Raw genomic sequence first — 72,089 nt, forward strand, 5'->3', positions numbered from 1 at the left:
TGTTATGTAATTTTATGAGACAATTTGTAAAACTATTGCCTGCAGTAGTTTCGAAGATAAAAAAATGTAGGCCTTGGCAAAATAATTTTCAGGAAAACTGTTTAAAACAGAATTTTCTTCTTTTATTTGTTTATGATGTTATGGGAAAATAGAGATGAGCTGAACAAAGAACTGATCAGTTTGCAAGAATTTATATAGAATATAGAGGAGCCAGGCTATGCTGGATTAACTGTTTCTCACTTGCAGTCTCTCCTACCAGTAGTAGAGTCTCAAAATAAATTAAAACTTGAGGCTGTTTTTAAAATGCAACTACTTCCAACAAAACATAATAGATTTTGTGTCAAGATCAAATCAAGGGTTTGGCTATACGACCCTTTGTTAGGACTTGGCAAAAAGTTGATGTCTAGTGGGCTCTCTCAGCTAGAGAAAAGGGCTTCAAAGACTCTCAATAGCATTGCCTCAAAGCAACGTAAGGAGCTGCCCAAAGTAGTCTAGAGAATAATTGTGGGTATGACCTTTGGTAAAAGATGGATAGAAAGCAAGCTCACATATTTTTTAAGGGAGCTGTATCAGCAAAAGCGCTGCTAACTGAGTCACCTCAAATGAAAAAGTGGCCTGTGGACTCCCAAATTTCTACTGGAAGCAGACTTACAAAGCTACTTAGTTACCCATTTGGGACATTATTGATTATTATTATTTTTTTAATGGAAAAAGGAGGATGTTTTAGAGGGAGAAGCCGAAAGCCCAGACAGCAGAGCTAAGAATGGAGAAGACAGTGCTTGCAAAATGGCTGTTAAAGTTCCTCTCCCACTATCTGTGCCTCTTGGTAGTGTCTTCCCACACAGCTTGGGGCTTGTCACATGACTGCCTTGAGTCCACAGCACATTAGCAAACTTCACTTGTGCATCGGGACTTGTCTTTCTCCTGCTCTTGGATTGTGATGCCCAACGGCACCCGGGGAGACCAAGGGAGTCCTCAACCTGGTCCAGGTTCTTGTCATGGAACAAGAAAGAATTCAAGAATGGGACAGAAGGATTTAACACAGCATAGTAAATGTATTAAAGCAAGAGGACAGCCTCGAGAAGTGAGAGCAGGTGACCTCAGAGAAGGAGACTCCCGATGGGGTCTGGGTGGGAGGTTATTAAATGTGGGCAGGATGATGCGGGGGGTGGGGGGGGCAGGTAGGGGAAAGGGTAAGGTGAGCTTGACTTTTGATGCTGGTGTGGTGAGTGCACACATGGCCAGTCCTTGTCTCTCCTGTCCAGGTAATGATTTCTGTTTGGTCTTCTTAATTACAGGAAATTCGGGAGGTGGAAGCAGGGCAACAAGGTAGTCAGTAAAGTTCACGTCTGCAATGTTCCAGCCGAGACCAAAAAGGGGAGGGATAGAGCTTGAGGCTCTTGTTCCCTATCCTAAGTTTCTGGCCTCAGTTGTGGCCAGCCTGTTGGAAGAGTGAAGCCTGGCCCCGTCTCCCCTGTCACTGTCAATCCCCAGCCAATCAGCAGATACCTGTGTGGAGCTCTACTGGAACACTGAGTAGCAAAGTCAGCCACTCCCCTGACTAAATGCAGAAGATGAGACACTTCTGAAGAGGTTAGCCAGAGCCAACCAGGCAACCAACAGCATTGTGAGCTAATAAATCGTCATTTTTTGGGGTGGCTTGTTATACAAAATAAGCTAAGTGATACACACCTCGTCGAAAGCATTTATTTTATTATACATCAATCATCTGCTTAGAGGTCTAGATTACTATACTGTTGTCACCCTGATATAATAAATCATTTCATAGTCACCTCTTTATCCCTGGTACCTGGTATAGTGTCTCAAAGATGATTAGGAAGGGAAATGCAATTGCCCATGAAAAATATAAAACTGATTATGTCACTTCCCTAATGAACATTCTAAGCTCTTTGAGCATATATAGGAGGTATTCAATAAATAATTTTGAAGTGTAGCAGAAGAGATTCAGAGTGACAGGAAACTGCAAGGCACGTGGGGTAGAAGGTATTTTGTATGGTTGGACTATAGGGGGTCAGGGGGTCAAGTACAACACTTGTCTAGAGAGATGAGAGAAGGCCAGGTTATGACCAACTCTGTTGTTGACACCGAGGGGCTTGGGAACGCTCCAACCAGGGCTTACTCAGACAGTAATGATGAGCCATATCAGAGATGAGCCATATCAGTTCAAAGCAGTAAAATGTGGCTGTGGTCATATTGTTTTCCATCCATCCAGATGTAAATTCTGGAATATATAGTAAGAGTGTTATGTATTTTGTTTTCTTGTTTGAATAAGAAACAAAGACTAAAGCTTTTTATTCATGCACTTCCATCCATCATTGTTCTCTTGGAATCTAAGTTCCTTGGGAGAAGGGAAGATAGTTTTGTTGATGAATTACCCTTGTCAATTGCTTAATACCATGATAAGCACCCAGCGACTTCTCAATTTAAATTAGTTGATGCTCATGAAATAATGCTCATTTAAATGTATATTTTAAAGGCAACATGTTTTTCTGCTTACTCTCCAGGCATGGAGGGTGTTTCAACTGCACAGACATTTAAAAGTTCAACTTGGGATAGAAAATTCTTTCTCAATTTTAAATTGCATTTAAAGGGAACATAATTCATGACTCTCTGAAAGGTCATTCCAGAACTCACACTGGAGGGAACTTATTATGCCTTGCGTTTGTTTAAACATGGTTGTCACTTCTTCCACTTCGTATTTCTTTTTCTCCTGAAAAAAGCAATCTTGAATGTGCTGAGTTTAATAAATGAATAGTTTAATAAAGCTGAAATGTTGGATGAGATAGCGGAAGGTCTGTATTGCTGCAGCCAGATTAAGAGAGCACTTGCCTTTTCGCATGTGACTAAGGACCACACTCCATACAAAGAGAAAGGACTACAAGCCTCATCTTTATGAATGAACATCCCTAGTCATGAGTCATGTTTTGGAATAGATACCCCTGCTTAAATGTCACTCTTCTTTTGTTGGGAAAGCTTTTTATTTTCCCCTTCAACTTAAAGCCTTGTTCACATGTGCAGAATCATATTGTCTGGTGTGTTATTATATGTGCCAGATAACAGTATAAATATGGCATATTTTGGGTAACATGTCACTATCCTGGGTTCACTCTTAGACTTACCAACTGTCCGTGTATCTACCTTCAATATGTAGGAATCTAAGAGGTGAAAATTTAGAGAAATTTTCAGGTAACCAGGAAGAAAATATTTGTAGGACCAAAGATGGGACCTGTTAGTACAAGGGTGAAGCCCTGGAGATATAAAAACAATAGTGACTAACAGACTATGGATAAAGACTATGGATAAGAAGTCCTGGGACTGACGCTGACATAAATGTACTCTTTTTCTGATTTAGTCAGACATCAAGGCAAAATAAACAGGAAATGTTTTTATATCTTGTGACAGTTGTTAGACTCCTATACTGAGAATGCTGCTAGAATACTTATGTGAAAAAAATACATTTATTAAGTCAGTGCTCTTGTTAGTGTTCAGACCCTCTATATCTTTACTGATTGTTTTTTGCATAGTTCTTCCAATTTTTGAGAAGGTCATTAAAATGTACAATCATTAATATAGATTTGGCATTTTTTCTTAATTTCTGTCAATTTTAGGTAAATAAATTTTGCATTTCTCTTATAGCTATATACCCATTTATAATTATTTCTTATCAGTTAACTCTTCCATTATTATGAATTACTTATTTTTATCTGTTAATCTTTGTCTTGATATTTTTCACTGCAAGTGACTTTAATGTACATACTCAGACCTCTCAAAAGTTACTGTTTGCATGGTCTAACTTTTACCATCCATTTATTCTAATATATCTATGTCTTTGCATAGAGAAATTATGTGCTAGAGACAAAAAAAACAATGTCTTCTTTTATATGAAAATATGCTTTTTCCATTCTTCATTTTTGAAGGTTTTTTTCACAAGAGTATAGAATTCTTGGTTGATTACTTTTCTTCCAGCACTTTAAAGATGGTTATCCACTCTGTTGGTCTCCATTATTTTTCATGAAAATTCTACAATCACTTGGATAATTCATTCTGTATATTTAACATGTGATTCTTCTCTGTTAACCTTCGAGATTTTCTCTTTATCATTGCTTTTCAAAAGTTTACTAGGCATAGAAGGAAAACTCTGACTCCAAAAAACCTCCGCTGCCTTGCGGCATACCTCTTCAGGGGAAAGGCTAAGGGAGTAAACCCCAACAGAAAATCCAGAGCCGGAGTCCCTAAGGCGGTTTGACGTAGTCAACACCGGCAACTCCTGCGGCGCACCTGAAGCCAAGCTGTATTGACTCCGTCTTTCCCTTGGACCCTTCAGCTGCGAAGAGAGGGGGGGTCTGCTGCATGGGCAACAGCAGACCCTCCATATCACCCTGCCCAGGCTCTGTAGCTTCAGCTTCACTGGAGAGGACACTCCAGCGTCATCGCAAGATGTCGATTCAACACGGGAGGAGACAGATACCGTGTCACTCCCGAGTTGGACTGCACAGCCATTCTCGGCAGTGCAGATAGACTCTTAAGAAGCTACACCATCGTCTCTCGAGATGGACGGCTGCCGACTAGGCATAGTATTTTTTGTGTATATTCTGTTTAACATTTACTGAAATCTTCAGATATGTAAATTCATATCATTCATCCTCGCAATCTTCAGGTTGGAGTACAAATTACATAGTTACCCTCTGTATGAAGAGCAATTGGAAGGAATGGAGTTTTTTAAAACTCTGTGGATGAGAATGGGGGAGACTTGGAAGAAAGTGCTGTATTAGGTGGCTGACTTCAAACAATAAAGACTATTACACAGAAGAGGAATTAAACTTCTTTGCAGTGCGAGTGGGTAGAATTAAAATATAAAATGTAGAAGGGGAGGTGTTGTAACTTGAAAAGAGAATTTTTCATATACCAAAACTCTTTGAAGATAGCATAGATGTCCCAAATTGAAGTGAGTTTCTTGTCACTAAAAGGGTAATAAAAAGACATTATGATTTTTAGTGAGGATGTTGTAGGGAGAATTCGAATGTCAGATACATGGTGGAATCAAGTGTGTTTTTTTATCTTTCCTAAACCTTATAGTCTTATGATATTTAGGGTTTGAACCACATGGGGGATCAGAAAGAGGTTTAAGGAATAGAGAGAAAATGATTGTCAGAAATCATACAAAGGCAGTCTTTGGAACACATAGTTGAATAAATGGAAGTGTTTTCATGTTCTCAATTATTATGAACCAAAATGTATTATTTGCATTTCCCGTACTTCTCCCTTTATTGAATAATGTAAACATTTTGCCAAATACATTTTACATAAAATGAATACTCTGAAACACAGAAAGACTCTTTTGATTTATAAAGTCTAGCTGATGTCCTCTAGAAGAAAACAGAGCCAGGCTGTGTTTATAGTCAGGCATTTACTATGTATTTACTCTGCTGCACATCAAGAAGCGCAGAGTAAAGCAGTTAGTTACAGGTGTGGTGTACAGCTTCAGTGGCCAATGCTGTCAGGTATCCAGGTTAAATTCTTTGGGATTCTTTCTGGCTCTCCCTTCATAGCTGCAACCTGGTTGAAGAGCACAGACAACCATGTAAGATGGCCGAAGCAGCTGCACAGATGTTAGATACTGTTCTCACATGATAATATCTAAAGGCAAAAAGGAATGTAAATACCTGCCTTGTGTTCCTTATTAAGACAGAATGAACCTTTCCTAGAAGCCCCATGAGATTTATGCAACAACAGACAACTCATTGGACATTACCCTGGTGCCCTGGTTTGTTTCTTTTCAAGGCAGCGTCATTGCTGTGGGCAGGAAATGGGCTAATGAAGCTGTGCCGTCTCTAAGGAGAACAAGTGTATATGCTTCAGATGTGGCTAAGGAGGATAAAGGACAAAGAACAAAGTCCCAGGGTTTTGAGCATAATGCCACAGAAAAAAATGGATAAAGGCTCCCTCCCAGAGAATGGGATCAGTGTCTGCTCAAGGTACAGCCATTTCTGCCATATCTTAACATGTGCACTCCCCAAATCTACTGCCCTGTGCTTTCACAATAAAACCTCAGGACTTATGGGAAAAATGGGGCTAGGGCGCAGAACTCAAAAATTTTGCCAGTGACATGTGAAAAATAAAAAGGTATTTTAAACCTTATTATCTCGTTTATTTCTCACAAATATTTTATTCCAATTTTCCAAAGCTTATTGTCTCTGTTTTATGGAAACATAGATTCTCCCAGCTGGTGATTGACATATATCTTTCAACAGTGATATTTGGAATAGCATAGGGTATACTTAAAATTATATGTATGTATTGGGTTGGCCAGAAAGTCTGTTTAGTTTTTTTCATCTTATGAAAAAAACAAATGAACTTTTTGTCCATGTATAAATCGTCGTCGTCGTCGGCAGCCGTCCGTCTCGAGAGACGATGGTGTAGCTTCTTAAGAGTCTATCTGCACCGCCAAGAATGGCTGTGCAGTCCAACTCGGGAGTGACACGGTATCTGTCTCCTCCCGTGTTGAATCGACATCTTGCGATGACGCTGGAGTGTCCTCTCCAGTGAAGCTGAAGCTACAGAGCCTGGGCAGGGTGATATGGAGGGTCTGCTGTTGCCCATGCAGCAGACCCCCCCTCTCTTCGCAGCTGAAGGGTCCAAGGGAAAGACGGAGTCAATACAGCTTGGCTTCAGGTGCGCCGCAGGAGTTGCCGGTGTTGACTACAACGTCAAACCGCCTTAGGGACTCCGGCTCCAGATTTTCTGTCGGGGTTTACTCCCTTAGCCTTTCCCCTGAAGAGGTATGCCGCAAGGCAGCGGAGGTTTTTTGGAGTCAGAGTTTTCCTTCTCTGATGTGCCCTGACTGGAAGATCGAACCAGCGACACTTAGCTCGCAGGCCGACGCTCAATCCACTGAGCCAAACCAGCCAGGGGACCATGTATAAATATATAGATAATATATGTACAAATATATATTTATATAAATTACTATTTTTGAATCTGTTTTAAGTCTTCAGATTAAGATATATTTCATTAAGTACACAGTCTAAGGAAAATACTTTTATTATGTAGTGCATAAAGGAAGACTTTGGAGAAAATAAATTTTGAAACTTGAAATTATGCATTACCCATTCTATGAAAGGTAGTTCTCCTCTGTCCCTCAAATCTCTGAGACATGGGCATAATAAAATAGGATTTTGAGAACAAGAGCAAGAAGTCCAGAAAAGTTGGTTTGAGGAAGGACAATTTGGAAAGTTCAAGAGAAATAAGGCTATGAATGCTAAACTTTCTGATATTCAGGTATTGCTGTGATTTAACTAATTTCTTTTGATAACATGAAAATCATTCCACAATACTAAATTTAACCATGACTGGTTTTTATTCATTATGATTATTTTATTACAAGGAGGTCAAATTCCACAGACTAAAACTGAGTTATTCTGAAACTATTCCCTAAAAGATAAAAAATATTTACATCTCTAAAAATGAATTTGGTTCTTAATCTTATACATAAAAGGGAAGAGATATCTCATTATCTCAATTTTCCACAGTTATTTTGTATAGAGTCCTATTCAAAATATGACTAAAATGTGCAGCAATAATTTTAGGGTATCATTAAGGCAAATTTGGTTAACCAAGTACCATTTGCAGATAAAATGTGGTGTTCACATTATAATCCCACAGAGAATGAAGAAAGAAAAAGTGATGTCAAATTCTGTAAAATCTGCTGAAGTATTTGTTAATACAGAGGGGAAATGCAATCAGTGAAAAGTGTATTATTTTAAAAGTTTTTAAACTGAAGAGAAAATAAGATTGACCTAGGTGAACACCAATTATACCCCAATCAAGAAAATAGTTCTATCTGCATTAAAAACAACTTCAACTCTGCTGTCTGATCATGGCTTTTAATATCTAAATCTGCAACCCTGTTTTCAGTCTGTTTTTCTCAGTATTGCTGAGAAAGTGGAGGGGTAATTTTTCTTTATATGTAATTAGTAGCTTTTAATACTGTAAAGACGGTTACAGTTGACCCTGAGCAACCAGGGGTTTGAACAATGTGGGTAACACTTACACAGAGACTTGTTTTCAATAAATACTGTGTGCATTAATCACCACTTTATATCAGCTACTTGAGCACTCTTGCATTTTTGTATCCACCGGGTCCTGGAACCAACCCCCTGCAGATACTGAGGGACAATTTAAGTTTGGGGGGAGTCAAAAGTTACACATGGTTTTTGACTGCGTGGGGGTCAGCTCCCCTAACCACACTGTGTTTTCAAGGGTCAACTGTAATTGCAGTATCTAGATCAGTGGTTCTCAACCTTCCTAATGCCGCGACCCTTTAATACAGTTCCTCATGTTGTGGTGACCCCCAGCCATAAAATTATTTTCGTTGCTACTTCATAACTGTAATTTTGCTACTGTTATGAATCCTAATGTAAGTATCTGATATGCAGGATGTATTTTCATTGTTACAAAGGGAACATAATTAAAACATAGTGATTAATCACAAAAACAATATGTAATTATATATGTGTTTTCTGATGGTCTTAGGCGACCCCTGTGAAAAGGTCATTCGACCCCCAAAGGGGTCGCGAACCACAGGTTGAGAACTGCTGATCTAGACGATAATGACTTGTCAGGTTTTGTGAGTAATTTTTGTTAAAAGGTTGATCCAAAGTGTAGTTGCTAACCAAAATAACAAGATAGTAAGCTACTAGTTACTCTTGGGTTACATGTCCAAGAAAATGGTGTGCATTAGTTTTCTAGGTGTTGCAAGTGACATAAATTGAACTCACGCCAGTTTTAAAGTTATTGAGACTTTTTTTATGGACCAGCATATGGGATATTTTGATGTATGTTTTATGATACTTTACACAAATACATATTTGAACTTTTAGGGTAAATTGTTCTGTAAATGTCAATAAAGAAAAGTTTGTTCATATTGTTTTTTAAATCTTCTGGAAATTACTGGTTTTCTGTCTACTTGTTTTTATAATTACTCTGAAGAAGGTTGAAATAGGCAACTATAATTGTGCTTTTTTAAATTTCAGTCCTTTCAGTTTCTGCTTCATATCTTATGAAGTCTTTTTGGTACATATGCATTTAGGATTATCATGACTTCTCGATAAATAGAACTCTTTATTTTATATCTCCCTCTTTGCTTCTGTTAATATTCTTTGTTCTGAAGTCTGCTTTGTCTGATACTGGTTTTCCTTAAATTTTGAAACTTTTAGACATTATTTCTTCAAATATTTTTGCTGTCTCTCCTCCTTCTCCTTCTGGGACTCCAGTTGCACAAATGTTAGAAAACTCAATATTGTGCCACAGGTCACTGGGTCACTGTGCATCTTCAGTCTTTTTTGTTGCTATCATTACTTCTCCTTTTGGCTAGTTTTGGTTGCTTTACTTTCAAATTCACTGTTCTTTTCTTCCCCCACTGCAGGGTCTAATTTGCTGGTTATTTCATCTAGTGAAATTTTTATTTCACCTACTGTATTTTTCTATCTAAAAGTGGTTTTTTTCATATATTCCATTCCTCTCTTAATTATGACAATAAAATGTTTCTGTTTACACTCCTAAAAATATACAGCATACTTAAAACATACTTAACGTCCTTGTCTGCTAATTCTATCATATTTGCCATTTCTGTGTCTGTTTCTATTCGTTGATTTTTCTCCTGGGCCACATCTTCTTTTCTCTGTTTTTGACTAGATGCCAGATACTGTGGTTTTTACATTGTCAAGGGCCTCATTTTGTCGCATGCTTTTGAATAGCATTGGAATTGTGGGTAGCCAAGTAACCCGTGGGACAGTTTGATCCATTTAAGGCTTGTTTTTAAGCTTTTCAAAGCTTTTCTAGCTTGTCTAGAGTATCCTCTATCCTTGGGGTTATTTGGCTCCACTTCTAAGACATGACCATTTGGAATCCCTATTGATTACTCCAGTGAGTCCTCTCATCTCTGGATAGTTGGAACTCAAATGATTCTCAGCCCCTGAAACATGAACTCTGGAGAGTTTTCATCTTACATTTGTCTGGTAATTGTTCTTTCCAAGGAAGTGGTTCATTTTCTATTCTCATGAGGTCTCACTATATGCATGCACAGATTGGTGTTCATTCAAAGATTCAAGAGGTCCCTCTGCAGATTTTGTAACTCTTTCTGTCCCATAAATTCTTGACCTCCCCAAACTTCGATCACCGTTCCTCACCTCATTGAGGTCAATGGGCTATATGTTTAGAATTTCACTTCCTCTGCTGCAGTCTTGAAATTTTCTCTGGGAAGAAAGCGGGTGGAACCCTAGTGCTCACCTCATTTACTGACTTGTCATTGGGGACCACAGTTCTGCACTATTTATTTTCTAATCTGTAAGTATATAGTTGTTTCCTATATTTCATTCAATTTTCTAGTTGTTTACAACAGGAAGGTAATTCCAAACTCTGTTGGTTCTACATGGAAGTGGAAATGTTGCTGTCAGTAATTTTGAAAAGAACATTTTTTTCTGTTTTTTAAAATTCCTTATAAGCCCTACACATGAAATTAGGGATCTTTTCTTCCCTTTAAACACAAAGGGTGCTCATTTCTACTTGTCATAAAAAAATTTGCTTGAATGCAGTTTATTATGCACATGATGATGATTTTCTACATTTTTTCCCACCTTGAAACAATTTAATTGCTCAGTGGAATAAATGAAATTATTTTATTTGGATTTTTTTCATCATTGTACTTTTCATACAGCTGACAAGTTTCATTTTTCACCAATATGTGTGGGATTTTTTTCTGTTATTTTGTAAGAAACAATGAAATCTTTATCTTTTTGATATGCCAAGGTTGTGGGTTTGATCCTCGGTCAGGGCACATACAAAGAAATCAATCAGTGAGTGCATAAGTAAGTGGAACAACATCAATGTTTCTCTCTCTCTCTTTCCCGCTTCCTTTCTCTAATATCAATTTTTTTAATGTTTTTTAAAAAAGAAATATAGAGCATAACAAAAAAAGCAACTGTTTCTAGATGTATCCTTTTATAATGTAAATGAATAAATCTTTTTTTTAATTTTCTGTTGTTTTTTAAATAATCAAGGAAATTAAATAGTCAACTTGGAGAACAGAAAATTATTCCAGATTATAATTTGGGCAGATTTCATAGAAGGTAACACAAGCAAGCAAACAAATAATTTGCTATACCTTGTTAAAGGCAGTCTAAATGTTCTAAACAAAGCTATCCTACTAGGAAAAAAAAAACCATTTCTAGATGCATTAATGTAATTTTGGGAATAAAAAGATTGTAAGATCGTAAACTCCTAAAACAAAACACCTCCTGAATAAACCAATCAACCCGAGTCAATTTTGCCAAGATTTTAACATACTTCATAATTTTTTCATATCTCAGGTAATATAAACCAAAGCAAATAAATTTTACTTTTCTCAAAACTTTTTTGACTTGCTGTTTAAATCAAGTTTTGCCCTTCATTATGTTCTTTTATATTTTGAGTAAATATTACATTTTATTTTAGGACAAAACTTTTCTTCCTTTGAAAACAACATTAAACCTCATATTTCATATAGAACTCTATTTCATACATATATATGTCCCACCATAGGCTCAATTACCCATAAGAACTATAACATTTAACCAAATTATTTAATTAAGAAGTACATAATTGGAATTATTTATCATATACAAGCAATTCAGCAGACAAGCAAAACTCACCCACTAGAGCCACACATATCACTTTTACACCTCTGAAAATTAACAAGAATAACAGTATACATTCATTACCAAGACACAAAAGTATAGCCACTTTATAATATACTAAATGAAGGATCAAAGTGACATATTAAAAACTATGCTATCAGTATTCTTCTTTACTTAAAACATTATTCAGGGATCAAAGATTATTTATTAACCATGTTTAATATTCCAAGGCTGTAAAGTTAATTAAGAATCTTGGGTAACATATTTTAAGCTAACACATTAGAAAACATGATTACTGCTGATATAAAACAATTTGTCAGACTTGTGATTTAATTAAGATTAATATAACTTTATATTATCCACAATCACAAAACATTATGTTAGCTTATTTGATCAGTAAAGTAGTATAAAAAATCAAGGAAGTTCATATGAACTAATATCTATTAGTATCAAAACAAACACAAATCTGATAATCACATTAGGGATAAGCCCTATAACTGTATTTTTAAGTGAAAATTATTTAAGTAATCTGTATCTCAGGATTTACCTTGATTGCATAAACTTGGATTCTTATATAAAAATATTTCTTAGCTACTAGTGAAAAAAAATTTTCCTTGGAAGTCCAGCACATAGAAATATAAAAAATTCATCATCTTTATTTTCTACAAACATGGGGGAATAGGAGATGTACATTAGTCTTATTGTTCTCTATAAATCAATTACAACAGATTTACTTTAATTAGAGGAGCATCAAAATCTAATTAATTAGTACCTAAGGAAAGTAGGAAATATTTTACACTCATACAAAAGATAAAGGCTTTTTCAGTTTAGATGTACATACAGACACACAATTGGCAGCTTCAGTTCTACAGCCTTTGCTACGGGTAAAGCAAACACAGAAGCACAAAAAAATCACTCCACCAGATCTCAAAGAGATGTTCACTTTTCTAGTGGGCACAAAATAATTTCTTAATTGATATGTTGCACAAACAAGTAAATCATCACAAAAGAATAAAAAGGTGACTTTCCTGTCATTTATCACACAACATAACAGATAGACCCTCATCATTTGGTAGGGCCCATCCAATGCTTAGATCATAAAACCAGTTTTCTGGTCTCTGTGGCTGTTATCAAGAGATAACACTTGGTGTTTGCAAACTAGAACCAGAATCGAAAACAGGCAAGAACCAGAATCGAAAATGGCAAGAGCCAGAAACAAGAACAAAGAAAACAGTAGGTATAAAAACCTAAAGAATCAGAGAGTCAGCAAAGGTAAAGTTGGATTGCCACTTAAAAGTTCTTCAGAAGCAGAGACAGAGAGTTGATAGTGAGAAGGAGAGAGAGGCCCATCTTGGTCAACAAAGTGTAATTGGCTCCATTAATTGGGTTTACCTGGAAACCTTGGTGCTAACCCCACAATACTGAAGTACAATTTTCAAAGAGTAAAAGTAAAATAAAAATATGACACAAAAATATAAAAATGTACCGAATTTTTTATTTATATTATTAAATAAGTATAGAAACAATGAGATGGTAAGGTTGGTCCAGAGACAATTTGAGGATCTAGTTATTTATAGTCAATTTGATAAAAGAATATTAACATCAGATTGCTAATTTAGTTACAGAAGTGCTTAGTAGCCTAAAGCAAAATAAGCCTTTCAGTTATCTTTTATACTGGAAAAAAGTTACTTGAAATTCTACTGGACAAAAATATACAGGTTAATGTGTAAGCTCATTAAGTCTGGGAACTTTAATTAGTTGTAAACACTGAGTTGAACAAGAAAAGATTCTCCTAGATAATAAAATAAACCTTTGTGGGCCTGGTAAGCAATGCCTCTGTGTATCATTGTAAAGACATAGCAGCGACTTTTTTTATTTTTGCCATATTTCAAAGTTGTAAATACTTTTTCATAGCATACCCCATAGGCACATCAAGACCAACAAATTAACACTAAATACATTATTGTTCTTTCAAAACAGATTTCTCATTTTGGTTAACAGCATCACATACTCAATGGCTAAGTTGAAAGCTTGATCATCAAGCTCTCCTTTTTCTAACATCCCTCCCCATGCAAATAATTACCGCTTATAGATATTCTTTTCCAACATTTTTGAGATCTCTCCTCTTAAGTTTCATCTTTGTCACTTTTTTGTGTCTGTACCCTATCAGAATCACACAAAGTGTGTCACAGGCTCTAAGATGGTCCCCAACTTTCCATGTGTTCTGGCATTTGAGCTTTTGGGTAACACCCTACTGTTGAGTGTGGGCACCATGTGAATTGCTTTTATCCAGTAGAAGAAAGCAAAGGTGATGAGAGGTCTCTTCCATGATCATGTTACATAATATCATTACTTCTCTTTTGCTTGCAGACTCTCTCCCTTGCTGGCTTTGATGAAGTAAGACTCAAGGTAGAGAGGCCCACGTGACAAGAATCTATGGACTTCTGGTAACACGTATCACACTGAAACCTAATTATTTTTCACACCTCAGCTCTTTAACCAGATTTTAAGCTCTTTAGGGCAAGACAGGTAATTTATTTATCCCTTACTCTAGTGACTAGTAAAATGTGTCCCTGAGTCAGAAAAATATCCACTTTTCTTAGCAATTCAGGACTACCTACTTTCTTTGCAGTTTAGAAATATCCGCTTTTCTTAGCAGTGGAGAAGGGTGACCTGTGCTTAAAGCGGAGGTGAAGGAGGAAGGAAAAGACCTGTTGAGTAGTCTCTCTAAGAGACGTAAGATCTAACTGGGCAACGCAATGATGAATCAGGAAGTAGGAAATTGACAGAAATTAATAAGAAAGGAAAAGAGAGTTTCAAATAGTTTGGGTAACAGTAAGTTAACAAGTTAAAAGACTACCATTTCAACTCCCCACTCCAGTGCATGCAAATGTGCAAGATACATTTATAGCAGTCCCTCACTATATTGTGGTTCACTTATCGTGGGCTCACTGTACTGTGGGATATTTAACAATATTATATTTAATTATTTATCGCAGATTTTTTGCTATATTGTGGGATTTTGTGGTACTGTATACATATGTTGTTAAAGTTACATAGGTTTAAAAGTGTAGAATAAATGTAAGGTTCCTACTTCGTGAGGGGGTCTGGAACGTAATACCCATGATAAGCGAGGGAATACTGTATTTACGTCTGTGTTGAAGGCCCTGTGTTAAATGCTGGTGATACAATAGGATAAAAACAAACCAAGTAGTAAAATAATCACATAAACATGTAAAAGTGAAAGTGCTGCAAGTGTTGAAGAGAGACATCAGGAGCTAAGAGTTTTTCTGATAGGAAAACTTGACCTCAGGGGGAATGTTTGCCTAAGAAAGCGAGTCTCTGACTTCTCACTAGAAAGTGAATTAAGCAAAGAGATGTATCCCCAGGAATTTATAGTATGTAATCTATATCTGCAAATAATTTTCTCTGTGGAAACAAAACATATTATTACATTAAATCTTATGAGCAATGGAAAGGGAAGAATTAATTGCCCAGCAATTACTGAAAAAACATCAAAATTCTGAAAGTTCTGAATAATTCAGGGAAAATTCTTCCTCTCTGTCACTCTCACTTACTTAATTCTTTTCAAAATTGTATTTAATTTTAACTTTTATTGAATTTATTGGGGTAACATTGGTTGATAAAGTTATATAGGGTTCAAGAGTACAGTTCTATAATATATCATCTGTATATTGTATTGTGTGTTCACCACCCAAAGTCAAGTCTCTATCACATTTATCCCCCCACTTACCCTCTTCTATGTGCCTCCTCCCCTTTCCCTCTGATAATCACCATACTGTTTTCTGTGTCTATGAGTTTTTACTTTTGCTTAATCTCTTCACTTTTTTCACCCAGCCCCTCCAGGCCCCTCCCCTCTAACAGCTGTCAGTCTGTTCTATGTTCTGTGTATCTTTGAGTCTGTTTCTGTTTTTTAAATAATGAGCAGGATGCCCCCCCCCCCAGCTTAGTGCTTGTTAAAAGCAAACATATGAAGGGCTGTCCAGAAAGTATTCAGCCATGTACTATGAAAAATAGAAACATTTATTGAAGAAGAAAACAAGATACAAAAAACATTGTACATAAAACAATGATGCCTCAGCCTCCTTTGAAGTAGAAACTTGGGACCTCACACAGTTCTCCCAGCATCATTAGCAACTTCAGCACGATGGTGCTTCTGCTCTGGTATCAGAAGCAGCTGAACAAATTTTGCCACAACATGTTTCATGCCAAAATCCTGTGTCATAATCTCGGACACAGTAGTTTTAGGATCCCAGTTTCTAGTTCTCTCACTATCAGTCACCAATCTTTGTTGATTGTAGCTCATACCTGTTCAACATTCTCAGCTGTTCTGCATGTTGCAGGCCTTTCAGAATGTGGATCACTTTCAACAGATTCTTGACCATCTTTGAAGGGTTTGTACCCCACTTTTATTTGCGCTACAGTCATTGCAACATCCCTGAAAGCCTTCAGAATCATCTGAATAGTTTTCACAGAGGAATGTTAAGCTTAATGCAAAATTTGATGCAGATTCTTTGCTCTACTTGCTAAGTAGTTTTGAATGTGACAGCCACAGAGTACACATGTTCACTCAATGGCATCTACTGCTCCCACTGACTAGTACAGTGAAGTTGTCATTGTTCATACATGCATATTCCAGTCCACTCTCCTTGGTTGCTAGGTTACATCGAGTTCATGCAAACCATTCTCATTATATTAACAATGGCTGGACTTTTTCCGGACAGACTTTGTATTACATGGCTGGATACCTTCCAAACAGACCTCATATATTTGACTTATCTGGGTGCTTGATAATTCCAGAATGCATCTCTCACCCCAAAAGATTCTTTGGCTGCAGTGTCTGGAATGGAGTCCTGGAATCTGCATTGTTATGAAGGACTCCAGGTGAGTTTAATGAAGGGATCCCTGGGACCACAGTTTGACAAACATAGTCCTAGTTTATATAATTGTATCCCACATTTATATTTTCTCCAATATGCTTATCTCCATATAATCTTAGTATATACCCATGTCACAATAAATAATCTTTAACGGAAGGTGATATTTATGTATTCTGTATGCATTCCTTATTAAAGATAAGCTTAATTAAATAACTGGCATCTCCAAACAAAGCAATTTCATTATCAGATTTTAATGTGCTAGGAAACAAAGAACAAGACGAATGAATCAGTCAAAAGCCTTAGTGTAGCTATTTTTTATACTGCCACAAAACAGAAGAAATAAAAAAGGTGCCAGAGGACAGAATTGCCAGAAAATTATACAATTTTATAATATTTGCTCTTATTTATTAATCTTAAGGGAATAACTCAGTGATAATAAAGAAAATGTAGAATAAATGCCAGGAAATGAAATTTTTATTCAAGTGTGGTCTAGATGTTAAATGCTTAAATTGAATGTCTTAGCAATTATTTCCAAGAATTCAATAAAGCATATCACTCATGCATGATAATATGATTTTCAGAAGTTTAGGAGGCAAAATCCCCAAATGGAAACAAAAACGAAGTACATCCCTTTTAAATACTGTCTGGTGCATAACATTCCATAGTTAGAGCACCTTTCTCTCAGTGTCTGCTAAAATTTGTCCCAGCGTGGGCTACTGACACAGCAGCGTGAGTTACTTCTTAAGCCTTCCTGAGAGTGGGTTGTGATGAAAGGTAAGAAAGAAAAAACACCAAAGAAAAAATCCACTTCCTTTACCTTTTAAACTTTTAAGGGTCATGAGGAACAGGAAGATGGCGAAGAGATTGGACAAATGCTAATATGATTATCTTGAACAGGAGTGGCATAATCGTGGCTGCAAAGGAAATGGAATTGGGAGAGAGAGTAGAGTTGCAGTAGGCAGTTAGACAGGAAGGATAGGCCAGGTGCAGAGGACCCCCAGGGGGAGAACCCTGCGGGCCCAACAACAGGCCGCACTACAAGCCCTTGCGTGACCACTCCCTTAAGCTTTAATCCCTAGAGAGGACATCTAGGCCTCAGCTGTGTTTCAACTCCAGGCCCGGAGAAGCAGTAAAACCAGACAAAGCAGTTCCAAGGCTGACATCAGGGCCAACTGCATTGACTAATGACCCCCTGTCCTGGTGTTGGCCAATCAATGGAGACCACGGTGGGGGGTGGGGGCGCACCTGCGAAGTGGATGAATGTGCTACGGGATTTTCCCCTAAGGCCTCCAGATAAAACTCCTTGGTACAGGGACCCATGCACAGCTCTCTCTATGGGGTATGCCTGTGCCCCCGCCCCCTTATCCCCAGGAGTGTTTTCCTTGCCTTCTTCTTTCTCCTAAGCTGCAAGGGCCCTTCTTTTGCCTCTGTAATTTGTTTCCTGAGCCCATGTCTTCTGCGGCTCACGTCTTTTACCTCTGTGGCTTTCTAAATAAACTTTCTCTTATAGTTTAAGTCTTGGCTTTGAATTCTCACTAAGCCAGAACTCCAATTCCAAGGTTGTTGAACCCACATCAGGCCTAACTCGTGTGCCGTTTTTCCACTAACATTGAATTCAGGGGAATTTGAAATGGCTGGAGTGACTGAAAATGAATAGAGTTCAGAGAGAAAGGTATCTGTATCCTTTTGTATATTATTTTAATTGTGTCTGGATTTGGGTTTTGAGTAGTAGTTTGAATTAGGGAAGAGACCCAGGTAACACAACAGCAATCCAATGTGCGCAGAGTGCAGGGGGGTAGGTGCTCAAAGAAAGAAGAGAGTCTGAGTTGAGACAGGTGAGGGTGAAGCTCAGGATCATATATGGGCACTTGAGACCCAGCCAGATCTACTGAATCAGAATCTCTCATTTGTATAAAGTGCCACATGTGATTCTAAGGTGGACCCCCAGTTTAGAAGAGGTCCTCTGAGCTGTAGAATTTGAGGAAAGAATTATGTAGATAGGACAGTAAATTTTCTATTCATTTTAAGGAGATGCCATGAATTATCTGGATAATGAACTTAGTTCTATGCTTCACTTTGTCAGAACCATTTCTGTTAAAGAAATTTTATATGACATTTTATTTTCACTACTCAAAACAAGCAGGTTAATTTAAGAAAAGTCAAGAATAAGTTGAAGGGACAAAATCACATATAGTCTGCATGGCATAAATATGGTTCCCTTTTGGGTATATTTTCTTCCAGCCACTTTTCATTGGCATGTTTAAAAATACATGGCTATACTATGTATGCAATTTCATATCTTGCATTTAAAATGAAGATTATTTTGTAGTGAACATTTTCCATGTTATCATAGTTTTTCTAGTAATGATTTTAGTAGTAATAAAAGACCATATTTTTTGCTCCATAAGATGCACTTTCTTTCCCCCCAAAAGTGGGGAGAAAATGTCTGTGCATCCTATGGAGCAAATACTGTGTAGCAGACCATGACCTGTATTACCTGACCAGTCAGCGGTGGCGACAGCTGTTAGAAGAAGACACTGTGGGCCCATGTGAAACCCCTGGGGATGCTTAAATGTCCCACTTTACTACTGACTCTCAGGGCATCTGGTCAGTATGAAGATAGCGAAGAAAGTGATATCAGTTGTGAGCAACTGAGCTTCATAAATTCTGACACTAGTGATGATGAGTTCTTGGGGTTCCCAGAAAACTACAAGAGTACTTGAACTTTAAAGTTTCTCCTTATTTGTTATTGACAGTGATGATGGTTCTTAATACCGCTGTTGACTGCTGTTCACTTTACATGGTTGAAATATTATTCTGTTATATTTTATTAAATTTTTATTACACCATTTGGCCCAGAATATTTTTTTCTTGTTTTCCTCCTCTAAACCTAGGTGCATCTTATGGTAGGTGCACCTTATAGTGTGAAAAATATGGTATTTTTATTATTATTATATTATGTATAGCTATCATATCTCTGGATAAACCAAAGGTCACATATGCAAGTTTAAGTACTAATGATTTACTAATCACACCATAAAGTTTCAATCAAGAAAGATGAACAAGCTATAGATAGCTACTGTACATTGCACCTACAGTCAACAATAATATATTGTACACTTAAAATTTTAAGAGAATAGATCTTGTGTTAAGTGTTCTTGCCCTAGCCAGTGTAGCTCCATGGTTGGAGTGCTATCCAATAACCGAAAGGTTGTGGGTTTGGTTCTTGGTCAGGGCACATACCTAGGTCGCATGTTTACCCCCAGTCTGGGCACAGGCGCATGTGACCCCAGTCAGGATGTGTATGATCCCTGGTCCTGGTGCAGATCCCTGGTCTGGGTGTGTACCAAGGCAACCAGTCAATTCTTCTTTAGCATCAATGTTTCTCTCTCTCTACCTTCCTCTCTCTCTCTCTCTCTCTCTCTCTCTCTCTTAAAAAGAAATTATAATAATAGCAAATGAAAAATGTCCTCAGGTGAGGTTTAAAAAAAGTGTTCTTACCAGAATAAAATAGAATAAATAAATAAATAAATTTATACAATTTATGATTTGTGCTATTAAGTGCACTCTCTCTACTTTCCTTTATATGCCTATATGTCTCTTTCTTCCTTCCTTCTTTCCTTCCTCCCTGACGAGGAGGAGCTCTCTGCTAGAGGGGGATGAAGCAGACCAATTCAAAGACCTCTGTAAAATACAGGCATGTGCATGCCTATCCATACACACACAGTTTTATTAAGTTCTCTCTCGTTAAGTGAACAAGTAGATCTCCAATAGTAACTTTCCCTGAAAAACACCTTTCTGGGGTAGTCAAATAGTAAAGACTAACACATTTAACTAAATTAATTGGTCTCTTTCTACATGAAGAAAGTGTTACACCCATATAGACATGGCCTGAGGGCAGAAATTTCATGGTGCCTTCTAGGTCAAAAGCCACACCTAACAGTGCCATTCAGTAAGTAGTTAGGTCCAAACAACTTTATAAGCATTTATGTCCTAGAAGCTTAATAGTCATTTAAGAGCACAATACAACAAGGATACCAGCCTGTTAAACCAAGCATGCCATTGCCTAAGTATAGCCAACTGACCCGGAGTCTGCCAGATCCTTCTCCATGTGGGAAGGCCACCCCCATGGGTAGGTAGGACGACGACCATGTCCAGCTTGAAGCAGCTAGAGGAGCACGAGACCTTCGCCGATTGTCCTTTATGATTATAAAGGGTTTTAAGTCTGAGAGGGAGGAATTTTTACAGAGCGCCCCCCCCCAATAAAGTAATTATTTAAAAAATAAAATAAAAGCACAATACAAATAAATTTTTCTAAATCCAGCATAATTTCACTCTTAAGTAAACACAGTATTACTAATGGGACATGTGTGCCTCTTGGGCTCTGCAAAACTTCTCACACCTTGAAATCAATTTAGAAACTGCCACTCCCATTCCCTGTTATTCATTGACTTTTCATATGATAATTGCTTTTTATCACAGCAGCCACTACAAACTCACTTCCCAAAGATATGACATCATTGAAAGGCATATAGTGTCATTTAATGCTGAAACTGTCAATTAAACCAAGCTGTACTTTGTACAGTGTCTAACAGGTGTCAAGCGCTGATATCCACAGATGTCAAGTATGGCCGTGCTTTTCTCTCAGATTTACAATATTCCATAAGCATTCATGTGAGTTTGCTGTGGTGACCGTGGGTGCCTTGGTGTACAGTGTAGGAACCATGGGCTTAGAGTCATCTAAAGATCTTCGTTTGTCCTGTATGTGTCATAGCATGTACCTAACAACTTGTTAAAGGATTTGTGAGTAATGAAGTGTTTATATGGATTTTACATAATTCTTTTTCACAACAAACAGTAATGAGTCCTGAATAACTCATTTAATGTTTTGAACTTTCTACATGAATGAGCAATTTCACCAACTCCAAAATGACATGTGAAAATTATATATAAATCTCTGACTTCTCATCTCTCAAGAGATACCAATAGTAATTTAGTATGAGAGAGAGCTTTGGTTTTGCTTGTTCTTTTTGAGAAAAATTAAAAATTAATTTTGTTCTGAGTGCATAGTTCAAAAACCATGTATCAAATTATGTCTCTATATGCTACAAGAATAAACATTTATTAAATAAAATTTAAATTTCCAAAAGGGTGCATGTTTCCTCTCTAGCCATGGACATTTTGTGCACATGTTTCAGATAATCAAATGAAAATTTGCATTGATTAAATTCTGTATTCCACATTAAAATGTTCCTTCCTTTGTCCTACCTTAAAATTTGAACTGTGAATCATTTGCATTTAAATATACTTCTAGATTTGGATCCTTACTGGTCTCAATATCCATTTGTATGATCACTGAGAGATAGAAATCTCAGCAAAATGTTGCATATGTTGCTTACAATCCTGCTTAATTACTTTGAATATGTAATTCAAACTTCAGGACAGAAACAAAATCTTCAAATCCATAGACATGAAAATCATAGCAAATGATATTTATGCCCCATTTTGGATTTAGCATTCATTTCACTTTGAATGACCACTTGCTGTTCTTGAATGAGACACCTGTCTTAATCACACACGGCACACAAGATTTTGAGAAAATCTAGCCTATCAGTTTGTGAAATTCAGTATTTGGTGGTCACTTCTTGCCTGCTCACACATTTGCTCGTCCACTTGTTATGAAAGAACCAAGTTTGTAATGAAGTAGATGTTTTCACCTTTTCATCAGAAAAGAGTAATTAGACTGGCTAGTTTTTTTTAAATTAAGTTTTTTAAAAAGGGAGGCATTTAAAAAGTGTTAACACTTCCAGATTTGTTCATATAAACTGGTCTCTTTTTTTCTATGTCTACTTGATGCAACATCCATCATATCTGTTCAGATATTAACTTATGTCCCATTGTGTCTTCTCCTAGATGAAGAAAAGGGTAGGCACAGATCCAATCAGAAATATCTACAACCAATTGAGAACCAATATTATAGCCAAATGACCATGAGGGTATCTAGGTTCCATAATTTTTACTGTAAGGGAGTGTTATTGAAACTTTAAAAAGAATTTCTGTAACATGGACTTAATAAGCCTAAGGAAAAATAATAATAACTAAATTTATTGAAAATTTGAATGAAGAAGACAGAATCTATTTAAAAAATACTAAACCCTATGACTACCTGTTAAGCTAGTTTGATTTTTAATATTTCCTAACTAAGGACTTGTTAGTAGGCTTTGTTTGTTTAGTCTAAGTTATTTTATTAGCTTCACTGAGCTTTTCTCACATTATGGGGGTTTAGAGAATTCCTCTGCTTGGGCTTGGTCCTATGTGCTTCCTCCTTTCCTTAGATTTCTTCCTCAGGCTGCTATCCAGACTTATGGAGCTCCCTTCTTCCTTCTTCTGGAATCAGTTTCCACTTTCCAGCTGCCCTACACTATTTCCTTCTGTCTGTGATTGGAGTCAGGTTGGTCTGGCTTGAAAGTTATTAAATTTTCTCAGGAAACCTTGACATTAATATGAGTAAAAAACTAGCTTCTGGCAGAAGGAAAACAGGAGGATATTTTCCCAAGAAACAAAACATACTTATGCTTTTCAGTGGGTTATTTAAATAATTAAAATTTAACAGCCATTCCCTCAGTTGTGCCAGCCAATGTCAAGTGCTCAAAGGCCATGCGTGGCTAGGCTACATTATTGGACAGTGCAGTAATAGAAAATTTTCATCACTGCAGGAAGTTCAGCTGGCAGCATTGTTCCAGAGAATGTGTATTTCTTTGCTCTTTTTACCTTTAACTTGTACAATGGTTATAAATATCTTCAATATTCAAAATAACAATGAGATTATTTACACCTTGAGGGAAGCTTCCTTGCTCTCAAAATACATTTAGATGGAAAGAAATCCATATTGTGATTTATTCCATAAAAATATATCATAAATGGTGTTCTGTACTAATGTTATCCAACTTTTTCTTTCTAAACAAAGAGCCGCTCTGAAATTTCTTCATTCTAGCTAAAACACTGAATCATTCAGTTATTCACCACATCCTTTACTTCAGAGTCTCATTGAAAATATCTATTCAACAAGAAATGAAAAAGAACATTACCTATTTGGCCATTAATTTTTTTTAAATTTTTATCCTCACTCAGAGACATTTCCTCATTGCTTTTTAGAGATAGAGGAAGGGAGGGAGAAAGAGAGAAGAGAGAATTGGTTGCCTCCTCGTAGGGCCCTGCATGCTGACAGGGGATGGAACCTGCCACCCGGGTATGTGCCCTGACTGGGAATCAAACCCATGACCTTTACGTCTATGGGATGATGCTCCAACCAACTAAGCCATGTTGGCCAGTGCTGACCATTAATCTTTAGCTGTATCCCTTTTATATTTATGTGCATGGAAGTATGGTATATGGGGTAGGGGAAATGGTAATAGAGACATGTTTGAGGTATTTTAGGAGGTTTATCAAATATCATGCACTAACTTCAGAGGAGATGCACTGGCCAAGTTGCACATATTCATCTATCTATCCATCACCCATCCATCTGCCTCCTTATTTATGTTAATCTACACAGATATGGCCCACCTGGGGGTCTGACTTATTAAAAATTAATTGCCTTCATTTAAAACTTGTTTAAGAACATGGATTTTGCTTCTCTTAAAATATCAGATCTGACAACACTGGATGTAGGGTCGTGCAGGGCAGCATGGTGGAATCTACGAAGCAGCCTCTCCCTTCAGGAAAGTGTGCTTTTGTGCTGCCCAAGAACCTAGCCTGCTGGGGTATTTGTGTCATTGGGCCCGGCCATGTAAGCATCTGAGTGTGAGCTTGTTTCGTATCTGAAGAGCAGCCAGAACACAGACCACAGACTGGTTCAATGTGCAAGTGCTTGAGGAACAAAATGATTTGACAGAGAAATCGGGCAGCAATACTCCTGTCCAATCTCAATTTGGATTAATCAATAATTCTTCACCACTTTCACAAACTTCTATGCATGTCTCAGTAGGCTTTATGGGCATTCACCAAAGTGCTTCATTGCTACTATAGTATACAGTGTATGCACATTAAAATAGTTGCACAATATCATGAGTTTATTGTCAAAACTATGCATGATAATAAGACACACACTAAAGCAACTTCAATTCCAACCAATATAGTTACTCCTCCAATTCTGTTCTTTATTGGAAGGCATGAGTCAAAGAGGCCACTTACAACTATTAGGGCTGCTGACTAGATGTCTGTGGAATTATGTGAATCTTCTGAGATCCACATATGTCGATAAGGGACTGAGGCAAATATTGGTGTATGATTGTTCAGATGCTTTTGAAAGGCAGTTCTAAAGAAGGCAAAATGTTTTGTGCAATCAATGTCAGTGAAATCAGTTGAGTCCTGAAAAGCAATTACTCTGAAGGACAGCACTCTTCTGCTGTGTATTTGCTTTGTTGTTTCAAGCCACGCCTACTTTCTACCATTACAGCTCCTTGGTGCATAGTTCATTCTCCACTGGAGTAAATGTGTTAAGAAGCATGGAGCCTGCTGCATAAAACACATGTGTGAGCAGGGACTATTTCTTCAAGGTAAAAAAAAATCTACAAAAGTATTCTAAGTGGAGCTGTGTAGGGCATCTTGGATATATCCTGTTCTGTTTACTTTTGTCCCTTGGTAATTGAAAAGCCCAAGCTGCTTTGTTTTATAAGTAATTCCTATACTTCTGTGGGCACCGTTCTACATTACCCAAAGGTCATTTTCAGAATGGGCTATGTAAAGATGCCTTACAAATGCAATATTACCGGGGCTGGTAAATGCACCTGGGTTTGAAAACCCAATCCTCTTGAGGACAGGCCTTAACATTTGAAGAGTACTTTTTAATACTTTGTTTCCCCCTTTTTGAATATTTCAGAGAAATTCCAAGCAAACCAGTATGGTCATCCTCATTTCAGAAATGAAGAGTCAGTCTGACAAGTGTGGCTCAGTTGCTTGTGCATCATCCCTTGAAGCATAAGGTCGGTTAGATTCCGGTTAGGGCACGGGCCTGGGTTGAGGGTTCGTCCTGGTCTGGGTGCATGCCAGAGGCAGCCAATTGGTGTTTCTCTTTCACATCAATGTTTCTCTCCCTTTCTTTCTCCCTTCCTCCCTTCCCTCTCTCTAATAAATAAATAAATAAATAAATAAATAAAATCGTTTTTTTTTTTTTTAAGAAAGAAATGAAGTGACCGATAAATGGAAGGAAAGTAGCGTGTGCAAAACCCCAACAGAGGATAGTGAAGAAAGAAATCAATTTCCAGTCTCAGGCTTTTGTTTTCCTAATATGATCGGGTCTGCTGTCCCCTCTAAAAACGAACACGGGAAAGGGAAACTGGCTGTAAACTTCTAGAAGAAATGGCTCTGCGCGAAGAGTTTGGCGGAGGAATACCCAAGACTGAGACCCCATAGCTGTGTGGACTAGCTGCACGATCGTGTCCTTCTCTGAAGCTCTCACTCAGCCCGGCGGGCCGCGGGCTTAGCAGAGAGCTTCTCCAGGAGGAGACAGGCGCTCACCACGGCGCTCATTGATTGCTTAGGAAATGACCAAAGAACGAAGGATTGGGAGGTCCGCTACCCGGAGAAAGCGCCCTTTGGTTTTATTGGTTACCCGCTGTTTTCCTCTTCCTACTCTGGCTTTTGCCTCCAGCCACCACACCGGCTGCTTCAGAATCTGAGGCCACTTCGCTATTCAACTTGAACTGTTAGCAGACACCTGTCAAGGCAATTGGTGATCGTGGGCTACAGGAATCTGAGCTCTTTCCCTTCGTGTGGGAGCGCAGCCACCGCCCAGTTTGAGTCACATCAGCACCCTGTGCTTCAGCCCTAGACCAAGGTGCCCAGGGTTCACACCCGTGGAATTGTGCGGTAGTTTTGCATGCTTTCTGCACAGGTCCAGTGCTCCACCTTTGCTCCTACAAGCGGAAAAGAAAACGGGGGGGAACAACTTCTGCCTCCCAGGTCCGCCTCCCGCCTCCCGCAGCTGGAGATCTGTCTGCCACCGGGGACCAGCCCCTCTCCCGCTGCTGAGTCTCTGCGCCAGCCTTCGCCCTGACCCTCTCCTTTCCCTAGCTGACTGGGTGAATCCAGACCCGCATCCAAGGGTCCATCCTCACCAGGTCGTCACTCGCGGAACTGAGGCGCAGAGAGGAAGGCGAGGCGTTCGTGGAAGCGAAAGGAGGTAGAAATGCTACAAATGTTTCTGAAGAGTATCAAACTTGGGAGTCGCCCAGGGGAGTGACAGTAGTAGCAGTTGGCAGGCGGTGGTGGGGACCCGCGAGGGGGCGCCGCGCTGGATAGGGTCTTGCCGCAAGGGCTCCCAAGCCCAGGAGGCAGCGGAGAGGCGGTGGTCGCCGTCCCTTGCCGAGGGATCGCCACGGAAACTTCCCATCCGCTCTTCTCCCTTGCGGGACCGTCGCCCCCCACCTCCGCACAGGTTTCTTCGTCTTCCAGGAGGCGGTTCAGATCTTCTCCGTCCTTCCCACCACCTCCTCTGCAGCCGCCCAACCACACCCGCTCAGCCTCGCTGCTCAGTGCAGCGCTGTGCGCGGCCAGAGCGCGCTTGGCCACAGACGCCCCGCCAGCCTCTCAGGGACCTCGACCGCGGGGCGACGCTGCGCACCTGGCTTCCCTGCACCATCAGAGCAGACGGAACTGGACTTGCCTTTGGGGACCATCCAGTGCCTTTCCGGGTCTACGGCTAGACAATCATCGTTCTGACAGACTGCACACATCTTGCTTGCGCGTCTAAGCAGAAACGAGAGGGCCAGTTCAGTGAGTATAAGTCCTAACTATGATTCACCTTCTGGGAACTAGAATATACCACCCCACTCCCACCCCAAAAGAAGCACCCAGGTCCTATGAAGAAGGCATAGGGGAGGGGAGGTCCTGATGAATGTAGGAACTTTTCCCCTCATTTAGGTCATAGGTGGTGATTGGGAGTGATACCATCCCCATTTTCTCCTTTCGCTAGAATGTTGCCTTTCTACTGAATATGCTTGCCCATGTCCTTAACTTTTTCTTCCAGAACAGCATCTTGTTACTGTTCTGCCTCGTCTTTTAAAAATCACGCCTCTGTCTAAAGGGGAAGGTCATGCTGGACTCTTCCAAGGTGTTCAAGGATAAACACATTTATTGAATCATCCACTGGTTTTCCACCAGAAGGGTTCACCCACTGGTAGGAGCATGTAGTGGACGAGGAGTCAAAAGTAAGTGCCTTAAGACATTTTTTTTTTTTTTTTTGGCAATAGGGGCACCTTATTTAAACTCAGTAATTTGAAACAGACAGTGCTGTTTGCAAAGAAAACCCACAAACTCCAAAAAACACTGGAGAGAGACATTCAAACCCTTTGGCAAATATTTTCAACTTTCAGCTTATCAGGCAAACAGCCATGTCTTGTAGGTAGCATTCTTGGATGTCCACTCCTCTCTTACCCAGGACTAACAAGTGTAAGGCATGTAGTGTGATTTCTGGGATTTTTCTTTGGGAAAAATTCCTGGAAGATTTTGTGATTGATATGATGTTAAGTTTTTCTAAAGCCAACCTGTGACAATAAAAGCACCACTGTAAAAAATCCCACAAACTTAAATATATAGTTAAAGCATAAACTGGTTTCCCACTGAGATCATTTAAAGTTCTTTGAATTTCTGGAAAAAAAACAAACAAACTTGAAGCCATTTTCCTACCCCACAAAGAAATATTTCTATAACAGAATCTCTAAAGAGTCACTTATTCAAGAAAACCTGACCATTCAGTTTTCCTAAAATGTCTTGAACAGCGTGAATGCCTCATTTTGCCTTATTTCAAGGATTTTCCCCTTGTCTACTCCTCTTTTAAATTTTGTGCTCTCTTGAGTTTTTAATCTGGCAATCCCCCCATGTACTCTCTTTTCCTCTTCCACCTTTCCAGAAGTGTAGTCATAAATAACACATTCTCTGGATAAGCTCTGACCTGGCTGAAGGCCAGTAGAGTGCTTGAGAACAGCTATTAGCACAAATATGCTAATAGCTTGTAGATCAATAACTATTCCTGCAGAGAGGCTTTAAATAAAGGGGCTTTGAAATAAAGAAAATGGGCTAAAAAGAAAAAGAAATTAATGTATAATATATAGTCGTAATATTCTTCTCTCTCAGGCTCACTCTCAATTAGGTTTTCTGCAAACCTCTAACTCAGACCTCTTGGAGTCTTGTTAATTCTGTTAATGAATTGTCAAGGCTGACTAACTGTGCTCTGTAAAGTCTCTCTCCTAGTCTAAGGGAAATGGTACAGACTATCACATATACACTTCAAGAACTGAATAGTTAGTTTCCATTTTCTCTAATTACTAAAGAGAGGAAGCAAATACAAACAAAGACTTGGGCTTTTTGGAACATTCTATCAAATTTATACAGAGAGAACTTTGATATATTAGTAAAGCAAATACATGAGTACATAGAAATCTCTGTCATAAGGCTCCTCATATTAAGGGGGTGTGTGTGTGTGTGTGTGTGTGTGTGTGTTTTAAGCCCTTGAAATAAAGTTTCCTTATGGGTATACTAACTACTTCTAATGTTCTAGTCAGAGATTGATTTAAGAGTGATCTTGGGACAACTTTCTTGTAGAAGTGGTTACCTGACTAAGACCAAGAAAATCATCACAAGGATGGCATAGCAGAGCAAGAAGTTCTACAGAGGCAATTATATTCAGTAAAGGAAAAAAATTACTTGCTATTTTGCTGATCTCAATCAGTAAAATTGTGTTTTCTTTTAGCTTCATATTTGTTTTGTCAAGTTGCCGAATGCCTTTCATTTGTTGATGGTGTACTAAGGATTAATCAATGGGTAGAAAAGATCCATGTTCTGTCCTCAGAGAGCTTGCTGTGTGGGCTGGTGGAAAGAAAACAATTGCAATATGACATGAGGAGCTTCAGCATTAGAAGTGAGCACAGGTTGTTGGGGACACTGAGGGGCTTCCTGCTTCTGGGAAGGGAGGGCAAAAAGGCAGCAGAAAGGCTGATGTACTGCTGCAATTGGCAGTAGTTTAATACAATGGAAGCAGAAGTATATATGGGGATGCCAGGAGAGATGAGGCAGAGGAATAGACAGGGATGAGTCCAAGAAAAGCTTTGAACGTCATACATTGGAGCTGGAATTGTCTTCATAGGTCAGTGTTTTCAAGGTGTGCATGCACAACCTTTAGTGGGAGAGCACATCAATAAAAACAGCAGGTCTTGCAAAAAGAAGCTATTCAAGAATGTAAAAGAGAAGGAATTGCATGCAGAGAATTGGTTATACAAGTGATGAAATCCAAACAGGGGATGTTGAGGTCACCCAGGTGTTAACAGGAGTGAGGAGCCATTACTATCCCCAGCTACAGGGTCACAGGAAGGAGGTAGTGTGGCTGAAACCCAGGGACCAGGACCATCCACTGGAAACAGAACCACTGTGGGTCAGCCCTGTGGGAACCAGAACCATGGAATGGGCTGCTGAGGCTCTGCTCAGAGGAGAGAGGGAGGGAGAAGAATACAGTGGCTACTGCCTTCCTCCTGCCTTCTAATTAATTACCTGCCTGTGCTTCCTGTTGGCCAGACCCAGCCAGCATTCTGATGAATCGGGAGCCTGAAAGAAAAACTTGCAGAAGTCAGCCCTCCAGGCCCAGCAAGGCATGGTCTGCAGGCTGAATAAATATGACTGACCAGTGTACGTAGATGATATTATGATTAATAAAAAAATAATTTAAGGGAGGTTCTCAATTAATGGTGAAAGCCTTTTGTCATTATGATTATAGTCAACGGGTACTATCACTATGATGTTGGGCTCTGGGTGTTTTTATAGACTTGAAAAGGAAACTATATGTTAAAAACCAATATATATGTTATTTTAAGCAATCTGCGGACATTGAGGAAATAATATGATCACATTTGAATTTCAGAAAGACCATTTTAATGTCAGAATAGGCCTCCAGGAAAATGTAAGACCCTTAGAGGAGAGGCCCTGTCTTGTTGTCTTTTACCCCAGCACAGATTCTAGTTCCTGAAATAGGTTTTTAAATGTTGGCTGAATGCAAGGATGGACTGTGCCTGGCATATAGAAGATGCTCAATTATTTTTGTTGAATGAATGAATAAGGAAGGAAGGAAGGAAGGAAGGAAGGAAGGAAGGGAAGAGAAAAGGAAGGGAGAGAAATTAAAAGACTATTAGAATAATATGTTAAGAGATCAAGGGCAAAACTAATGTGGTAGAAAGGATAAGAGGACCACTGGGAGAAATATATTAGAGATCAGTCTAAGGATTTTCCTTGTTCCATAGTTGTTCTTTCTTTCTTTTTTATTAAATTGTAGGTTCTTGTGCTAGTGGCTGAAAATGGGCCCACTGGGTACAGAGGCTAAAGAGAACCAGACAGTAGAAGAAATGAACGTGGAGCAGTATGGTCTGGAGCAGACCACTCCTAGAGGTGAGACGGCCCCTGACTCTGAGCCTGAGCTTGTAGACAGCACCAAGCTGATTGAGGTGCAGATTATCCTCATATTCGCCTATTGTTCCATCATCATGCTTGGGGTGGTTGGCAACTCCTTGGTGATCCATGTGGTGATCAAATTCAAGACCATGCACACAGTAACCAACTTTTTCATTGCCAATCTGGCTGTGGCGGATCTTCTGGTGAACACCCTGTGCTTGCCATTCACTCTTACCTACACCTTAATGGGAGAGTGGAAAATGGGTCCTGTCCTATGCCACCTGGTGCCCTATGCCCAGTGCCTGGCAGTACAAGTGTCCACAATCACCTTGACAGTAATTGCCCTGAACCGGCATCGTTGCATCGTCTACCACCTGGAGAGCAAGATCTCCAAGCGAATCAGTTTCCTTATTATTGGCATGGCCTGGGGCATCAGTGCCCTGCTGGCAAGCCCCCTGGCCATCTTCCGTGAGTATTCACTGATTGAGATTATTCCTGGCTTTGCGATTGTGGCCTGTTCTGAGAAGTGGCCTGGTGAGGAGAAGAGTATGTATGGCACTGTCTACAGTCTCTCCTCCCTAGTAATCCTGTATGTTTTACCTCTGAGCATCATATCTTTTTCCTACACTCGTATCTGGAGTAAACTTAAGAACCACGTCAGCCCTGGAACTGCTAACGACCACTACCATCAGCGAAGGCAAAAGACCACCAAAATGCTGGTGTGCGTGGTGGTGGTGTTTGCAGTCAGCTGGTTGCCTCTCCACGCCTTCCAGCTTGCTGTGGACATTGACAACCAGGTCCTGAACCTGAGGGAGTACAAACTCATCTTCACGGTGTTCCACATCATCGCCATGTGCTCCACCTTCGCCAACCCCCTTCTCTATGGCTGGATGAACAGCAACTACAGGAAGGCTTTCCTCGCCGCCTTCCGCTGTGAGCAGAGGTTGGACACCGTTCACTCTGAGGTGTTCGTGTCGTGCCAGGCCAAAAAGAACCTGGAAGTCAAAAAGCGTCGTGGCCCCAATGGCTCTTTCACAGAGGCTACCAACGTCTGAGGAAGCTCTGGTGTGAAAATATACGGATAAATCAGGCTGAGGAGGGCTCCCAGTTACACCCTGATTTCCCATTTGAAGGAAGAAAATGCGCCTCAGAATGGAAGTATCTGCGGTGTCAGTCACGGAAACCTCGTTGGAAGAGCCGTGGTATAAGCACACGTATCTGAAGACAGGTCAAGAAAACAGTCCGCTCGTGGTTGCTTGGCTGGTAGGTTGAATTATGATTAAAAGCAGAGAGCAACGCTTGTGACTATTGCCCAGAGTAAAGGAAACCCGAACAAGGAATTGGAGTAACAGTATCGCTAAAAGGTGGCAGCCAAACAAGTTGACTTTCAAATCACATTGGGGAGTAGATTGGGGATGATGTATAAAGTCACTGCTCCCCCAACATCTGATGAAAGATGACCAAACACCAATTTTTCAGGGAGCCACAGGTTCTTCTTTATTGTATTTTGATTCTTAATGAATCTTCCTATAGATTCACTGCAGGTAAATGTTACCATCTATTTGCATGACTTCAAGGAAATAAGCTGAAATTTGCCATATAATTAGTATTTTGGCAAATGAAGGGGGGAATCCTTAAAACCAAATGCACGTTTAGTGAAAAGTTACTTCAACTCAGAATTAAAGTTTTAAATTCTCAGAAAATGTAAACCATCATTTAACTTCTCATTTCAAGCTGTTCCTGCTTGTTGTTCTGCTTTCTATAGATACTACTTCAATAACAAATAAGCATACAATGTCATAAATTTTAGTCATGTAATTAATTAATATTAATTATTATAACTTTTGAATATGTATTATTCCTATTTTGGAGCTGAGTTTGTCTTCACTCAAAATTAAACGTAGAAAATAATTTTGTGGCATTTTTAAACATTTTATGGTTATTTGTAAACAATTTTTTCACAGGTACATAGCTCTAATGTGTTTACAGAACACTGTAGTGTTATTTTTTTTGAAATTCATCCTCTGTGGACTCATTCATGATTAATAAAACAGTATAATTTCACCAACATAGAACCCATCTGGTAAAAACAATCTTAAAAACACTGGATTCATTCCACTTTGCAAATGTTCTGTTTGGACCAACTTCAACATAAATTATACTCTTCTCAAAATTACTAGCTAAATTATTTGGACAACATGAGTATATACATAATAAAATTATACTTATAAAGAGTGGAACATAGACACGATAGTATTTTTCATTTAATGATTTCATGAGTATAATTTTTGTTTTAATAGTGCCTAACCAAGGATGCTTAAAATCCTGTTATTTCATGACAAATAATTGAGATGTTAAAATAATTGTACTTCTTTGGATGCTGTTAAAGACGTTTCATTGCAGTCATATTTTTGTAAGTACTGTACTTATGTTTTAAATAAATTCCATTATGAGTATTACATTTAATTACAAATATTAACTTTTTGAATTGGAGAGTTTTATTTTAAGGATATATTTAAAATTCATACTATGACTCTCACTGAGTTACTTCCATGCTAGAAATGAAAGACTGGTCTTGAAGTGGATTGCACTTTTGGAATGCAGAGAAAGAATGAGAGCAATAGAACTTAGGTTAGGTGGAAGACTGATTAATAAGTAAACCAAAAATACTGTGTATCTGTAATATGTCATATAATTAAAGATTTCACTTTTCTGTTGGACTTGACATAAATACCCAAAAAGAAGTTTTTTGTTCTTTAAATGGCAGTTATTTTGCATAAGGTACCGATATAAAATTGTGGTTAAAAGTTTTTTTGAGAACTCTTACACTATAGGATATGTGTATACTACTATATTACCTGTTTTAGTGGTAAATTATTTGAATTTAATTAATGGTACAATTAATATATATGATCAAATTCATTCTATTAATTCAATAAATATCATTTTTACATAGTGACTTCATCTGTTGAAATAAAAAGAATTTGGGAAACTAGAGAAATGGAGTGATATTTTATATCAGTTCCTGTTCAGGACAAGATAGTAACCCTTACACACAATTAAAAACAGGAAAAGAATGGTGAGTCCTCATCCATTAGTTTAGCTCTCTTTCTATTCTGCACACGAACCTGCATCAGTGATTCCACTGACAATGCATGAATCTTTATTTTTAGACCAGACCTTTCATCTGAACTTGTATTTCCATCAGCGGACTTGATGTGACCACACAGGTGTCTCACCAGCAGAGCAAAGCTGGTGTGTCTAAGACATAACCTGTCATTGTGATGCACACACCACCCCACCTCCACTGGGTTTTCCTGTATTTCCTGCCCCAGTCATGACACTGCACTCAGTTTCCCTAAAGCCTTACACTTGGAGTTACCCTTGACTCTTCTGTCCCTTTATCACAAATGCCCAATTAATTCCCACATTTTGTTCTTGATCCCTAGATGTTTCTTGAATTGATTCACTTTGCTCCATACCTATGGTCCCTACAGTAGTTCAGGCTGTGATTACCTCCCCAGCCCTTATTATCTCTCACCTGGTTTAGTGTAGCAATTTCCTGATTGTCTATATCTATCTTGTCATCAAACCATCCAATCCAACTTCTACCCACCAGCCAAGATGATTTCTCAAAAAACTCAAATTTTATGCAAAGGACAAGATGCTGCTTCATTGCCATCAGACAATTCTGATAATCTTGAGAATTACCCAAATAAAAATTCCTGGTTTCAACCTCATCCTTTCCTCTCGATACCTCTTTGGGTTCTTTAAAATGTCAGTGATGCCAGTTGATTCTTTCTTTTTCATTTTCTATTATTAAGGTCATTGAGTTAAAGATATTCTTTAAAACTGTCCCATTAACACAGGTGAACCAAGTAGTCAAAATTAAGTAAACTGCTTTGCCACTATGATAGGTTCATTAGAATGGAGAAAGAAAAATTATATGAAGCCTTCAACAACAATCTAGAAACCACAGAAGTGTAGAAATTCCGAGTTATCTTCTTAAGAATAGCAAAGGAAATGATGCCTCAGGAAGAAAATAGTTTTTAATTTTTTCAAGTTGATGAGAGGTGAAATATCAATATCTACAGCAGCAAAAACAGAGTTTACATTTCCTGAAGAAAACAGAGAACATAAAGAAACAACAGACCGAAGCTGAAACTTTTAGCCAAGATGGAGGCCTAGACAGACACGCTGGGTCTCCCTCCACAACTAAGAAGGAACACAACTACCTCAAAACTAGAGACAACCAGAAGGTCCAGAAAATCAAGCTGCATGGAAGTCCAACAAACAAAGATATAAAGAAAAAATACTCACCTGGACAGATAGGAGGGGCGGAGCCGGGGCGAAGAGGACGCGGTGTGATGGCGGCAGCAGCAGGGGCAGCAGCATGCCAATGGAAGTGCAGTCACCTGTTTTAAAAAGTCAGGAAGGACATCTGGGGAGCATTCCCAGCTCTTGACCAGACCCTGAGGCTCACGGTCCCAGCACAAGGGAAAATCAAGCCTCATTGCTTCTGACTGTGCAAACTAGTGGCTGTTGGGGCGGAGGAAGAAATTGCCAGTCTCTCAGCAGAGCCCACTTGTTTAAAGGGCCCTTACAGTCCTAGAACATCTGCAGACCCACCCACACTGGGAACGACAGCCAAGGCAGCAGCTAGAGAGGCGCCAGTCCCATATGAAAGTGGGAGAAGTGCCTGGAAAAGGGACAAGTGCTGAGCAAGAGGCATTGTTCCCTCTCTGACCCCTCCCCCACATACAGCACCACAATGTGGTGAAACGGGTCACCCTGTACTGACTAATAGCTAAGGCTCCACCCCCTATAATGTAAGAAGTGCAACAGCTCTTGCCCAAATCACAGAGGCAAACACAGAAAGATGAGGAGACAGAGAAGTACGACCCAGAAGTGGAGGCAGATCAAGGTCCCAGTGGCACAACTAAGTAATGAGCAGAGAGCACGCCTAACGGATGAGGAGATAGACAACTTAACAGATGCACAGTTTAAGGCATTGATGATTAGGATGCTCACAATTCTGACAACAAAGATTAAACAGGACGGGGAAAGAATGAAGGCTATCCTGGCTGAAATGAAGGAAAATCCATATGAAACAAGTGGTGAAGGAAACAAAACCAGGGTTCAGATCAACAAATTGGAACATAATGAAGAAACAGTCAACCAGTACAGAAGGAAGAAATGAGAATTTTAAAAAATGAGGAGAGGCTTAGAAACTTCTGGGACAGCTATAAACATGCCAACATCTGAATCATAGGGTTTCCAGAAGGTGAAGAGGTAGAGCAAGAAATTGAAAAATTATGTGAAAAAATAATGAAGGAAAACTTCCATAATTTGGGAAGGAAATGGACATATGGGTCCAGGAAGCACAGAGAGTCCCAAACAAACTAGCCCAGGGAGGACCACACCAAGACACATCATAATCAAAATGCCAAAGGTTAAGGATAAAGAGAGAATCTTAAAAGCAGCAAGAGAGAAGAGGAGAATTACTTACAAATGAGTTACTATAAGACTGTCAGCTGATTTCTCAAAAGAAACCTTGCAGGCAAGAAGGGACTGGCAGGAAATATTCAAAGTGATGAAAAGCAAGGCCCTACAACCAAGAATACTCCATCCAGCAAAGGTATCATTCAGAATGGAAGGGCAGATAAAGTGTTTCCCAGACAAAGTAAAGCTGAAGGAGTTCATCATCACCAAGCCACTCTAGTTGTCTGCTAAGTTTACCTTTGTTCCATTCCCTAGCTTCTGTTGTTGGTTGTTGTGATACTGTTTTCATTTTAATGTTCAGTTTTGATATCCTTTTTCTTAAATAAGTCCCTTTAACATAATCATAGGTATGGGGACCATGTTGGGGGAGGGCAGCTGGGAGGGGGAAGGGGAGAGGGAGGGAAATGGTGCAGGAATTAAGAAACATAGTAGGAGGGTGGGGAATAGACAGAGAGAGGTTGAGAAGAGCTTTATGCACAACCCATGGACATGGACTAAGGGTGGGGGACTGTTGGAGGGAGGGGGGTTGCTGGGTGGAGGGGAGCAAAGGGAAAAGAAATTGGGACAACTGTAACAGCATAATCAATAAAACATACCCCCAAAAATTCAATGAAGCTGAATACAGCCTCTCATAACAACAACAACAACAAAATAAACAACAAAAAGATAGTGAAGAATGTAAATATCTTCATGCTTATGTCTCACGACATTAAAGGTAGAAATTTTATTAAGGAGTTACTAAGGATTGATTTATGAGGGTTTGTAAATGACACCTGTCTGTTAGACCATTGACCTTTTTCTGCCTCAGTACTCTGGTCAGATGTCCACAAACTTCACAAGTTCTCCTGGGTGTGAAAGAAATGACAGGAAAGACAACCTGTCGGTTATGACCATTCACATACAATCTGTAACTCCAATGATTTCTTGTGAGTTCGTGAATCTGTAACTTAATGGAAGTAAATGAAAATGACTAATTCTGAATCTATTCTCTTTCATAAACAGCTCAATGCCAACTTTCAACACTTTAACAAATTCCTTGCAAAACACAACATAGTTGATCACAACACAGGCATGTGTTGTCACATTAAAACGTGCTGCATTACCTTCATGAGATACAAAGAGAAAAAAATTACAAGTGAATATTTTTAATTTAATTTTTTGCCCTTGTCATAGAAAGTAACATGCATTGTAGGAAAGGCTAAGAGAGTACATGTATGTATACACACACATATTTAATTACAAACAAAATACTCTGTGATGTAGCCTATTATCCAATATTGCCTGATTCATGAATTGCTGAATAAAGTAAATAAGATCTTTAAATTTACTCAGTTGAATTTTCTTCTTTAACAATAGCTTCTAAAATTTGATTTTGGTTACACCATCTACTGTACTGTGGACAAAGTGTCTTTGTTGCCATTGTTGTTTGAAGCTTGCTTGCTTGTTGAGGGTAGGTGTTCTCTGTTTGGATTAAGCCTCAGCCTTCGGCAGGAACCACGCCCTTTCCAGTCCTTAAGTCCTCCTGGTCTTCCCCTGGGTGTGTAGGCTCAGCATCTATCCCTGCCCCTTCTTAGCAGTTTATTTGTCCAGTTCCCTTTCCTCACCAGTGCTCTAAACCAAGCAAGTGTTTCCCTTCCTCCCCTGGCAAAGGAGTTTCTTAGCCTTCTAGCAAAGCTCCCCTACTCCAACCCCGCAACAAATCCAACAATTTATTTAGGCTCTGTGAATACATAGTGGGATTCATGGGAAAAAGTCTTGTAGGGAGGTGAGGACTTCTTCAGTTTCTCTAGTTCCCAAGAGTTCTCATTGTCCTTCCAGTATGCCCAAGGGCTTCAACCATTTTTCAACCATTCTAGGTGAATTCTTCCTACTAGTGTCCGGTGGATCTGATAAATAAATGCTCATGTCTCCCTGAAAGTGCCTGTCTCTTCTTAGTGTTTGGACATTTAGCAATCTCAGTCCTCTAACGGATATAAAAGAGTCATGAACTTGAAATTATTCCAGCTATTTTTTTTAAATAAAGTCAAGAGTGATGTTTTTCCCTGCTCTCTCCATTCTGGGGAGGATTCTAGAAGTCCTTAACAAGCTATTTTACATTCTTTTTAAAAAACCAAGTCTTCAAAATGTGATGTGAACTTTTCACTTAGAGCCCATTTTAATTTGGCTTAGCCGTAGTTCAAGTGCACAACAGCTACATGTGGTTAGTGGCTTCGATATTGGACAATGCAGCTCTAAACTTAGTCATTGAATGTCTTGTACATAATAGTCATGATATGTATATTTGAAATTAGTGTTACTGGGCTTTATCCTCTGAGCAGTGAAAAAATGAGACTTTCAGGTTTTCCATGATCATCAGTATTATTAGTATTTTCTAAGTACCCATTTTATCTAAGCTTAGAATAAAACCAAATGCCATATTATCCTAAATGTATAGTTTACCTTCATTTCTTTTTTAACTTGAAGCTGTTGGGAGTACTAATGATGCCTAGCTGAGATGAAAATTTGTTAAGTTTGATCAATAGAACATTTCTACTATATATTTTTAGTACCTATCTTTAAGTCTCGGTTGCTACATTGAAGTATTTTTTGAATGATATATAAATACCTTTAGCTTCTTCATGCTGAGATCCTCATTTTTATTCTCATCAAAATTACAATATTGTTTTTAATCCACCAGAAGCAAGTTATAAAATATTATGAATCAACTCATTTGTTTGAATAGCAACACCAACCAAAAATTCTTTAACAAACTCATCAGTTTCGATTTAGGCCAGATGTATAATGGAAATTTGAATGCTTAATATAGAATTTAAATGGAAATGCAGAGGGAGTCTATAATGACAGAAATGTAAGCTGCCTTTATAGCTTATTTTATTAAATTCATCATAAAGTACATTCTTTCGGCCCATGTATTTATGTGGTATTATAACTGTGATTTCAAAACCTTACTGGTTATTATAAGCCTTTGTTCATTTAATTTCATGTACTGTGCTCTCTTCTGCCTTCATCTGTTCCGGTCTGATGTACATTCTGATTGAGATAAATAGTTTCAGGAAATCAGTAGTTCTAACATTCAGTCCCTCTCTCCCTACATCACCAGCCCCGTACTCTCCTTCTCTCCTCGAATGTGTTCTAAATTCTGCTGCTCCGGTGTTCAGTAATGACACTTTTACTTTTCATATGTGCAATGATCTTATAAAGACAAGATACAAACATCTGTTACAGTTCTTTCACAGATGCCTTCCTAGGGTGCCCACCCTGCACTCCTGCTCCACCCTCACTCCCAGTGGTTCTAGAGCTATGGCTTTTTCAGCTTCCTAGTGAGCAGTGGGTCCCCTAACTACTGCCTGCAAAATTCTTCTCTCTTTACTTATTTTAATCCTGCTTTTCCATCCTGGTTTAGTTGAATCATCACTTTCTCAAGGACATCATTTTGTTCTTTAACTAATGTACCTTCCCTGTCACATGCTTTTACAGTGTCATGTACTTTTTGTAACTTTAAACTTATGTGTGAGATTGTTTGACTATGTCCCCCAGTAAACTGGGATCTCCAAGAGGGTTAGCAGTCTACTTCCTTTAAAAAAAAAATACAGCCTATGTTTGCTTTTCTGCTTACCAGTTGTTGTTTGTTTTTTTGTTTTTTTCTAAATACTAACTAAGCACATAGTGTCTGGGACACAATAGACCTCTAAATATTTGTTAAATTAATTTTGACTGGGTAAATCTAATAGGTACCAGTAAAAATATACCACATGTAAAATTCTGAGCTACATTCTTTACAACATTCACTTGATCTTTATAGAAAAGTATAAAGTAAGGTTATTAGCTAATTTTAAAGATGAAGACATTGAGATTTGGATATGTTAGTAAATCCACCAAGCTGATATGAGACCCAGGCAGATCTGACTCCAAAGCACATGCTATTGACCAGTCTGAAGTGTGATTTTACTAAGTTTCTATTCACTGCCTGGTTTTGTTTCCCCCTTTTAGTCTAGAGTTATTTATCTTTTTATTTTTAAAAGACTTCAATTTGTGAAATATACTTGATTAACTCTAAACAATTTGCTTTATAGGTACATGTTTCAGAAGCATGTTATTTTCAAAAGACATGTACATCCTTGGCAAAAATAAATGGTATTTTGGGTTCTATATGTGTTAGAATGTATATTTATCTCTGCATATCTGTTTCTGTGATGAATGTCACAAAGTCATGTTAATAGATTTTATTCATTATCTCAATATAAAGTAAAAAAAAGTAGAGAATAATTTATTTATGGTTTAGCTTTTATATTATAGACAAATCAATAGCAATGCTAAAATTTTAGAGTTATATAACCCTATAGAAAATCTGTGTTCCATCTCTAATTTAATTTTACAGTACTGGTTCATTACCAATACATAGATTTTTAGCCCTTAAACTGCCTGTCAACTATTTATAGCAAGAAACATTAAAATTTAGGCTTACTCATTTATACTCTTAATTTTAAATTAACCAAAGCAATACAATTTTCCCAGGCCACTTTACTCGGGAAATACCAATCTTAATGCATTTTTAAAGACTAAGAAGTTACCTCTAAGTCATTAGGAGAACAGTGTGATACCCACAGGATGCTATTGTGAGCCGAGCCTTCTTTTCTTGTCCTTGGGAACATAACAGCCACTTGTTGCAAAGAACTGGAACCACCACTAATTACCTCAATCAGCAGCAGTCAGAATATTTGTGTCTGAGGCTGGTTGCACCTCCAGGCTTTATCGTAGCACATGTTCAGTAAGGTGAGTAATAATTAAGCTGCGTGAAGTCTCACTTCTCAGAACTGCAAGGTACAGGGGCTGCAAGTCATTTTAAATTCATTAGTGGGGGAAGCAGCAGTAAGTAAACACCTGACTGCATTGGGCTGTATTTGATGGATTTTGGGGTGAATGAAGCCACAGGGGTATCGCATTAGCTGTAATGATAGATCTTGGCTAAGTAACCTCAGTCTGCATTTTTCAAATGGTCAACTGTTCTTATAGTCATTTCATAAATGCTCACTGACTTCTTTCCTGCTGACAAAGGGCACACCGAGTCCTCTCCTTTTTGCTCTCCATGCACACTCATAAATTTATGAGACTTTGTGGACAAGCCATTGCTTCAGACTTGAAAAAAAGGCATTATGATTTGACTTGAAGCAAAATATTATAAAAACCTTATGAATTTTTTCAAAATTCAACGGGAAATATATTAGTCTTTGTTCCCTAAATTCCTGAGATCAGGGAATATAGTTTGAAGTGGGACTCCAAAAACCTATCTTGTCCACTTTCCTATCTTAAAAAAACTTTTATTTTTATCATTATTTGTCGATCAGAATTTGTATAATTCATACCTGAAGATGTCAGACATCCATTACATATTTGTTAATTGGTGCATTGCTATGGAAATTTAACACCTACAAGTCCATTAATTTTCCAGGTATCTGATGTAGACTATGCCATACTCTTAGTACTTTAATTATGGAATTATATTTGAGATAAAAAAAATAAAACTAGGCCAGCTGTTGAAAACAGCTTCAAAATTATGATCTATAAAAAGAGCTATATTCACCTCTGTTTTCCAAGAAATACACTAGGCAATTTTGTAATTTATACTAAGCTTTCTTCTACAAAGAATTTAAAATGTCTCATAGAAATGTGTGAATTTTACAAGGAAAGGGTTACAAGTGAAAGGAACTTCTAGCAAAAGAAATGAGTGAGAGATAGTTTCCACTCAAGTGTTTATGACGTAAAATCCTATGGAATTGCTAGAAGTGGGGCTAGAAAACCTTTCTTAACTCAAGTTAGAGGGGTTAAATAGTATGTATTATAAAACCAAAATCAATTCTCAATATTCTTTTCCAACAAAATATTAGGAAGATGGAACTATACATAAAATTTTAAACAATCACCAATAGTCCAACAAAGAGCATCAATTTCTATAAAAATAATGAAGAGACTCACACTATTTGCTAATCCACTTATAAAAGTTGGTATGGAAATGGCATCATGAAAAACTAGAGAGAGAAAATATTCTACTAAGTTGTTTCTAGCTTTGTAGCTTTAGTGCCTAACACTGTTTATCATCCTTCGGTAACTCAAATATTCATTGAATGAAAAAATGAGTAAAGTAATAAATTAATTAAGAGGAATAAAAAAATAAGTATATGGTATTGGGGATCCTGATGATTTAATTTGGGGGTGACTGTGAAGAAAATTTTGTAGAGATATTTTACAAAGTGTTTGTTTCATTTTTCTTTTTAATCCAGAAAACTTAAAACCAGAGGGTAAACTTTTATGATTAGTGGCTATGGCTTACTCATCATATATTTTTCTTCCTACCCTTGCCCATAGAAAAATAGCAGCTGTCATTATTTAAGAAAAAAAACTCCTACTCTTTGTCAGGTGTTTTTATTTGTCTTAGTGTTTCAGTCTGCTCAGGTTGCCATAACAAAGTCCCATCGACTGGGTGGCTTGAACAACTGAAGTTTATTTTCTCATGTTCTGGAAGCTGGAAATCAAAAGGTCAGTATGCCAGCAGGGTCGGGTTTGGGAGAGAGAGAACTCTCTGATGTTTTTGGAGGGTCACTTGCTGCTGTGAAGTAGTATTATATTTTAAATTTTATATTATAATTGATTATTTATGGTACAAAAAATACTAATAGTTTTCATCCATAAATATAATAGTATAGTACCTTTATCACTTCGTATTATTTGCATTTTTTAAATGTAAATATATTATTACATGAAATTAATATTTTATCTCTTTACCTCTAATCCTTCTAAGTCATTCATTACCTGATCAGTTCTGTTGAATAATAGTGATAATAAGCATCATTATCTTATTTCTGACCTTAAAGCAAATTTATTTAAATCTATCAGTTTGTTAAACTGTATGCATCAATTTTTTAAAAGATATTTTACAAACAGGTGAACATTCTTATCTATCCCTAGTTTTCTAAGTTTTAGACCATTTTTATCAGTCTTGGTTTGGTCAGTAAAATAAAATTATTCTTAATATTATTATAATAAAGTATTTTTAAGGGAAATAGGACAAATATGAACGTAAGAAGATCTGGGTGAGTGAAGGTCAGGAAGAGCTGCCATGGAAGGTCAAGGAATCACTGATGACTTCAACTTGAAGCATCAAAACAAATGAGTTTCCCAGTTTCCCAAGTTTAGCAGCTGTCAGGTCTCAGGGAAAGGCCACAATCTTGGTCTTGGTCTTGGTCTTGGTCTGCCACAGCCGAGTAGGAGCCTATGGCAGGCAGTCTGTGAAGCCGTGGTACCTACTGGCTGCCACAGCTTTACTGGAAATGAAAGTCCCTCCTCGAGTTCCCTTTCCGAATATCGTGCAAGCTTTTCTCATTGGCAAATTCTAGCCTGAAACTATGCACCGGAGGAGATTCTGGAAAATGAGATTCCTGGTAACTGCAATGCAAATTGACCTTAGAAAAGGGTATATTAAGGCAAAGCTAAAGATGAAATCTAACAAAATTGTAAACATATATAGATATACATAGATGATAGTAAGTACATATTGAAATGATTATGTAGATTTTTCCCCTTTTACTTAATATGGTGAATCACACTGATCTTTCTGAGATACAACTTCTCTGGTATAAACCCTGTTTTGTCATAATGTATATTATTTTTAAATAGACTTTGGGATCCAATTAGCTGAAAACTCTAATCAAACTTTCAAATGTGTATTACATACCTAAATGCTTTTTGTAAAATATCAAAGAGTAAATAGATTCAAGAGAAAGTAAGTTATGTGATATGGAAATGAGGACAAATAAAGGACTTAATAAAGTCCTATCACTCAAAATTAGCAGTGACTGAAAGTTATCAGCAAAGACACTGAAGTGTTTAGCCATAGCAATTTTTATTTAAAACTTAATATAATTTTTACTTAGTAATAAATATTAATATTGATTGATTGATTGATTTAATAAAATACTACATGCATAGTATTATTACTTACTAGATTTTAGCCGAGATACATAAATCAATTTATTTAATTCTTAGGAAAGGTAGTAGGTAATAATATTACCCCCACTTTACAGATGAGAAAAGTGAGACAATTAATTGATATGCCTCTGTCACAAATCTATCAACTGGTAGAGCTGGCAGTTAGTTTAATGTCATGTTATTATTATTTACTAGGTTATGCTACTTCATTGCCTAAATTCGGTGGGGAGAGAATGGAAAGAGTAGAGGAAGGTACAGACATGCCAAAGTTCTTGCCTTATTCAAGGGGAAAACAAGGCAGGGGGCATTGTCCTTCTGCTCTTTAGATCAGATGCTTACGCTCATGACATGATTTAATTTGACCACCCCAAGCTGCTGAATTTTCAGAATGTACTTCTGACTGCCCACACTCACTAATTTGCAACCATTGTGATTTCAAATTGAGTGTTTATACAAATTAAAGGGCCCATGATCTATGATTACTCCTGGTTTAGCAAACTGTGGTGGGAGAGGGTCATGAATATAAACATGTCTCAATCAGCCCTTATTTCACTGGAGAGAAGTTCTCAAAGAAAAGGGAATTGTGATTTTGGAACACATTTCAAAAGGTTTACAACAATGGTTGAAGTTTACTTATCTGTGTGGCTCGCCAATCTCCACCTTGATTCTAAAATCTTTAAGACCAGAGCTGTATCTTGTTCATCTTCCCGCCTCCCTCTAGTTCTCAGTGTGGTACCAAGCAAGGGGAAAACAAGCAAGAACTTGTTTTCTAAAGTTAAAAGAATCTTTAAAACAAGGATGATAATAAGAACTTTTCTATTTCTAATTAAGATATAAGCAAAAAAGAGAAAAAAATGATCGTTTATAGTAAAAGGTGTTACATTTAAGCAGACGATAAATTTACTGGCCACTAGAAATATTAATCTTTGATAGAAGGCAGCTCTTTTGTTGTCACATTCTATTTTACACCGTCACTTGTAGTAGATGAAGTAGACGTTGACCCATTTGGATGCATGGAGCTATGACAAGTATTTTTTTTTAACTTAAGTGTAGTCATTACCACTACTCAAATTATATCATTTATAAAAGGGAATAACCCATTCTAGAAAGAGAGGTACCCACCCTCTATTCAGTAACAGTTTATATTAAATACTAATGTGCAGCAGAATTACCTGGTGCATGAAAAGCCAGTTTCCAGGGACTCAGCCCTGTAAATTTTGATTCGGTCTGTGTGGATGGGACTGCATTTTAAGGGATTCTGATATAGGTCTTTCATAAACTTCACTTAAGAAATGCTGTCATCTAAGAAATCATGTTACTTTCATTAAAATAAAATAAAATATTGAAAATGTTTTTTTAAAAGAAGAAATCATATTACTTTCAATTATTACTTGGTGGGAGCCCAGAAAGGTCTGCAAAATATCTCTGTCTGCCCCGGAAAGACTCGGTTACTTTGCTAGAAGTCCTCCTGTAGAATACCTAGTCATGTATTGAAAGTTATTTAAATTTACCCACATATTCACTATTTTTGTTGCTCTTATTTTTTCTTGCAATTTTCCCCTCTATGTTTATAATATCTTCTTTTTCTCATGGTTATTTTCCAGTTTTTGCCTCTTTGCATGCCTCCTTATTTTGTTTGAATGCTGGACAGTGTGTTTTAAAAACTATAGAGTTAATTTGAGACTATGGATATTATTGTCTTCTAGATAAGATTTGTTTTTCTTTTGGCAGGAACAGAAGAGTTTAATATAATATGGAGTTGATCTGTTTTGAATCTGAGCTTCAGTTTTTTTAAGTGTTTGTCTAATTTCATTTCACTCTGACTCTTACAAATTAACCTTTTGTTGTCTCTACTGGAAAGTCTGGAGTGATGACCAGAGCTCTTTCCTTGGCCTGATTGTAGGAGCAAGTCAAGAGGTTTACTCAGCTTATAGTATTTTCTGCCTTCAGGGCGAAGACAGCACCATATGTTGAGACCACCGCCGTGAGCTACACTTCTCCCTGGAATCTTGGCCACTCAGGTCTTCACTGCCTTTTCTTGCTTCCTTGGCAACTGGTTTTGAGAAGTTGGTGGTCCTTGGAATTCTCTCTGTGCATTTGTTTGAGGTCTAACATGAAAGTACCTTCCTACAAGACATGGAAAATCTATGTATATTCTTCAGTTGCATGGGAGTGCTACTGTCCTAAAATCATTTAATTACAATTATTTGATTGAGATTTTTTTCTGCCACAAATAAGGCCTGTAATCAGTCTGTAAACCTCCATGACAGCTGTATAATGGTTGGAGTTGAGTAGTATTTTTCCCCCATTGCCTAGTATGATGATTGTTACTAGCTAGTTTCTTACTATCTCTTTCTGCAGAGTGGGCTTATTTCTCATTAGCTTTTAAATATTGAGGTTCCATCATTAAGGATGGGTACCCTTTACTCTTCCTTCCTTATGCAGAACCTAGTCCTTATCTCCTGTTGCTGCCATGATGAAAGTTGGTCATCCTGAGCTTCAGAAACTACCCCCAGGACAGTAGCAGGCTCAGGAACTCTCCCTCACAGAAGTCAGCATCTCCTACCTGGTTTTCCTTGGTTTTGGTGTCAGGGTTGTGTGCTTGTTGGTTTACCTCTGTCTTTCTTGATAGATAGCAATACTTTTTAAAAACCCTACTCTGAAAATATTTGTTTCTAGTATTTCAAGTGGATTTCCAGTGGAAGAGAAGGAAATAAAAGCACATTATTGTTGTTTAAGTGAAAGTTTGTCTTTCATGTAAAAGAAATTTTAAGAAAATTCTTTTTGGACATGTTCCAGACGTGCTATAATTGTAGAGCATCTTTTGTGAAAGGATATATGCCATACATCTTATGAGGGCTCTTTCTTTCTTTTCCTTTTCTCTTCTTTCCTTTTGCTAACTCCACCCCGTGCCCCATCTGGCTCCGTTATTGGCACTGAGGTTAAAAGAGCTACTTCCTCTGAGCTACAAAACCAAATAGCACAATTTAAGGTGGTTCTACCCTCCTCTCCTTGGTACATCTTAAAGCAGTGAGCCTCGACCAGCCAAGTGTTCTGTACAGCCATCTCAAAATAAAATTTTTTTTCAGTTTTCTTTCCAATTTTTGGATGATTAAAGATGAATTAAAAGAGAATTCTATACTGCAGAGTTATTACTTGATTAAACCTGATGATTGTTCAGCAAGTAAATGATGGTTTTTAACTTAATTTTTTATAATACCAGCCAAGAATGCAAAGGATAAAGCAAAGAAGATGCCAGATCACAAGATGTAAGTCCTGGGATGTAATTGAAAAGGCATAAAGAACGTACTCCTTGAAGCTTCACGCATTCTACTTAGGGTAGGCTTAACTGGCTATGTATTGCTATGTTTACATGTCATGATTATGGTATGTTTTTAATGTAGAGACAAGTAAGAGCTTCCATTGTTGAGAAAGTTTTCATGATGATTACATCCTATAGAGATGATAATAATCATCTAAATGTGTCTTGCTTTAGCAGCAAGATACTGAGTAGTAATTAGGTCACAATGACCAAATTTGTAACCAGTATCTTAAGTGCACATTGATAGTAGAGGATGAGAAAGATTGTTAGAACTTAAAACTCATTTCTGAAACTTTAATTATGTTAACTGAAGGAGTATCATGGAATGAAGACTAGGAGTTAAGGATCTTATTTCTACCACTCTCTAAAGGTTCATGAGACATTTTAATGAAACAGTGTTCTCTGTCCTATGCACTTCTCTATTGATATTCAAGGAGGTACATTCATTTACTGAAAATAAAATAATACCTCTAAAATCCAAGTTAGTTACCCATAGCAAAAATATATACATAACTATATTAGAAATAGTCAGAAATTGCAGCATTTTTAGTAGGCACTAATCATTTTTGTTTGTTTACTGTTTTTTCCAGATGCTTCCTCCCATATCCCATGATGTTTTTCTGCAGCGGTCGATTTCTGTGCTGAAGGGACGATTCATCTTGAATTATGTACTGCTGAATTTGACTCCCTAATATTTTAAAGTACTGTTTTAATTTACTTACATAAGCCATATTGGTCTGTAATATTCTTCTGTTTTTTTAATAATTTCTATCAAATTTAGTAGTAGTTTGTATTGATCTCATTCAATGAGGTGGGCATTTATTCCACTCCCTCCAAATAAGTTATGCAAGATTAGTGCAACCTTTTGATATAACTCATCAGTGGAACTATCTAGGCCTGGAGTTTTCAGAGGCTTTTTGGAAAAAATGAAGAAATGTTATAATAAATATGTATCTATATCTTCCTGTGATAATTTGGTAACTTTGTGTATTTCAAAAATTCATTCATTTTTCTAAGTTGTCAAATTTGTTTGTATAAAATTGTTCATGGTATTATTTTATTATCCTTTCAATGTTTTTGTTGATAAGCACACTATCATAAGACTTTGTTTAAAGACTCATTACTTTTAAATTTTTTAACATTTTTAATATTAAGATCCAGCATGCTATGAATTTTATCCCCCTTCTCATTGTATGAACTGTCTGAAAGAGGTCTTATCTACTTCCATAATTTCAATAACCCTTTATATTAATTATATCTAAGCCTGACTGCACACAAAAAATATTGGGCTGCTTTAAAAAAACAATTGTTACATTCTATACTTCTCTCCAAACCAATTAAATTTCAAGTGTAAGGCCCAGACCTCAATGCACCTGGACATCTTTCTCAATGGCTCTAACATGCAACTATGGTTGAGAATCATTGCTTTAAATGCTCAAGCTCCTAAACTCAAATCTCTGCTAAATATGCTTTGAAGAACCTGAAGAAATTTTTTTCCCAACTACCTATTGAGAAACCTGCATTTATTACCTTCATTTCTGAAGCTTGGTCTTCCTTTTGTATTTTTTTCTGTATAAACCAACTCAACTGAGTCAAATTTTTATTAAAAACTTGTAGTGACTAAAGCATTTTGGAAAATACATTCACCCATCTAACTACTACCTAATCAAGATTGCATTGATATTATCCCAAAGGAATCCCTGCTGCTCCTTTGCATTTATTTGCTCCATCCCCAGCTGTAGTGACCACCATCTGGCGTCTGCCAACTATAGGTTAGCTTTGCTGATTCTAGAATTCCACAAAGATGAAGTCATATTGTGTGTTTAATTTTGCTTCTAGATATTTTCCTCTCAGTATATCATTGAGAGACATCCATGTTATTGTATGTATCAGCTTCTTTTTTCTTTCAGTTGATGGACAGAATTTCATTGTATGACTATTCACTAGTCAAAAAACATTTGAGTTGTTTAGAGTTGTAGGCTATTATATCTCAAAATGCTTATCTTACACCGATAATGAAGCTCTTGTTAACTGTACATAGTATATATCCAATAAATGTTTGGTAAATTTATATTTGAGAAATTTAAAAATATTTATTAAAAACATCTTTTCATTGTCTAAGAAAAAACAACACAGTTGACTAAATAAATAAATATACATGTATTAATTTAATTATAAACATGAGTAGTGGTTCAAAAAGCCAACTAACTTGAGATATGTCCAAAACAAAATATTATTTTAGTAAGTAATTAGAGAGTTTTATACCATGGACAGAATTTAGAATAAAAGAAAGATGAGGTAAAGTCTCTGACTTTGAACAGTTCACAGTCCAGTGAGGGAACTGACAAATAATTACACTATAGTTCCATCATGTAAAGTGAAATAAGAATAAAGCCACGTTGTAATTCCTGGAGAGGGTGGGGAAGGCACCTCCTGTCAACAAGGCAGTAAGCATTTCAGTCTGCCCATGACAGACGCACAGGAGTTCAACATCAAGAGAATGAGAAGAGAACTGGATTCCTGAACAACTTGTACAAAGACCTTTTTATATAAAGGGAAAGGAGAGTGTAAAGACGTGGTGTATTTAGAGATGAGTGAGTGTAAATCTGTGTGATTAGGCAGAAAGCAACAAAGGCTAACACTGAAGAAGCAGGCTGAGGCCAGGTAAAGGAAGAGTCTGTGTGCCATGCTCAGCATGAAGGGGAGGAACGCAGAACTGAAACTCTGGAGTGCAGATACTGGGTGTGAACTTTCATTCTAGACACATGCTGCACCATGGAGTCGTCCTCTGTGAACTCTAGAGAGCTGGGTAGCATAGGGGTGAACGGGGTATGTATGTCTTGAAATTTCAGTGGAACACAGGCTTCCATTGGGATTTAGAGATAACGTACATGCTGTAGTGACCAATGGCTGTACCCATGGAATTCCAGGGAGCATGAACACTTGGAAATAATAAGCAAGTTTGTTTTTTTAAGAAAAGAAAACAGGCCTAAGCTGTCAAAACAGAAATTTTCTGCCATGATGACTTCCTTTTTGCCAAATATTAAAGTCACTTCTTAAGGTCAAAGATTAGTTCTGGATAATTTTTAAAAATGAGTTATACAAAAAGTTGAGAGGGATAAAAATTTTAATAGAAACATAGACAATATTCCGTGTCAGGATAACAGTTAGCAAGTAATGCATAAACACATGTTCTAGGATTGTTGATTTGCCTATTTAAAGTGTAGAAGTTGACTGCCAATAGGCTGTTCCTCCCATCTGTGGACACTGTTTTCCAAATGTCAGGGAGAATTTTCTCTCTGCTTTATAGCATTTTTGTACTAGACAAAAATTGATGTATTTGCCTATACCTTTGCAAATACAGAGACCATCTGTATTTGTCAAACTTTCTGAACATTGCAGGATTCTGGGCTGTGTACCTCTCTTAAATTTCTCCTGGTGACTTACTATCAATGGCTGCATGTGGAAGACAAAGCTTCCTCAGCTCTGCAAGGTTGAGAGTGGTATGAAGTGAGGTCACGTGACACAGCTAATGGGTGAAATTCTCGGGTTGTCAAAGACAGATGACCCAGTTTGTGGACCACCCAAGTCCCTTTCCTTTGTCCTGCTACCTTATTAGTGGTTTTTTTTTAATTCTACCAGACAGTGAGAGGAGGAATTTTAAAAAGAAAAGAAAAGAAACACTTAAAATTTTCAGCTATGGAATATCTAAGAAAATTTGATTTTAACTTCTGTATATAAAATGGAAAGATATAATAGTTCAACATATATACCAATTATTATAGCAAAATAATATTTTTCTTAAACTTGCAATAAATTGGCTTTAACTCAGTCATGGCTTTGTGATGATCATAAAATGGAAACAGAAGGGATGGCAGGGCAGAGGAAAATATGGAGCGAAGATCCATTTCATATTTTGAGCTAAGTTCCTCACTGGGTACCAATAAAATGTTCCACTAAGCACCAAGTAGGCACTCTGCACTATTCATAGTGCCCCCTTGGCCGAGGATGGACTTTTGACCATTCTTCTTACCAGCTTTACATGAATGATACAAATGTCTGTTCAGAGGTGACGACCCAGATTCCAAAGAAATGCATGCACTCATAGAACAGGCCCAATGTTCTTGGCTGCTGTGAGTGACAGAATTTTAGGAATGGAGGAGATTTCTTCTTCAGATGAGTAAACAAGAATCCAGAGAAGGTAGAACTGAGAAATGCCACTTCACCTTTGGTCTTCCTCCCCAAAACCCATAACTCTAGTCTAATTTTTTAAAAAACAAAAAGACAAATGTCAATTAAGGGGCCTTCTACAAACGAAGTGGTCAAAACAAAGTCATCAAAACCAAGCACAAACTGAAAAACGATAACAGCTAAGAGGAGCCTAAGGAGACATGACAAGTAGACACAATGTGGTCTCTGTATGGGCTGCTGGGACAGAAAAGGGGTGCTGGGTAAAAATTAAGGAAATATGAATACAGTATAGACTCTAGTTAATAATTTCCAAAAAACAGGGGAGTACTTCAGCAGCTCCGAAGTAATTCCCCACTCGGGAAATCAAGGAGCTTTTCTGCAGCCATCTTACTAGCTAAGTCAGGAGAAGCAACTCGCTAAAAAAGCACATTTAATTTCCAGCGAGGCACCTGTACACCATTATTCTATTCTTATTATTTTTATGTTCTCACAAAAATGTTACAAAGCCTCTATGTGTTACAGATAAGAAGATAGAGGCTTTCAGATTTTTATTCAAGCCACATAACTTCAGCAAACAGCTGAGATGTAAACTTAGGTCATTCGAATCCCAAAGCATGTGCTCTTTTTAGTTCCACTGTTACAGGCTACTACTAACTCAGTTTTCTTCTTTGGGGATAGAGGAGGAAAACCTACCTCCTATGGCTTTTTTTTTAATGGAAAATATAGGCAACTACAATGATATCAGAATGAAACCTATAAAAATATTATTCTGATCTGTTGTGGAGTTTCTCATGAGGTTCAATAAGTATTACAGGATTTTCTATTCAAATATTCATTTCAGTAACAGATCATTGTGGAAAAGGCTAAGTGATATCAATTATTCTTTTTTTAAAGAATATTTATTTATTTATGTTTAAAGAGAGGAGAAGGTAGAAAGAGAAAAAGAGGGAGAGAAACATCAATTGGCTGCCTCTCGCATGCTCCCAACCAGACACCTGGCCCATAACCCAGGCCTGTGCCCTGAATAGGAATCGAACTGGTGACCTTTTGGTTCACAGGCCAGCACTCAACCCACTGAGCTACACCAGCCAGGACTCAATTATTCATTTTTATTGCAACTCTTTGTGTGTGTGTGTGTGTATGTATGTGTAATAGCCATTTATTTGACAGAGTTGACCATTAGAATTGAGCTAAGCTCTACATGAAAACATGAAGTAGCTATAATAGACACATATATTCCAAATGTCACATGCTATTATTATTATTTTGATAAAAACAATACTGGAGATCACTTTCAACACTTGAATCACTTTGAGGTTGCAATGCTGTGATGTAAGGTCTGTGCACTGACTGTCCCAGGGTTTCTGATTATTTTTCTTAGCATGATATTCTCAAGATCCAGCCATATTGTTACAAAGGGCAGTATTTCATCTTTTGTTATTACTGAAGAGTATTCCATTGTATGTATGTATATAAATATCACATCTTTATCCAGTTATCTGGCAAAGGACACTGGCCGTTTCCATGTCTTGGCCACTGTGAATAATGCTGAGTTCCAATGCAGCTCAGAATCCTTGTCAATACATCATTCCCACTCTGGGATGACAGCCAGGGCAGCAGCCAGAGGGGCGCCAGTGGGAGAGGTGCCCAGAAAAGGACCGAGCACTGGGCAGGTGGCATTGTTCTCCCTCCTATTGCAACTCTTTTACTAGCTTATTATTTCCCTTTGTGGCTTTGTAAGCTCAACCAGCTTTGTTCTCTTTGGACATAAAAATACTTCAGAAAATGAACAGCAAGTACCACAGATCAAATTCCAATTACTTTATAAACTAGGAACTATTTTAATTAGTTTTGGTTGTTTGCTTAAGACATTCTTTCTGATTAAAGAATTACAATTTAATACGGAAGAGCAAATTTTCCTTTTACTTTATTTCACAATTCATCTCTCTTCTCTTTCATGTACTTGTATACACCATGAGGCTGATTCTCATTCTTATCTTGGGGAATAATAGTTGGTGCACCCCTTTGAAAAACTAAGCCATGCTTCATTGCACTTCTGTCCTCCACTTTCTCAACCTCGAACTTACTCTGAATATTTCAGCAAAATCCGACTACATCCTCTGTAGAAGAATAGGGTTGGAAGGATGAAAAGCCGAGTACCTGTACAGACATAGGCACGTCCAAGGTCCATTTGTGGAGATGGGGCGGCAGCTGCCGTGTTTCTGGTGATGCTCTGTCCTGTGGCTGCCATGAACCTACTGAGACCATGAGCCCTCCTCTTTGCCACTGGCATGTTCCTGCTCAGATGGAGGAGGGAGCCGTGAGAGCGTTGTGGCACTGTTACTCGAGTGCTGACACACTGTCATGGCACCAGTTAGAGGGGATGTGTGAATCCCCCTATCGCAAGGGACATTTAAAAATAAGTATTAGATCATATGGTAGCTGTCTTTCTCTGACTGCCTTAATTCACTTACCATAACAATCTCCAGGTCCATCCGTGCTGCTGCCAAAAGTAAGAGTTCCTTTGTTTGTACAGCCGCACAGTATTCCACTGTGTAAATGTATCACTGCTCTTTTATCCACTCATCTACAGGTGGGCACGTGGGCTGCTTCCAAATCTTGGCTCTTGTAAACAGGGCTGCTATGAACATAGGGGTGCATATATTCTTTTGGATTAATGTTTTGGGTTTCCTCATATATATTTCCAGGAGTGGGACTCCCGAGTCAAAAGGCAATTCCACTTTTAATTATTTTTCATTAGCATTTAATTTTTTAAGTATGTTTTATTGATTATGTTGTTACAGTAGTTCCAGTTTTTACCCCTTTGCTCCGCTCTGCCCAGTACCCCTTCCCCCAGCAATCCCACACCCCTTAGTTCATGTCCATGGGTCATGCATATAAGCTCTTTGGCTTCACCCTTTCCTATATTATTCTTAACTTCCCCCTGTCTATTTTGTACCAACCAATTATGCTTCTTAGTCCCTGCACCATTTCCCCATTTCTCCCCCCCCCCCAGCTGATAACCCTCCAAATGATCCCCATACCTATGATTCTGTTCCTGTTCTGGTTTGCTTAGTTGGATTTTGTTTTTATTCTTTAGATTCAGTTGTTGATAGTTGTGAGTTTGTTGTCATTTTAGTGTTCATAGTTTTGATCTTCTTTTTCTTAAGTAAGTCCCTTTGACATTTCATATAATAATGGCTTGGTGATGATGAACTCCTTTAGCTTGACCTTGTCTGGGAAGCACTTCATCTGCCCTTCCATTCTAAGTTATAGCTTTGGTGGATAGAGCAATCCTTGTTGCAGGTTGCCTTTCATCACATTGAATACTGCTTGTCAGTCCCTTCCTGCCTGCAAAGTGTCTCTGAGAAATCAGCTGATAGTCTTATAGGCAACCCCCTTTAGGCAACTCTCCACCTCTCTCTTGCTGCCCCCCAGGACTCTGTCTTTATCTTTCACCTTTGGCATCTCAGTCATGATGCGTCCTGGTGTGGTCCCCTCTGGGTCCCGCTTGCCCAGGGCCCTCCATGTTTCCTAGACCTCTATGTCCATCTCCTTCGCAAAATTTGGCAAGTTTTCCTCATTTTTTTCAATTCTTGCTTCCTCATTCTGCACTGGTTGACTGTTTTTTTCTTTCTTATGTTCCAAATCATTGATTTGAACCCCAATTTTCTTCCCTTCACCATTGGTTTTGTGTGGATTTTCCTTCGTTTCACTTAGCATAGCCTTCACTTCTTCTCTTATGTGTTTGCCATACTCAAGCATATCTGTCAATCCTGTGAGCATCTTTATCAGCAGTGTTTTAAATTCTGCATCTGTTAGGTTGTCTATCTCCTCAACTGTTAGGTTGGCTATCTCCTTGTCGCTTAGTTCTCCCACTGGAACCTTGATCTGCTCCCCCTTTTGGGCCATACTTCTCTGTCTCCTCATCTTGACAGGCTCCTGTGTTTGTTTGCCTCCATGTCCCAGGTAGAGCTGTCGCTCCTGTTCCATTGTAAGGGGTGCAGCCTTAGGGATTTGTCAATACAGGGCGAACTGTTTCACCACGTTATGGCACTGTATGTGGGGGAGGGGTCCTAGAGGGAACAATGCTGCCTGCCCAACACTCGCCCCTTTTCCAGGCACTTCTCCCACTTTCACACTGGACTGGCACCCCTATAGCTGCTGCCCTGGTCATTGTTCCCAGAGTAGATGGGTCTGCAGATGTTCTAGGACTGTGGAGGCCCTTTAAACAAGCAGACTCTGCTGAGACCGGCAGTTTCTGCCTTCACCCCAACCCCCACTGGTCTGCACAGTCAGAAGCAATGAGGCTTGATTTTCCCCGGTGCTGGGACCGTGGGCTTCGAGGTCTGGTGAGGAGCTGGGAATACTTCCCAGGTGTCCCTCCTGACTTAAAAATGTGTGACTGCGCTTTCTGTCAGCCAGCTACTGCTGCCACTGCCACCACTGCTGCTGCCACCACACCTCTCCACCCTGGCTCCTCCCCTCCTACCTGTCTGGATGGGTATTTCTTCTTTATATCTTTGTTTGCTGGACTTCCATGCAGTTTGATTTTCTGGAACTTCTGGTTGTCTCTAGTTTTGAGGTAGTTGTATTCCTTCTTAGTTGTGGAGGGAGATGCAGCATGTCTGTCGACGCCTCCGTCTTGGCTGGAAGTACCCGTTTTTAACTTTTTGAGGAACCTCCATACTGCTCTCCATAGTAGCTGCACCAGTCTGCATTCTCACCAACAGTGCAGTAGGGTTCCCCTCTCTCCATATCCTCGCCAGCACTTGTTTGTTGATTTATTGACCATGGCCACTCTGACAGCTGTGAGATGATATCTCATGATTTCAATTTTCATTTCTGTGCTAATCATTGTGTTGAGCATCTTTTCACATGTCTATTGACCATCTATATGTCTTCTTTGGAGAAGTGTCTACTCAGATCCTTTGCCCACTTTTAAATTAGATTGTTTGTTTTTTAGTGTTGAGTTTCATAAGTTCTTTATAATTTTGGATATTAATCCCTCATCAAATGTATCAGTCAATATGCTCTCCCATTCAGTGGGTTGCTTTTTCATTTTGTTGATGGTTTCCTTTGTTGTGTAAAATCTTTTTAGTTTGACGTCATCCCATTTGTCTATTCCACACACTTTAGGCTGTGAAATATAACAATGCAACAAGTTTGATGGTCAAAGTTTGCTGTCTTCAAATTTTACTTAGAATTGAAAATGTAACAAGCAGCTGATTCAAATTTACAACTCAGCTGTTTTACGATTGGAGTAAAAATAAAACATTTTTTTAATATTAAAATGTTTCCCTTTTATACTTTACAATTTCTGTTTAGATTTTTTGAAATTTTAAATATAAAAGGAGAGGAATAATTTTTATTATGCTAACTATTATACAAAAAGTTAAGAAGAAAATTATTTATATGAAAGTATTACTTACTAAGTCGAATTCATGTTGCTTCAGTTGCTACTGAAAGTAACTGTACCATATTTACAGCAGAATTCCAAATCTAGAGGTGTTCTGAGCCACTGTGCATTATACTTGATATGCAGAAAGTTTAGTCCTTCTGAAATCATCCATTGCTCGGTGCTCGTTCCATCTGTAGTTCCTGGGAAAGGGGCTAGCTCACACATAATGTACAAATGTGAGGGTCTCTCTGAAGCTCCTGACTTCCTCTTCTGGGGAATCCACAGCTTTGCCATCCTTCCAGGGCTGACCCCCACCTCCCACTGGCTGCTGGCCCTCCAGGCATTTTTCTCTCCATCTTGCAGAATAGTTCATGCTTTTCTTCCACCAACTCTTAGGTACATTTCCCACAGCAGAGCTGTTGGACACTGTTCTTATTTTATAATGCAGACGGAAGTGGGGGCGATGAGGGGAGACAGAGGCCCTGAGGTATCATGGCGGATAGCGTGTCGGCCAGGCTGGGCGGGTGTAGTCTATTAAATAAGTCCCCTTATCTCCCTACCTGCTCACAATGTCCATGCCCTGCGTCTCAGACCGTCCACTTCATACTGTAATTTCCCTTTCTTCCTTCCTTTCTTCCCTCCTCCTCTCCCTTCCTTTCTTGTAATACATTCTAAACTTCTATGTGCCAGGCATTATGTGAAACTTTTGCAGACCCTGTTTCTCCTGAGCGATCCCCAATCTAAACTTATCTGCAACCAGTTATAACAGTGTTCGTGTTCTTTTCCGTAAGAGTTGTGTGTCATCCAGGGCTCTAAACTCACTCCAAATTTTAGAAAGAAGAAGCCTCTCGTTCTCTCTACAAAAAATCAGGAATTCCCATGCTTTGTCCTTTTGCAATCCCAACAGGATGTGAAATTAAGAAAAAAGTCTTCGAGATCAAGAGACAACAAGTGTTTCCATGTGTGGGAAATGCCCACAACCTTTTCTTTCAGGGACCCAGCGAGTATGTGCATTGCCACAAAAGATCTCTAGGGGGCAGTATGGCCCATGCTGCAGCTCTCAAGCATGTTAAATATTCAAAATCTCAGGATGATTTTTGTGCATTGGTTTATCTTTATCTGGTTAATGAACCGTTTCTAGGACAAAGGTCACTAAATGAGAAAGCAAGGTGTGTCATTTTATCACTCCTTTTTTGTCCTCTTTTTCTGGCATGTGATAAATGGAAAGACGACCCTCAGGACACACAGCCCTACTTAGTTTGAGGAGTACCATTTAGAACAGATGGCTAGTGGTGACAGATACAGAGAAAGTGCTGTAACTGGGAGATTCGTTTCCTGGTTTTAAGTCTCACTGGGGAAGCAAAAGGGGAAAATATGGGGATCCTCGATACTGACTGAGAAGCTGGTTGGCATCCTCCTGGATTTTAGAGTGTGTTTAGAGCATTGTGTGACTCAGGAAGACTCTTAAGTGTGTATTTGCTATGAGGCATCAGTGAGCAGACCCTGAGAAAAAGGGACCAGCTAGAGGGGATGAGGATCCTGAGCAGAACCAGACTGGATTCACTGCCCAGACCCAGCATACATAGATCTAGACCCTTGTGATTCTGTCTGTGGAAATTCAAACACTATGGAGCATTGTCACACTAGTACTATAATAAGGATATTGTAGATTACAAAATTTTGATGTTGTATTTTTTTTAATCTTAAAAGAAGTTTTAGAAATGAATAACTATAAAGTATGGGTAATTTAAGAATAACATGACTCCATATAATACAGGGATTTTCATGCCACCAGTTCATGTAACTAAAGGTTATACTGGCATTTACTGAATAAGATTTTTTTAAAATATGAGAATAGAAAATGTGCAAGGGTTTTGTAGAGAAACCAGAATATTTGGCATATTTATCTATCTATACCTTCCATGATGTGTTCTAGTAAAATTTAAAAACAGGTGAAATTAATTAATTCTCATATATTTGGGAAAAAGTGTTTGAGATTTGACTGTCTTTGGAGTTAAAGATAATGACAGCGCTAAGGGTCCTATAAGTAACAGGAGAATAAACAATATCCTTAAGTAAATCATATTGGGAAGATATATCAACTACTAAAAACTTGAGAAAGTTTTGCAAAATTACTTTATCTAGGAGCTGAAGCTCAAATCAATGAAACAGTTTTCTTCTTTTACCTCAAGAGTTTATTACTAGTTTGTGTGACCACTAAGCATTGCAGCCTCTCGTCCTTGTGGATCTCATTCTGCCTCCCTGTAAGACCTGAGCAGTACTTGTAGTTTCGTATGGTGATATGCTACTTGGTGCAACCAAATACAGATTTACAGGGAAGCTAAGGAAGGTTAAGCCCCAGGGCCTCCCTTGCCAAAGCCCCTGGGAGAGCTGGGAGTTGCTAGGAATTTTAAGGTCTGCTAGGTGAGAAGGGTAATCCAGTCTTCAACTAGGAAGCCTGTGTGTGTGTGTGTGTGTGTGTGTGTGTGTGTGTGTGTGTGTGTGTGTGAAATTCTAATTGCCAAAAGAGATCTCAGAAGAGACCTAAATCTGTAAGTCTATCATTTATTGGAATTTTAAAAGTCATTTTCTTCCCTTCATACAAGGAAAACTATTCTGAGTTTGCTTTCTTGGCTTCACATTAGGCTGTGGGGTGTTGCTAGGTTTTAGCCAATTTTCTTGGTATCATATTGGCTGGTTGCATCTAGTGCATGCCCCATGCCAGTGTCGGATTTTTTCCTGCACTGTGATTTCAGTCCCTTGAGAGCCTTCTTTCTAATCCCTGACCTGAATGTGAAACCAGTGGCTTTCAGATATATGTGCTCCCTCCCTGTCATTGTTCCACTGTTCTGAACAGTCAGTCACAACAGTCAGTAATTCCAAAATCTGTGCTTGGATTCCCTTCTCCTGAATCACAGTCTGGAGTACACTGTGGCTGCTCTTTTTTCTTGGATAGAGTTCACACCTGAAAATATCTTTTGGCCAGAACCTGAAGTAGATTACCTGGCTCAGTGCCACAGGCCTACTGCCGATAGTCTTTGGAGAATGCCTGAGGAAAGTAGCAATGTTTACAGCTGGTTGCAATTTGAACCACGTGGTGCAGAATGAAAAATCAGGAACCAATAGTCTTGTGACAAATGAGTGTAGGCCTGTTTCTGGCATCCTTCTTATGTTAGGTAGTTTTACTGTATCATCGAAACCCAGGTGATGCTGTGCAACCCCATCTGTGGCATTGGTGAGTCTTTTGCAATCAAACCGAAGAGGAAATTTCAGTAAACTCACTTTTTTTTTTTTTTTTGGTGAGGAGTACCTGGAGTTTAACAAGCAAATGCCCAGAGGGCTGCCTATTATAAAAGGGGTCAAGGTGGAGCTATAACTCACCGGGAGGGGGGGGGGGCTCCCACTCCATGCACCCTGGGACAAAATGGCTTTTGGTCAGCCACTCTGCAGAATGGATTTGCTTCACCATTTTGTGTCGCCATTTACTCTTCTAGAATGTCACTCAAAACCAAATGGTCAGAAGGCCTTAGAACCAGAAGAACCCCCACCCTATCTCCAACTTCCCAAAGCAATCTGTTCTTGGGCTGAATCAAGATAAGATGTAGATTAAAGATGGACAAGGAGCAAATAACAGCAATATTCAGCAGTCCCTCTGGAGTGTGCCCGGGGGTGATCCCAGGACACATGCCGCCCTTCGAGGCCAAAGTTCATTTAAGATATACTCAGGAGAGGTGGACTCATTATTCTAAATAAGGCTACAGTTCAGCAGGAAGGGGTATGTGAGCACCAGTGCTTTTTAGCGTTAGAAATACATTGAAAATCTTTAACCGAAAAGCACAATGGCAAGCTTTAACTTTCTTATCTGTCCTTAGTGCATGGGTATGGTTTTAAAGACATTTCCTTATAAGGCACTTTAACTCTTGATATATTTAATTATATTTACATATATATTTTTATAAACAGCCGTATAAATTGCAAGGGGAGGGGGAGTCGATGTTTATAGCCCCACGTTTTATTTGGCAGAAAGCATCACCACTTAGATGGTTTGGGATTTGGCTGAGCACCTTTGTGTTACCAGAGCACCCCCGGCTAAGAACCCACGGGCACCTGCCCTTCTCCCAAGAGGAGCTGTTACCAGTGACAGGCATATCAAAGATGTGTCATTTGTCCCTTATCCACTTACTGAACACCAGCTCTGTGCAAGGCATTGTTAAATGCTGAGAAATATTCCTTGGCATTTATTTGAGACTTTATTCTTCTACCATAGTGTATATATTTTTTAAAATCTATCAACGATTGATTTCTATGCAGTTCTCAAATTTTCATCCCTAATGCCATTTCAAACTATCTTCCAGAGGGGTTTAAGAGCATACACAACTACAAAATTTAAGTAGATGCATGAAAGTCTTAAAAGGGGCAAATATTTCCAAAGGACATTTAGTCATATTTTCATTTTTCAAGTTTAAGGAGAATAGTTGGCTTTATGAGAAACACATAAAACCTTTACAGACCCTTCTTCAATTCTGGACTAGGCAGGAACTTGGTCTCAGTGGGAGATCTTTCTGTGCAGTTCTGCGGTGGTACCGGGATGTGTGAACATGAGGTCAGCAGATCCCTGGATGGAGTCAGCCCTGCCACCACACCCACCAGGCCTCACACATGGCTTTCAAGGAGCCACCTCCCTCACCATCTGGAGAATGGGGGTCAATACCACCTACTACCTCACAGGGGTGTTGTGAAGAGTTAGGTTAAACATTTTTAATACTTAGATGAGGGCTGACATTAATGGAATCTATATGAGGGGAACCCCCCAAAAACCAGAATTATCTTCTGGTGGGTGGGCCCCTTGTAGTGCAGGCTTCCCCTGCTAGGTGAGTGTTCTAGGAACCCATCTGTATCAGTGCACCAGCTGGCATTGTTGTGAGAGGCTGCGTTTGACTTCAGTGAATTTTTTTTGGAGAGTCTTTCAATGTATTTGCCCGTTTCATGATGGGTGATTTACAGGCACACCTGCCCACACTGCACTGAGTGTTCAGCAGTTTTTCACCAAAAATGGCATGACATCCATGCCCCACCTTCCCTATTCACCTGATCTCACCCTGAGAGACTTTAGTTTCCTTGGATGAAAGAAGTCCTGGAAGGGAGACATTTTGCTGCTATGGAAGAGGTGAAACAAAATACGGCAGAAGCACTAAAAGGCATCAAAATAGACGAGTTCAAAAACTGTTCGGAGCAGTGGAAAAAATGTCTCGGTGGGTGTATTGCATCGAATGGAGAGTACTTGGAAGGTAACTGAAGTTTAAACATGTAAGAATATACAATTTTTATAAATAAGTTCTGGGTTTTTTGGATCCCCCCTCCCCTTGCACTATATAAGAGTTACGCAAGAATGGACATTTGAAAATGTGTGTTCAAAAGAGCATTTTACCATCTAAAAATGGTATTAATTTCTAGATTTCATGGTCTAATTCATTTTTTCGTTATCACATATATTGAGAAGGAAAAAAAGAGAGGTGCCTCTCCACAGCCAAAGGGGAGCTCATTGCCGAGGTGGCTGCATGTCCTTGGAGGACACCTTCCTCTTTGGTGCTAGAACCTCTTCTCTCCAAGGGCAAGATCTTCTGCTCATACCAGGGTGACTTGATGCTCATAGACAATTTTTCATGAGGTGGCATCGATGCTTGTGGAAAACTCTTCTTCTGATGGCATTGTGTACATGTGTCTGTGGATCCCTGGTGACCTCCGCAGAATTGTCCCTTGTGTGATGAGGTTTGCATAGCCTTCCTCATGGGAGAAGGCGTAGCTGGAGCGCCGAGCATGTGGTACCTCAATGATCTCCTCAGCTGGGGCCTCCACCTCTTCTTCTTCCTCCTTCTCCTCTTCCTCCTGTAGAGCAAAGGGGCAAGCAAGAGTCATCAGGCTCCTACATTGTTGATTGTTCTTGGGTCACCTGGTCCCAGTGGGGGTCATTCAGAATCCTTGGCCATCTTCATTGCCCAGGCTCTTCCCTCACCACGTTGACCCTGGGACCTGACTCTGGATCGGCTACCAGGTGCCGTAAGTGCCCTCTTATGGCAAAGCCAGGAAAGGATAACCAAAGGGCAGCCATGCCTCCAGCCTGTGTGGCAGAACATGACAGGTCTGCAGCCATATCTTGGTCCACTATTCCAGTCAATTCCACAGCCCATCCCAGCCATATCTGGTCCTTCTAGGTTTCTGTTACCTGATCCAGTAAGTCTCCCCTACCTTTTTTCATTGTTGTAAAATAGACACAAAATGTACCTATTTTTAATAAGTTTTCAGTGTACAGCTCAGTGGCATTAAGCACATTCATTCACATTGTTACACAACCATCACCTCCCATTGACCTCCAGAACTTCATCTCCCCAAACTGACACTGTTCCCATTTAAACACTAACTCCCCCAGACCCTGGCTCCCACCATCTACTTTCCATCTCTATTCATCTGCCTCCAGTAGGGACCTCCTCCCGTGACTGGAATCACACAATATCACCCTTTTGTGACTGGCTTATGTCACTGAACATAACGTCCTCAAGGTTCATTCACATTGTAGCAGGGGTCAGAATTTTCTTATTTTTAAAGGCTGAATAATATTCCACCATGTGGGTGAACCACACACTGTGTTTATCCATTCATCTACTGATGGACAGACACGCTTGGGGGGTGTTTCTAAGGTCTCCCTTTTGCCTGAACCTTTTCCAGGTTATTTCTGTCATCTCATTCCCCTAGTCACAGACAATTCATGATGGTAATCTGGTGATGTCAGTACTGGAACCAGACTGGCTTCCCAGGGTCCTGGGGCCTGTTATTTGCCACCACGCCCCAGAGGGCACAGGGTATCTGTCTGGGTCTCTAACCCCCTGACCCCAGCGCTGCATCTCCTTGGAGTCCCTGCTTCCAGCAATGTACAGTGAGGACCCCAGCCACCTTCACTTTGGGACGTAGCTGTTTGAGGACTTGGTAAATAACACGAAAGGCCAGTATAGGCAGGGTGTTTAGTGACACATTCAGCAGGACCACCAGCAGCACGGAGAAGTGGGACATCACATTTCGGTCAACATCTGGAAGAGACATGGGAGGGTCACAGCCTGGACCAGGGTGGAACCTCCCAGAGCCACCCAATATTCCACCTCCTTTCTCACCCTTCACCGTCAGGGAGCCTTTATGCAAATTCCCCAAAGGCACAGGTCCCACCCATCTTCAGGGATGGATGCCCTGTTCCCTGCTTGGGGGCTCACATAGAAAAGGGAAGGTCTTGGGAGAGATTGTGAAGAGCCAGAAGCTCTGGCTGGTCCAAGTTATGACCATGTAGAAGCAGAGGCTGAAGAAAATGGCCAGTACGGACAGGATCGTCCAGTATCTGATGATGAGGATGACCTAAACGGGGAAAAGGAGGGTTAAGCCAGGGCAGGCTGCAACCTCAGGCAAGGCAGCATGGAAAGTTTGAAGGACCAGATGATGAAACATCCATGACTCATGCCTAAGGTTCCACCAGAAGTGGTCGATCAGCAACCCTGCCTACCTCCATGGTGACGGATAAGAGGCCCGACAGGGCCGTGATGGTGGCAAAAGACTGGTAGTCACTGAGAGGCCCAATAGTGTCATGGCTGATCCCCAGGGTCACGAAGAAGTTGATCAGGGAGGTGGCCATGCCATGAGCCATGGCTTGAAGGAAGACCCAGTCATTGAAGAGCTCATCCTTTTGGCCAGCGATATACAGCTGGGGCAGCTCCAGGCTCTGCTTGTCACTCACATCCTGAGGTGAGGGTGGGGGTGGGGATATGGGATTCTGGAGTTGGTTTCACAGCCACATGCATGCTTGATGTGCCTGATCCATGCACATGACAACAGTGAGATAGTGAACTTTGTTACTGGTGTTCTACCATGTTTTAAAAACTTTTTAAAAAATGAAATACAAAGAAAGCCCCATTCCTCAGGTCATACCAAGCATGCCTCAAGGGCTCATCATTGACCACCTGTGGCAGGCTGGTGGCTCCCATCTGGGTAGCATAGGCATGAGAGACTTTCATCATCCTAAAAGTTCTACTGGACTGCCCTAGTCTGGATCATATAGCCAGACCACTTTTGAGGAGTAGGGGAGGGTAAATAGTAGAGCCGTCTCTTTTGCTCCTCTCACCACTGTTATACAGAACAGATAGTGGCACTGAGATTTGGGGGCAGTACCTGGGCAAGAAGGCTTCACCTACTGTCAGGCTGGGCTCTGTGGGAACAGTTACATGGTAGTGGTCTTCCATCCCCGCCCCATCTCACCCCACCCCAGACCTCCCAGGGGAAGAAGGTGGGGTAGAGATAGGAGCATCTCCAGGGAAGGAGAAGGGAAGTCCTCGGCCTGCTCACCTGCTCAAAGAGCCCAATGTACAGAACTGGGGGTGTGGCGTACAACAGGTTGAAGAGTGCCAGAAACCAGCCTTCATACAGAGGCTAGAGAGGGAAAGGTATGGGAGAATGTGGTTTAGTAGTAAGCCTTCAGATGCCAGAAGGCCAGAAATGGAAATGCTCTTTACCTGAGGAGACCCACCCAAGCTAGCTCAGCACCTGTGGAGAATTCTTGGTGAGTTAGAAACTTGCATTATAATCAAAGGTTGGGTTAAGTGAGGCTGGAAGATAAAAGGCAGAGAGAGAGAGAAGAAGCAGGGTCTAATTATTTTAAAACAGCACTTTTTAGTGTTCATTTAATTGGAGAGCTGCAAACCAAGAGCTACAGGAGAAACGATGGCTAAAAAGTGTGGTTTGGGGTCATTTTAGATTTAGGGAGTCACTGATGGGTAAAGGAGTTGGAAGAGACCCCCACCAGACAATGAGACCAATTAACTTCCTTCTTGATGCATGAATCCAGTCCAGTTAAATGACAGGAGGTTTCAGTTCCAAAAGCCATTTTATTGATATGTGCATTCTGTGAGTGAGCAGATACGTAAAAATCCAGAATCTTACACGAATCGAGTTTCTCACTGCTGAAGGAGAGTCATGAGTACTGGAATCAGAGGTATCAGTGTGAACTCATAGTTTTTTAATATATACAAGACAGATAGACATAGAAATAGAAATAGACATAGAGATGTATTGTCTACGCATGCACTAATATGTGTACATTTCCTAGCTCTGTCTGCTGAGAGGGTAATAGCATCCCAGTAGCAATGAGCACACACTGAACACTTAGCTCTTGGTATCTAACACTACCCTTCTTGGATTAAAAGAACGAGAGCTTCTTCTTGTGGGAGTGGCTGATTCCAGGGTTGCGGCAAGGAAAGAACAAAATGAGCTTGGGACCTCTTGTAGCTCCAGAAAATGAGGATGTACTCAGGAAAAAAAGACAGGCCCATGTCACAAGGACAAACCCAGGACAATTGGAGCAATAAAACACACAATAAAAAATATCCAGAAGTCCATACAGATAAAAATAAGTAATTTCATAAATAAACGAAGGATAAGGAGTGCTTTGTTCTTTCTACAGAAGAATTCCAGTTAACAAATGCAGGAAGATGGAATGCTCTCCTCACTAAGATCAGAACTAAACAAGGATGCCAGCCCTCGCCATCTCCTGGGACTTCTAGTAAGAGCAATTAGGTCAAGAAAGGATATAAAAGGCATCCAAACTGGAGAGAAAGAAAAGAAAAACACGATCTTTATTTGCAGATGACATGCAGAAAAACCCTAAGGATCCACCAGAAATCTCCTAGAGCCAAGAAAAAAAAATCACAAATTTGCAGGGCACAGATCAACGCACAAAAAACCACCTGGGTTTCTACACACCAGCAATGAGCAATCCCAAAAGGATATTAAGAAAACAAATTCCATGTCCAGCAGCATCTAAAAGAATAAAATATCTAGAAACAAAAAAGTAAAGCAAACTATATACACTTGTCAAGGGTGCCTCTGTAAAGCTCCTCTCAAATACCTGGGTATCGGTGGCAGGGAGCTTACTCCCTAAGGGGGCCATCTATTTTCAGGTAATTGCCTTACATGCAGGGGAATTCATCACCCCATGACTCTTTTAAGGCTCCAGAAGGCATATCTATCTTCACCATTACACCACTGAGAATGTCTTGAAGTCAGAGACCCAGCCCCCACAGTGTTTATTTTCACTGGGGTTCATGCTTTCCCTCTCTCCCCTAGAATGACCTACCCTTTGGAGCATCCGCTGCCCTGCCCTGGCTTCAGAGCTTAAATCTGCTGAATACCCCTGAACTCTATGCAGCTACAGAAAAGGCTGCTTGACCCTGCAACCTCAGGAAACCTGACCCCATGAGGACCCCAGAGTGTGAATGGGCAGTGCCCCCTGCCCTCCTGGGGGCCACAGAAAGGCACAGCACGCCCACCCCAAGAAACCACAAAAGGCTGTACCCTCCAGTGCACCTGGGCAGTGAATCCACTGTAGAAAGCGAACCAGATCTGAACCATCATGATGGCCAGCGTCTTGTAGATGAAGTAGCGTAGGAACTTGCAGACTCGCATGTAGGACCAGCGTCCATGCACCAGCAGCAGCCTCCTCAGGAAACAGAACTGAGCCAGCATATAGTCGCTGTTCTGCACTGCCTGCATGCCCTCCTGGCCCGCCAGCCCTACGCCGATGTGGGCAGCTGCAGGGGCACATGCAGCATGTCGGCCCTGGCCCACTCCCAACCCACCAGAGGCCTTCCCCCAGACCTGGTGCCCACCACCCACTCTTGATCATGTTGACGTCGTTGGCGCCATCCCCAATGGCCAGGGTCACCACGTTCTGGTATTTCTTGACCAGCTTCACAATCAAGGCCTTCTGCTTGGGTGTCACCCGGCAGCAGATGACCGCTTGGCACCTCGAAGCCAGTTCCACAAAGGCCTGCTGCGGCCACACCTGGGGTCTCCTGCTGGGGTTTAAGTCCTTGTCCTTCTGCATCAACCCTATCACGCTCTTCATCAGCTGGTCCTGTCCAGCAAGGGATGGGGTGGGGGGTGGAGTGGGGGGGCGGTGGGAAGGAGTGCATCACCCTGGCTGCCCCTTCCCCTTTCTGAACACCCCCAACTGGCCGCTCCTCCCTCCTGGTCTCCAGTTCCAAATCCCAGGCTGAACTTGCCCGCATGGGCTCCAGTCCCTTTGAGAACACTCTCCTGGTGTGAAATTCGCTTTGGCTTTTCCCGAAGTCCACCCCACGCACAGCGAGCTGCTTCTCCCAGCCCCTCCCACATGCCAGGGGCCCCACAGTCAGGCCTGAGCTGCCACTGACCAGGAACTCTCCGGTAACGACCATGGCTGCCGTCTTGACCTGCGGCAGGTTGCTCTTGTTCTCCCGGTACTCTTCCAGGATCTGACTTCAGGGACCCAACTGGGGCTCAGCCATGCCCAGGCACAGGCTTCCTTCCATCTCCTCCCCCTTTACAGTCCACTCCCTGGGAGTCCAGCCAGAGTGAGGACACTCTGCAAACCCCAAGGACCACACCTGGGCGGCCATCGGTGTTCACCATCCCCCGCCTTGCCCCACCCAGCTCACCGGCTCCCACTCCTGGCTCCTTACGCTATTTCCTCCTCGTGCAGAATGCGCATGTCCTCTGTCAGCAGTTGGCAGGCAAAGCCGATATTCACCGCAGTCTCTGCAGAACAGCCCAGCTCAGCCCTGACGCCCAGGGGCCAGGCTCACCCACCTTGTCCCACACCTTGGCTATGGCGATTGGTTCAGAGAACGACATTGAGGCCCAGCCCTGAAACTTGGGCCGTGGCTCTGAGCAAAGGGGTCTGGCTGGCTGGGGCTGGGGCAAGGGCCAAAGGATCATTAGTCTTATCATGCTAGGGCCCATGGACCATTTAAGGAATCCACAAAATGACTCAATTTTAACATCAGAATAAAAACTGAATATTCCAGCCAGGGCATGTGTCTTTATACCAACACAGCTATAAAATGTCATTTTAAATATTTTGTGTATATGTATCTCCCACTCACATAAGTGCTAATATGGACCCTGTTGGCACCCATGCTTAGTGGGGCCCGGAAAACCCACAAAGAGGTGGGGGAAAGTCAGTGATCCAGGACCACAGGACCTGAGGTTCCATGCCAGCTTTGTTTATAAGAGGCTGGGCAACTCCAGCAGGTACCCTGAGGTCTCTGAATTCAGTTGGGCTCATCTAACACACAAGGGTAACAAGGGTCCCAACTCATGGTGTTTTCATGAGGGCCAAACACTCCAGAAGTGCTTGGCATAGTGCCACTGGTCTCGGGGAGGTGTCTGGGGGAACCCTGGCTGTTCTAACCATCCCTAGGACACTTTCTTTCCTCCCCAGGATAAGGTGGGGCCCAGGGCTGAACCCAGACCAATGGCACAGTCTGATGGTGTCATTCAGGGCACATATGAGTCCTGTCTCACCCATCGATGGCCACCCTAGGACCTACCTTGCTTGTCCCCTGTGAGTACCCACACTTTGATGTTCCCTTGCTTGAGACACTGGATGGTTTCAAGGACGCCGTCCTGGAGCTTGTCTTCAATGGCTGTGACTCCCAGCAGCTGGGGGGTGGGGGGGAGTAGCAGACAGAGAACAGACTGAGCAGGGATCCAGCGAACCCTGGTATGAGTGGGAGACCCAGGGTCCTGTAGCTGACTGGAGCCAGGACCCTGGAGCCCCCAAGCCTCCGGTGCTGCACCCACCTGGAGGTTCTGCTCCATCTCCTCGTACAGCCGTTGGAGAGCCTGAGCCCGGTTCTGAAGAAGGATGCTGGCCTCCTGGTGCCGCCGGCGCCACTCCTCGTACATATCATCATTCACCCTTCTGTAGGCCAGGCACAGCGTGCGCAGGGTCTGCTCGGCAAAAGACTGGGGGCCGGCCACTCTGCGTCCCAGGGTGCTTCTCCAGCCACCACATCTCTCAGCCCCTCCTCCCTCTGCCTGCGCTCCCTGAACCTTGATTCCACTTCGCCAGCACTTAGTCAGAGACCAGCTGCCTGCCCCTGACTTCCCCTCCTGGCAGAGCGGAGTTCTCTAGGAAGTCCTGAGTGAGAGGCCCAGGGTATTCTTTGCACAAATACACACCCTGATACCTGTGCTGGATGATGTTGGAGACCCAGCAAAACCCTTGGGTAACCCCAAAGGGCCAGGGCTGGACTATAGAGGAGTAAGCTGACATGACATGTCAGCCCATGATAGGGTCAAGCAGGATAGTCTCCTTGGAGGTGGCAGAGCCCCGAGGACCAAAAGATCCTGAATGATACAGTGGAAGAAGGCATCCATGCAAAGGGAACAGTGTGTGCAGAGGTCCTGGGGCATCATTTGAGCATGGGGGAAATTACAAACCAGAAACTAGGTTCCTGGGGACTGCCCTAGGGGGCAAGGAGAACCAGTGTACAGAGGCCTGTAGGAGACAGAAAGACAGCCTTGAAAGTGTGGCTGAGCAGTTAGGCTTCACCCACAGATACAAAAGATTTGGGGCCAAGCCTTGGTTGGGAGAGGTTGGTGGGGGGCCAGTGTCCAAGGCCAAAGCCTAACCACAGAGGGTCCCTTGAGTCACTTAGAAAAAAAAATGCCGCCCCTGTGTGGGTATAGCATGGAGGTCAGCTCTTCCTTGCCCTTGTGCATGGGAGTAAGGGCACAGCCTAGCCAACTCCCTCTTCCTCCGCCTCCCTCCATCTACTCCCTCTATCCTTCCTCCCTCCACCCCTTCGACTCCCCCTCTCTCAAACTAGTCTACCCACCCTCCCTCCCTTCCCACAGGAACTCACAGTTAAAGCCTCTTCCGTGGCTGCTTTTGTGGTCTGTTCTCTATTATACAAGCCTTGCGTATGCAAGCGATCAAAGAGGACAGTGTCTGCACCTTTGGTGTAGAGGTAGATGGAGCCCTCGGGGTTCCGGACTGTGGAGGGAGAGTCCTGGCTGGCAATAAATGCTCCCCTTTGTGCCCACCTCCATCTCTGGGCCAAGGGGGCTCACCCAGCACAGACATCCGCTTTCGGGTGCTATTGAAGTCCATCATGGCCAAGACCTGGTACACCCTCTGCTCCCCCAGCTCCATTAAAGTAATGCTGTCCTGAGTGCGTGCCAGGAACACATAGCCAAAATTGCGGGCCGCTGTGACCAGCGCCTCCTCATCAGGGGAGGCTGCCTGGTACAACAGCTGATCTGGTGAGGAAGGAACAATGGGAGTGGGATAGGAGAGAGGCACGTTTGCTGAGGGCCTGCTGTCTCGTTTGGGGACCCACCACCCATCTCTGATGCCCAGATGAAATGGACACAGTGGGTGTTCACCAGATATTGACAAGACAATGGTCTCTTTAGCCAGTACAGCCTCTAAGCTGAATAAAAGAAGGTGGGCACTTGGGTTCCACTCTAAGTGACCCTCCCCCTTCCAGCTCAGTAACAGATCTCAAGTCCCAGGCCTGAGAACCCTCTAAGCTGAATGACAGGAGCCCTGGGCTTGGACTGGACAACCTCTAAGTCCAAAATACTGACTCAGAAGCCCCAAGCCTTGGCAGCCAGTGAAGTACTCACTGTCTTTCTCCTCCACCATCACCGTGTGGCAGATGGCCAGCAGGCGCCAGAACTCCTGCACCATCCTGTCCTTGTTGGTGCGTACGACAGTCAGGAGCCTTGCATTATGGAAGAGCAGCTTCCCATCAGCAAATTTGTTCCAGAGGTAGGAGCTCTTCTTATGTAGGGTCTGC

General features: G+C 40.2%; 2 protein-coding genes and 1 pseudogene across 2 annotated transcripts in view; 2 read left to right on the top strand and 1 right to left on the bottom strand.

Moving 5' to 3' along the window:
- Positions 1–30,936: 30,936 nt before the first annotated feature.
- NPY2R (neuropeptide Y receptor Y2) lies at positions 30,937–32,097 on the top strand. Its single transcript, XM_090288884.1, has one exon. The coding sequence runs from the start codon at positions 30,937–30,939 to the stop codon at positions 32,083–32,085; it is 1,149 nt and encodes a 382-aa protein (XP_090145010.1). The 3' UTR covers positions 32,086–32,097.
- Positions 32,098–57,921: 25,824 nt separating this feature from the next.
- Positions 57,922–60,805, top strand: LOC149999337 (protein-S-isoprenylcysteine O-methyltransferase pseudogene; annotated as a pseudogene).
- A 2,039-nt stretch (positions 60,806–62,844) lies between these two features.
- ATP8B3 (ATPase phospholipid transporting 8B3) overlaps positions 62,845–72,089 on the bottom strand; it is a 16,747-nt gene continuing 7,502 nt past the window's right edge. Inside the window, exons 13-26 of the mRNA XM_090288216.1 lie at positions 71,917–72,089; positions 71,359–71,547; positions 71,151–71,281; positions 70,084–70,248; positions 69,831–69,942; positions 68,961–69,036; positions 68,673–68,757; positions 68,134–68,374; positions 67,825–68,048; positions 65,809–65,892; positions 64,973–65,206; positions 64,689–64,827; positions 64,384–64,511; positions 62,845–63,315 (exon numbers count right to left, since the gene is read on the bottom strand). The exon at positions 71,917–72,089 is cut by the window's right edge and continues 222 nt beyond it. Of these exons, the coding sequence (XP_090144342.1) occupies positions 63,091–63,315; positions 64,384–64,511; positions 64,689–64,827; positions 64,973–65,206; positions 65,809–65,892; positions 67,825–68,048; positions 68,134–68,374; positions 68,673–68,757; positions 68,961–69,036; positions 69,831–69,942; positions 70,084–70,248; positions 71,151–71,281; positions 71,359–71,547; positions 71,917–72,089 (2,206 nt within the window). The 3' untranslated portion in view covers positions 62,845–63,090. The remainder of the gene's footprint in view (positions 63,316–64,383; positions 64,512–64,688; positions 64,828–64,972; positions 65,207–65,808; positions 65,893–67,824; positions 68,049–68,133; positions 68,375–68,672; positions 68,758–68,960; positions 69,037–69,830; positions 69,943–70,083; positions 70,249–71,150; positions 71,282–71,358; positions 71,548–71,916) is intronic.

The sequence above is a fragment of the Furipterus horrens genome, unplaced genomic scaffold (assembly GCF_987537825.1).
Source record: "Furipterus horrens unplaced genomic scaffold, mFurHor1.1.pri manual_scaffold_10, whole genome shotgun sequence".
NCBI lineage: Eukaryota > Metazoa > Chordata > Mammalia > Chiroptera > Furipteridae > Furipterus > Furipterus horrens.

Excerpts from the sequence above, each read along its gene's own strand:
- NPY2R (XM_090288884.1), top strand. The coding sequence starts at position 30,937 with ATGGGCCCACTGGGTACAGAGGCTAAAGAGAACCAGACAGTAGAAGAA.